The 71,864-nt window shown below is 42.4% G+C and overlaps 1 protein-coding gene across 1 annotated transcript; it reads left to right on the plus strand.

The window, feature by feature from the left end:
- Window positions 1–5,224: 5,224 nt before the first annotated feature.
- On the plus strand, window positions 5,225–51,456 carry KDR (kinase insert domain receptor). The gene is made up of 30 exons (XM_030313853.1): window positions 5,225–5,471; window positions 9,682–9,775; window positions 11,773–11,969; window positions 15,221–15,351; window positions 15,582–15,750; window positions 16,342–16,481; window positions 17,196–17,373; window positions 18,802–18,916; window positions 19,008–19,171; window positions 21,307–21,463; window positions 22,329–22,452; window positions 22,984–23,092; window positions 24,185–24,526; window positions 26,609–26,755; window positions 27,082–27,213; window positions 30,781–30,887; window positions 31,321–31,456; window positions 31,828–31,932; window positions 33,251–33,364; window positions 33,941–34,029; window positions 35,064–35,217; window positions 37,112–37,209; window positions 39,614–39,736; window positions 39,888–39,999; window positions 40,158–40,257; window positions 40,659–40,764; window positions 41,866–42,017; window positions 47,051–47,150; window positions 47,878–47,963; window positions 49,777–51,456. Exons 1-30 carry the CDS (start codon window positions 5,405–5,407, stop codon window positions 49,997–49,999), a joined length of 4,071 nt encoding a protein of 1,356 aa, XP_030169713.1. The 5' UTR covers window positions 5,225–5,404; the 3' UTR covers window positions 50,000–51,456.
- The last annotated feature ends 20,408 nt before the right edge of the window (window positions 51,457–71,864 follow it).

Below are 71,864 nucleotides of genomic sequence, written 5' to 3' on the forward strand. Positions count from 1 at the left end.
GGAAGATTTCAATTGAAGAAAACAGCTGAACAAAATACTAAAACATACCACTTGGGAAGGACATTTGAGCTGTGTAATGAAGGTTGAATAAAGGTTTCCTAGGAGACTAAAGGATAAAAAAATCCATGATGGAAAAGAAATGCCCCAAATGCACAAATGGTTATGTATATAGGAATAGCTACCTTTCTTTAGAGGAAAAGATCAGTGGTACAGAGGTTGGGTAGAAAGTGAAGATCAGTCAAGCTGGGACTCCTGGTGTGGGTGATGGGGAGATCTAATTACCCGCCTTTCATTCTTTCTTTCATTTGTCTGAGAGTGATTCTCTAAGTCACCCTTGGCTTTCCATCTGCTCAGGAAAATGGAAGTGATCATCCTAGAGAGGCTGAGGAAGCCACTGGTGTTGACTGACTCAGCGTCATCCCTTGGAAGGGACCTGCCCTCAATAAGAAGCTGTATCTATGTGCTTGGAGGGGTCTGCCTTAAATGTTTAATACCTCTCTGCCTTTCAGTTCTGATTCTACCATTTGTTGTCGAATTTTAGAAGAGTTAAACCTCGTGAATCTCACTCCTCGCCCCTACCACAAGCCACTATGAGAATAATTACAGCATCTTCTACATTGAGATGGCCTTCTTACTGTGAACATTAAAGTAAGATAATCCAAGGAAAGTACCTGGCACATAATAAGTGTTCCCCAAATCTCTTTCTCCTTCTCTTCTTTAAAAAAAAAAATTTTTTTTTTTACGTTTATTCACCCTTAAGAGACAGACACGGCAAGAGTGCGGGAGAGGTAGAGAGAGAGAGGGACACAGAATCTGAAGCAGGCTTTAGGCTCTGAGCTGTCGACATAGAGCCTGATGTGGGGCTCGAACTCATGACCTGAACTGAAGTTGGACATGTAATTGACTGAACCACCCAGGCGCCCCTCCTTCTTTAAAAGCCCAAAAAACATCTTGACTTTTATCAGGTCATTAACTAATGGTGAGCAAACTATGCATCAATTGTTTGCAAACAAATAAGACAACTTTTTTGGCAAGACTTTTAGGAAGGCAAAGGAATAGTCAAGTAGTTAAAAATAAATGATTTCTTGTTTTTACTTTTCTTCTTCACTAAGAATTGCTAATAGTGCTTGCTGCCCTCTTGGGAAGTTGTAAGGATAAAGCAAGGGATGAAGTATTCAGAAAAGTGCCTGCTCAAAGGATGTGCTCAATGAGTGTTGTCTGCTTTTGTTATTTTCTAACTTCCGTCTCTGTGCTGTGTGAATTTTCAGTTAATTATTTGAATTCCCTGCATGCCTTCTACATTTAAAAAAAGTGTTGTATTAATCCTTATGTAAGATCTAATAAAAAACTATATGGGATAGTTTCAGGAGCGCACATAGACATCTATATTTAACTGGGATTTTTCCTTTGCAGGTGACAACTAATGAAATTCTGTTTCATGTTTCACAAAAAGGATGAGGAGTTTGCTTTATTTTATTAGGATATAAGACTTTACGAATAAAGCCAACCACTGATAGGAATATGCAAGGTGAGCCTGCTTCGTGGTGCCATAGCCTTTTTCCCTCGAACATACAAATTTATTTTGAGTTTAAGTTAAAAATATAAGTCACACAGACAGCGAAATACATATAAGTGTGTAAGGAAGGTGAATGAGAGATGAAGGGTATGATAGTCATGAGTACTGACAAGCTGTGAAATCAAGCCAACATCTGGCAAGGTCGTCACAGGCTCTGGTAAGTTACAGCATAAATGAATATTGGAAACAAATTAAATGAAGTAAACATGAGAAAGTGTTATGCAAATATGTAATCAACAAATGGCAGTATTTGAAAATAGAACATAGAGTTGATCTTGATTTATATTTTTTATCTGCAAAAGTAACACTTTCTCCTTTTGACAAAGTGTTATAGAAACATACGAAGTAAAAAGTGCAAATTCTCATCCATCTGCCTCTTTGCCTCAACCGTTTCCTAGAAGTAATGTCAAGACACCGACAGTGGAAAAGTTAGTGATAATGTAATAGATCAGACATCAATTTGGTTATAGCTACTTAAAACAAATTTTTTTTTATCACAGCAAATTGTAAATATGTAAAAGTAAAGGGAATAGTAAAATGAACCCATACATACTTGGCATCCAACTTCCACAATTATTAAACGTTTGGTAGTCTTACTTTTTAACATACGAAGTCCAAAATACTTGTGGTGCCAGAACCAAATTTAGCCTCACAGAGTATAATTTATGTAGGGTGCTCTGGTGATATGAACAATGTATATTCTGTGTACACAAAACCCAAAGAAGTGGCTGGAATACAGAGCACTCTGTGATTAAGTTAAATTTGCCCTGGATGGAGCTACGTGAGGACCGCTCATTTATGCTCATATTGCCTTTATTTTCACCATTGTCACTCTAGTCTCTATTATGGTGCTAGCACATAGTAGGTGCTCAAAAATGGCCATTGCAGATTAATGAGACTTATTTGCAGTGTAGAGCTCTGTAGCAGGATGGAGGCCACACACTGTGGTATGACTGACCTTCACAGACTGCTTCCCACTGTATCAGATGGTGACTATGTGCTAGGTCTGGGCTCACCAGCTGTTAGGTCCTATTCTAAGTGCCTTACATGCAGTAACTCATTGAATTCTTACAAAAAAACCCAACAAAGAAGGTACTATTATCATCCTTCATGTTTCATAGGTAGGCAACCAGTCAGTGGGTCAAGATCACATGGATAGTAAGGGGGCTTAAGTCCAGTTAGTGTGGTCCCAGGGTCTGCACTTAGTGACGCTCTGCTGCCTCACTCCCAAATGTGTCTGAATCCCATCTAGGAGCACTGAATACACTTGGGCACTTTAATAGGGGGTGGGTGTACCTGTACTGCAGGATTAACTCACAAAATCACTCCAGTGGTACCACATAATGGGAGGGTGTTGCCCAATGACTAGACCTTTTTCAAAAAAAAAAAAGAGAAACAAAAAAACAGACTTTGTCATTTTTCATGAACATAAGGCACTTCTAAGTACTGTGTGGGAGGGAATGTGGTAGACTGATTTCATTGCAACCCTGCCAAATTCTGGTCTTGTGACCATCAAAGACGCATCATTTCCTCCAAGACTGCTAAAGGGGGCTATTACCATGGGCCTGCAGGTTCTGGTTTGCATTGGGAGGAGACACTATCTTCCTAAGTGAGACCTGGAAGAGGAAGTGTCATGAATTGTAAATAAGCCTGAGCCTAAAGAATTGTTTGGAGATAGAAATGGAAAGAAATGGCCTCCTTCAAACCAGGTTCCACAACCCCTCCCCTTGCCCTCCCCCCCCCCCCCACCCCATCCAGCTTTGTCAGGGCTGGTCCTGGTTTATTTGCTAAGTTTACTAGCAGGAAGGGAGGGGATTCTTTAAGGATACTCCTGACTCTGACAAATATAATTACCTCCTAGATTAAATATGAGTACATCTCTACAGTGGAGCATCGTGTCACTATTAAAAAGAATAAAATGGAACCTTATGGGTCAACGTAGAGTGAGCTTCAAGTTCTAATTTAAAGTGAAAGATGCCAACATGGTATTTATACCAGGGCCACCCTTGGCGATACACCTATACCTATATGTGCATAACATCTGCTTGGGAAAAATAAAAAGGTGAAAGGCTTGCCTCTGCTGAAGAAGGGCTTTTCAGTCTCAACTTTTTCATATGATAAGAAATCTTAAGCATAGACATTCATTGTATTTCAGAGTCAAAGTGTTTCAGTTGTTGAGCCTGCAAAGCAGAAGAGTAACTACAGCAAATATAAACATAGAAGAAGAAAAGCAACACTTCACCGTGTATATTTCAGGAAGCAGGGTTTGGCCTAGATGCGGAAATAATAATTCTACCTCTCCATCTCTCCTGAAGGATGGTGCCTTAAGACAGAGGGACCTGCAAGATCCCTATTTAATGAAGTTGGGGGTTGTTCGATGTCACTTGCTAAGTATGGGGAGGCATGGAGAGAGAAGAAAGAAAAAAAATGTCTAAAGGAATCTGCCTTCTCCAAACAGCTCCACAAGGAGTCGACACATGCAGAGAGAGTCGTGTGAGGAGAGGTTTGGTAGGCTGTTCTGGATGCCCCGGGTCTGGGACCAGGGAGCATTCTCTTCATTGCTTCAGTGAAGCCGGCCTTCTTCTCCTGGGCCTATGGGTATCTTGGCTAGGAGCTCTGGTCTGGAAAGGGGCCTGCTCAAAAGCCCAGGACGAGTCATGTAGTCCTTGTCAGGTAACACGGTGGACAAAAGCCCTTTCTCAAGGAGAACGTCACTCACTCACTCCCGGATGGGTGGCTCTCATGCCACGATGCTAGGGCCCTGGCTACTGACAGCTCCCTGGAGTCCTGATGCAGGTTTTTGGTGAAAGCCAGGGTCTCAAATTTAAGTGCCTTTGGGGGCTAGGCTGGTAGCTTAAAAACATTTGAAGCTGCCAGGTATAAGAGGAAATAGGGGGAACTTTGCAGAACTGAGCATGTGTATATTCTGACTACAGACATTCAGATTCAGATTTTTAAACTACAATTTTGCTGGCCAAGCAAAACACTCAGTACTGGCTGGAGTCACTGCCTGCCGGTTTGCGATCCTGCATGCGCCTGGGTTCTGTATCTGCTTTTCCCTGGTTGCTTCAACCTGCTGCTGCTGATCCACAGCCTGTCGCCCAGTCACTACGGGAACGCGCGGGCGCTGAAGACGGTCCCAAATTCTGGCGCGCCTCCTGAAGCTCGGTGTCCCTCGCCTGCGCTCACGGCGCTGTCCCCTCCGTCTGCACCCCTACCCTCATCTCGGAGGGCCTCAACCTACTGAAGCTTGGAGTTTCTCAGAAGCCGTTACGGGCTACATTTTATCTCTACGGAGGTAAACAACGGAGTTGTTGCACCTGGGACGTTCTGCCTCGGGCGACCCGGGGGCAGATGCAGTCCCAGGCCAGCGGGGAGACGGGGAGATGCAGTGGGCAAGGGGAGCGGGGGATCCAGGCCCGGTACCCGGCTGAGAGGCGGGACCTGCGGCAGAGGGGAGCCCCGCCCCGGCCCCGCCCCTCAAGACCCCGCCCCCAAGCTCTAGAGTTTCGGCCTCCGCTCCCACCCGGCACTGAGTCCCGGGACCCCGGGAGAGCAGGCGGTGGATGGTTGTGTTTCCTCTGCCCGCGCGGGGCATCACTTGCGCGCAGAAAGCCCAGAGCTGTAGCGCAGCCGGGATTTCCTCTCCTCCTGGCACCCGCAGACGCCCCTGCAAGTCGTGGCCGGAGCCAGAGCACCCTCCCCTTTGCGCCTCACAGTCCTGCGCTGCGGCGCGCGTTCCACCTCCGCGCCTTCTTCGCCCGGCAGGCCCGGGGAGAAAGAACCGGCGCCCGAGTTCTGGGCAGGGCGCCCGGCGCGAGGTGCGGGATGGAGAGCAAGGCGCTGCTGGCCGTCGTTCTGTGGTTCTGCGTGGAGACCGGGGCTGCCTCTGTGGGTAAGGAGCCCACTCCCCAGAAGGAAGACGGAGAGGTCGGGTGCGGGCGGAGAGATGGGGATGCGGAGAGGTCCTGGAGGCCGGATCTAACTCAGACTCAGAGAGCTGGAGAGTTGGAAGTGACTTGACACTTTGTGGTGTTTCATTTACCAATGAGGAAACTGAGGCTCTTTGGTGGGCCCAAGATGATCCAGAGAGCCGGTAGTCTCCGGAGCGCAGTTCCTTTTCCACGACTTTGGTGCCTCGGCTGGAGCAAGTCCTGCGGAGCCGACACACCCTCGGGCTTTCGGGAGGCGGGGGTGGGAAGGCGGGCGCCCGGGGCTGGCAGGGGAGAGGTGTTCCCGCAGGCGGGAGCAGGCGCTGGAACGCTGTCCGGCTGGGCGCACCGCACTAGCCCGGACCCGGGGAAGGAAGCCTTGCAGGGAGCGCAAGCCGGTTCGCTCGGATCTAATCGTGCACTAGGCTCTGCCTCTGTAGGAGTCGAGCAGGGACCCCGGTGTGCCGTTCCCTTCTGGCTGGAACCCACAAACACACCCACTGTATGAGCTGCATTTCGGGGAGGGAAACTTTTTTTCCTTGCTTGGTGCGGGATGCCGCTCTCCTTGCAGAGAGAAGGTGAAATTGGGCTCGGACTCGGGATTGTGACAGCTTCCCAAAGTGTCTCCAAGAAACACTCACCTTCTTATGTAAAAGAGTGACATCTTTTAAAGCTTTGGTCTTTGGGATAAGCGCATGATCAGAAGTTCACGATCTGAAAACTTACTCTGCGGGACTCCGTACCTGGATACAGCGCCACTCGCCACTTTCCTTGCCACCTAAAATTTCAGTCCCCTTCAGGATTAGGAACACACATGCTCTTGGTGCAATGAATGTCTGTCTTTCTCTCTTCGCGCTCCCCGTCACCCCTGCCCGCTCTCTTCTCGTATCTCTTTTCTGTAGCCACAGTTTGCGGATTTCCAGATTTCCACTCTTTGGAGGGTGAGAAAGGAGAGAGGGTGGAGAAAAGGAAAAAAAAAAAAAAAAAAAAGAAAAAGGTCAAATGATTCAGGGAAAGTTCCTTATATTGAAATAAAAGAGTCTTAAAAAAGACACACTCGTACACTGTTAAGATCATCTGTCTATAGTTATTGAATTTTCTTGATAATGACTTGGTTCATCAGGGCCCGCTTCGCCGTGGACACTCATTTGTCCCTGACAAGACGTCTCTCTCCCCCTTTACAGTGTGGAACATGTGGTTGTTCTGTATCCCACAAAGAAGTGAGTTGCTTCTAAGCCTGGGGTGTTTCATAGCGCAGCAGTGTAACTGTAATCGGGTTGCCCTGAATATAATGATGAGGTTGCCCTTTTGGAGTGTGTGACTTACTTAATTGGATTGGACTATAATTGGTGCCATCAAATTCTGGAGACAGAGGCACTGTTGTTTTTCCTTCCTGTCTTTGAGCTGGAAGGGTAATAGCACACACATGAATTAATTTTGGTTAGGGGATTTGAACATAGAAGGGCTTTTTATGGACTAGCAACATATGCGCTTCTTACAGTTATTTCTTCAGAATTTCTGAAGAGTGGAACTTAAACCTGCCAATGAAAATGAATGAAGCTTAAAGGAGCAAAACAAAATTGAATGTTGGTAGGTCTATGGATGTGAATTTGAAATTATCATTATTGATACAGTCTTGCTGAAAAAGATTTTTGTTGTGTGCACGTCTCTAGAATAGTGTGGTGTTGTCTTAGCTTCCTATGAATGCAGAACATATCTTCAATGAATTTTTTTAACATAAGAAAGTGTGGCTAGAGTGTGAGATAATCTGGGACGATAATTTATGAGAGATCTTCAAGAACTCTTGTTTTGGCTGTAGGGTGAACATAACTATTTAGAACTTTGCCTTTACTACCATTTTTTTTTCCCCCCTCACATCAGTGTGCCCAAATGATGGGCTCTTTCTCATTTGGATCATTGTACAAATTGTTTTAAGTTACTGTTTTCAACACGTTTCTCAACCTAGTGCTTCCCAGTCATGTTTGATATTTGTACGCATCCAACTGAGTTGTTTTCATTTTCCTTTTCTTAAACAAAGTGAGACTCCATTGTTGGGAGGCTTTTCTGTTGCTTTTAAACACGTTGCTTTATTGTTTGTCTACTTTGGGGCAATTATTTCCTTCCATATTGAAAAATGCTGTGCTGATTAACTGATCCTGATATCCCAGATCAATAGCTGTCCAAGAGTGTCCCGTAGACCATGTATGATCAAGTCACCTGAAATACTTGTTAAAATGCAGATTTGTAGGGCCAGGGATATCTTACACATCCTAAAGTTTAAGAATTACTACCCCAAACACAAGTCAGTACCAATACCAATTAGTTTCTGAGATTTATTGATATAACTTAATTTCTGGGTTTTTTTTTTTTTTAAACAAGGATATTGATCAACAAATCTACAATTATATCAGCAACTATTTTGCACATCTGGGTGAGTGTGTAGAAATATGTGTGATCAGTTGTTCATTTTACCTGTAGCTGTTCACACTGGGGTCCGCAGATTCAGTATGTTGGGTATTTGCACTCAGTATGTGCTCATTCTGTTTACTCATGCTTTTTCATATTTGCTAATACTGTCTTATTTACCCAACAAGATCAGTGCCAGTTTAGGCTTAGAGAATCACTGGTTCTCTTTTGAAAATTATTTATTTATTTATTTTGAAAATTCTAGTGTAATTAACATACAGTGATATATTAATTTCAGGTGTACAATATAGTGATTCAATAATTCTATACATTACTCAGTGCTCATCATGATAAGTGTATTCTTAATCCCCTTTGCCTATTTCATCTACCCCCTACCAACCATCAGTTTGTTCTCCATATTTAAGAGTGTATGTTTATTTGTCTCTTTTGATTTTCCTTGCTCATTTGTTTTGTTTCTTAAATTCTACATATGGGTGAAATCTTTGGTACTTGTCTTTCTCTGACTTAGTTCACTTAGAATAATACTCTGTAACTCCATCCATGTCCTTGCGCATGGCAAGATTTCATTCTTTTTTTATGGCTGAGTAGTATTCCTTTGTATATATACCACATCTTCTTTGTCCATTCATCTATTGATGGACACTTGGGTCATTTCCATATCTTGGCTAGTGCCAATAATGCTGCAGTAAGCATAAGGGTGCATGGATCTTTTTGAATTAGTGTTTTCATTTTCTTTGGGTAGAGAGTCATTTGTTCTTAGTTGATACGACTTAAGGACCATATTAAGATTGGTGCTTACCCAGCATCCATCACTTTTTAAGGTGGTGTTTTGGAGACCTGGATATTAGTTAAGGCCCTATCATGGTGGACGGTTTTTCTTTCTCTGACAGTTTTTCAATACTTACTAGCTCTTTGCATTTTGTTCACAGAGAACTCTGTTTTTTCTTGTTGTGGAGTGACCCATGGTGAGAATCTGTCCCATTGTATTTGTAGGTAAAGACAGCTTTCTTGTGTTACAAGCTTGGTATCAGAAAGCTCAAAGTTTTGTTTAATAAGTCGAGATTCCTCAATTGTAATTCATTAGCATCATACTTTTTTAGTCTCATTCTCTGAGGAAAAGTATATTAATGGGCATATTACATGGACACTGGCAAATGTTTTCTGTTCCTCAGTTCTTCTCATCTAGTTTTAATGTACCTACCATCTTCCAACTCTGGCAGTTCATATACCAGAGGAAGTGCACTAGAAAATTGATAAAGGAAAATGAGACAATGTCAGGGGCACTCCTCCCCCCTCCAGGGTACATAGACGAACTGTATAGAAATCTCTCTAAGTAGTATTCATTAATCAGCAATTTAGTCAAATGTGTGCATCCTATGCTTTATAAGAAATGTCAGTGGGTCCTTTCCCAAGGGAGTGAGATCATCAGATGAAGGTTCATTTGGTTTCAATGTCCTATATCCTTTTGTAAGACCTTGAAGTTGGCAATGCAGGAAAACAGGAACTCCACCCTAGCTCCGTGAATTGCAGAACTTTTGTGTTGGTTTATGACCATCTGCCCATTCTTCCTGTTATGACACAGCTTGTGAACTTTTACTGGGAATGGTGAAAAGTAAATTCACAGTTTTACACAATGAATTGCTGAAGAGGCCTTTTAAAGTATAGAGTGTGCATTGTTTATAGAAGGTGTTTCCTATTGGGTCTGACTCAATGGCAACTACATTCATTTATTTAATTTGTTTCTAGGTTTGCCTAGTGTTTCCCTTGATCCACCCAGACTCAGCATACAAAAAGACATACTTACAATTATGGCTAATACAACTCTTCAGATTACTTGCAGGTAAGGATTAATTTTAGATTCAGATTTCCTGTGTTAAGTAACTCAGTGTTTATTGAGGGAAAATAATTTCCTTAAGCAGAATTATAATAGAGATGTAATTATACATGATGAGGTTTCTAATAAATGATTTAATAATGAAAAAATGAGAACGCACTTCTCCCAAAATTTTTGTATGATTTTGCTGGCATTTTTTTTCTGCTGCCCTCTGCCAACACACACACACACACACACACACACACACACACACACACACACAGAATAGCACCTGGAATATAGTATATAATAGATGTTCATTAAATATTGGATAAACAAGTGGAATTGAGGACTTATCCTTAAGGGATGCAGTTGAAGGAATTTGGGCCCTATTTATTATATTCAGGATGGCTCTTGGACATTTTATTTTATGGTTTTCTGAGAATTTTATTTTATGATAAAATTATGACTGGGGTAGCAATTTAATATTCAGCCATTAATATTACTGAGTATGTGTTCTGCACAAGTAATGGACTTCATGCTTTGGCTTGATGTTGTGGAATGCCTCTCGTCTCATTTGGTAGCAAGAAGTCCTGCCCTTGATTTTTGTAACTGGGGAAGCAGGCTTCTTTGAAAAGAAGAAGAAGCATTTAAGTTTGTCTTACAGCCCCTACCCCGGAAGGAAAGGTAGAAGACTTTGGTGTTTAATGTAGCGACCCAGAGGCTTTGCAGGAACCTCTCAGTGTGTCTTTGGCAGAGACAAACAGGTGGAGAGATGGCTGGAGGTGATGTTGTCCTCTGAGAAGAGAGCTGGGGGTCCACAAAGAATCTTGGGCAGCTTACCGCCATTGAGAATGCTTGATGAACACCAGGTGTTCACCACAATGACACAGATCTATTTTAGACTGCAGAGGTGTAAAGGATACCCTTGTCCCCTTATCAAGGGTGGGTCACCAATACCCAGCCCTCGAGGAAAAAACACGGTAACAGTGCTATTTCTCTAGCTTTGCTATTTGAAGACATATTTCTTAGTAGATTTTCCTCGTAACCATCCTCAATAACAGAGGTTATTTAAAATCCCCACAGATCCCACATTCCCTTTTAAAAGTCATTCAGAAATTTTTTCTTATGTCCTAAAAAAGCTATGGAGTGTGTTAAAGTAACTTCATTAATGTAGCTGCAACTTCATGGAAATTTCAGATTCTTTGAAAGAAGAATCAATGATGTTGCATTCTTCTTTATGTGGACTGTCTTTCATAGGGCTTTGCCGGGAAGTGCTGCAGTGAAAATAACCTTTGTTTGAATGCAGCCTGCATAAGATCTACGAGACTCTTAGAAAGTTGCACCCTCTTCCTTCAGAGCCTCACTTCTTACCGTCCTGTGTGCCCACTCTTATCTGACCACTCTGGCTTCCTTGCCATTCCCCTGATACTCCAGATACTCCTGCCCCAGGGTCTTTACATTTTCTGTTCCCTCTGCTTGGAACACTGTCCCTCCTTACATTCAAATGGCTTTCATCAAGCCCCATCCCTCCAGAACTCTTTACTCTTTGCGTATTCTATATTTGCTCCATAGTACTTATCACCGCCTTACATTTTATTTACACCATTTATTTTACTTACTTTTAAAGAATTTCAGCTTTAAAGAGGTTTACTCACTAAGTCATTGCCTGTTTCTTCTAACTACACTAAAGTTCCATAACGGCATAGATTTTTGTCTGATTTGTTCACTGCTGTATCCCCCGACTTTGTCAACATTTGGCACGTAGCACATGTTGAATGAATATTTGTTGAGTGAATGAGTTAATTAATAGGAAACCCAGGAATTCTTATAAGTGATGTCTGAAGCCGAGTTCATGGCTTTTTGTCATTGGTGGCTCCAGCCTGTCATTGTTGGTAAAAAAAAGGTTGTGAATCTGTCTGTTGAGTTTATAGATGTTTGAGAACCAAAACCTTCTGTTTTCTTAGAAACAGTCTCCTAGTGTGGCATTTCACATGAATACTTCCCTGGAATTAATTTTTCAGGGGACAGAGGGACTTGGACTGGCTCTGGCCCAACAATCAGAGTGGCTCTGAGAAGAGAGTGGAGGTGACGGACTGCAGTGACAGCTTCTTCTGTAAGACGCTCACGATTCCAAAAGTGATCGGAAATGATACTGGAGCCTACAAGTGCTTCTACCAGGACACTGACGTAGCCTCGGTCATTTATGTCTATGTTCAAGGTAAGTGGGTAAATGGAATGCATTTCCCAAGTTGATTTGCCAGTTATAAAACACAAGAGGCGCAAAGCAGAATTGAGTACAATGGAGTACAACAAAAGGCTCGCTCCAAAGGCTGTCTGCCAACAGGAATACACAAAATTCTCTCTCAAGGCTTCCCCCGAGGATAAGACTCACTGATTTGTTCTGGAACTTGGGCCCTGTTGACATCTCTGTTGCCCACTTGGTGTGGTTCTGATCTTTGTTTCTGAGGGAAATCTGTGTTCACAATTGGCTACGGGGATTTATACAAAGCCTTCTGATGTTTGAGAAAAAGAACCTGCAATCCTTGAAAAGGAAGATTCAGGAGTGAGTTATGGAGAGGTTTCAATGGAGAGATAGGTTATCTAAAACAGGGTAGGAGATTTTCCCAAGAATGCACCGGGAAACAGCCAAGGGCGCTGAAGCTTTTTTTCTACCTGAGAACTTTTCTTTTCCCACTTCTACTTTGTGAAAAACAATTTTCATCCTCTTGTGCAAATGAAGACGCTACCTCAAAGAGCGTTTCAAGAACAGTGTTTCTTTCCTTCACTTGTGTGGTCTGAGATCTTGGATGATGTGCCACATCTTTCTAGAGTTTGCAATTTGGGATTGACATCATGGAGGTCAATTTAACATCCGTGTAGAATAAAACACAATGTTACATGTATTAAGTATTTATGATATAAATGATTTTTTCTTTTGTGTTTCAAAAATCTTACACTACCTTAATTTTCCTATGCAAACCTAGTTATAATCCTGTCAGATAATTTTGGGGAAGGCAAGTGTTATGTAGTATTTTGCTTGGATATACTAAATATTTTCCTTTACAGTGAAAATGAGCTGTTAAGACATTTTGTTTATACATTTATATATATATTTTATATCCCAGAGGATTTGAGGCAGGTGAAGACGGTTTAGACTTATTTTCAGAAGCATCTTTTACAGAACAGGAATTTCATTAGCTTTGGGAAACACACTTGTGTCTCTCCATTTACATTTCAGTAGTTCAGTATGGTCAGTGCAATGGAAGACCAGAGACTACATCAAAATAACGTTATGTCACTCCTGGACTGCACAATATTTGAGAATTATTTTTGCCCAGTGTAAGCACAGTCCAAGGTAGATTTCTGTGCCCTCCTCCTTCCTTTGCAGAATTTGAGAGAGACAAGGCTCAGATCTTCGAGAATTTCTGGCTCCTTTTGATCTGGCAGTCTTGGGAGATCAGGCTTTCTCAGAAGATTGCAAGGATTTCCTGCTTTTAGCCTGTCTGGAAGTACTACAAGATGAACCTCTCCCATAATATCTCGTTATTTCCTTCTCCCCAAGTCAGGAAACCTGGAGACATGTGAAAATTCATTTCATGAGTTACAGTAAATATTTTATTTTGAGAGGATGGGTGGTTGTTTGGGTTTCTTTTGTTTATTTCCTTTTTTTTGGAATACTGAAATAGAATTGATTTACTGAATAGCTTTATTCTTACGTAAGGGGTTAACTTAGCTTCCAAAGACTTGTTCTGTAAGCAAGCTTGGTAATATTTCATAGCATGTGGCTAAAGGGTAGGTAATATTAAGAAGTAGCAATCTCTCGCACTGTTTATTTGTGCACTGCCTGTCTTTGAGTATACCATTAAATTCTGCTTCCTGTCTAAGTCTAATGTTCTAGGAGGTGAGCGGTCCAAGATTTTGGTCATGAGGTTTAACAATGAGAGAGAAAGGATTGAAGTATTCCCTATGGAAAGCCCTTTATTTAATGCCCCCCCCCCCCCCCCCCCCCCCCCCCCCGCCCCGGTCCCTACCTTACTTCCTTAGTCTTCTGACCCCATTCCCTCCAGCAATGGATGGAGCCAGGAAGTGGGTCTTGGCCTCATAAGATAATGGGTATGGCATGTGGTGGGCTGGATTGGCTGCCTTTCTGTGCTTTCCAGCTGGGAAGGAAATCAAACTTCTGCTGTTGTAGGGAATTAGCTGCCTTTCTCTCCTTGGTTTAATTAACTCTTTCTCTACTTGGACCAACCACCCTGAAGGGCCCCGTCAGTGCTTGATCACGTTTGTTGGGCATAGCAGTATGAACCATTATCTCTGTGAGATTTCAAGTGCAGTTTCACACCACAGTGACTCTATCTCTGGGGAACGGAGTAGTTTCCCAGCAGTGTATTAGCATTGTATGGACCGGGGCACCTGGGTGGCCCAGTTGGTTAAGTATCCGACTTCGGCTCAGGCCATGATCTTGCAGTTTGGAGTTCAAACCCCGCGTCAGGCTCTGTACTGACAGCTCAGAGCCTGGAGCCTGCTTCAGATTCTGTGTCTCCATCGCTCTATGCCCCTCTCCCACTTGTGCTCTGTTTCTCTGTCTCTCTCAAAAATGAATAAATATTAAAAAAAAATCAAGAAAATAACCCCATTGTATGAACAATGTTTGAATGACATGAAAATCTCCTTTGTTTTCTTCCCACTTTTGCCACGGTGGCTTTTTGAGTTTTTGTCATTGAAGATATTAATGACTGCTGAAATCTAAGCTAAATTCAATAACCATTGAACATTATTTTATAACTAATCTTATATCTAGTCTTCACAGTCTTAAAATACTCACATAAATTTTTCTCTTGAGTAATTGAATCCAAAAATGGTTAGTTATTTTCTGCTTATTTTAAAGATCCTTTGGAAGCCATTAGTTTATTTTCATGGTACTGAGACATTATTCGCCTAAAGAGAGACTATGAATTCTTTTTAACATCAGTAAAACTCAGTCGGTAAAGTGTACACATTTAACTTTAAAATTACTTTAAAATTAAAAAAAATTACTTTAAGATTTATGTACTTGAAAAATGTTTAGTGTATATGAGGAATGCATATGTGTATATGAAAGTATTTATGAAAAATGAAGTATGCTTCTTCATTTTGAAAAACATGGTAATGATCAATCTGTTTAAATGTGGAGCCTATAAAATATGCTCCACTTGTTGACGATCCTAGGGAGAAGAGTCAATTTTATTCTGGGAGTTTTCTTTCAGATTTTTCACACACACACACACACACACACACACACACACACACTCCGATAGCCACATATCCCTGGAGCTGGATAGTTGCCAGCAGACCAACCCGTGGACTCCTTTGCCTGGTGTGAAATGTCATTCTTAATCGTTCACTTCTCCGGTTAGAGTTTATGAACTTGAAATAAGACCAACTTTTCTAGTAAGTACCATTAACTAATGGAATTCGATTTTCTTTTAGATTACAGGTCTCCATTTATTGCTTCTGTTAGCGACCAACATGGCGTTGTGTACATCACTGAGAACAAAAACAAAACTGTGGTGATTCCATGTCTTGGGTCCATTTCCAACCTCAATGTGTCACTTTGTGCAGTAAGTTACATCTTCTTCAATCATCTCTCATATTTTCATAATAAGAAGGGCAGCCTCTATATAATATATTATCAATCATGTGTGTTAAAGATCCTTTGGGAAGGGCCAACATGGTAATAAATAAAGCCGATTTGTATTCTTTACTGATGAATTCTTTAGTGATCATTTTACATGGTTTTCACTTTTGGGTAGCGCTTCATTCAATATTTGGCATTTCTTTCTCTACCCAGAGGTATCCAGAAAAGAGGTTTGTCCCTGATGGTAACAGAATTTCCTGGGACAGTAAGAAAGGCTTTACTATCCCCAGCTACATGATCAGCTATGCTGGCATGGTCTTCTGTGAAGCAAAAATTAATGATGAAAGTTACCAGTCTATTATGTACATAGTTGTGGTTGTAGGTAAGTGGACAGTTTCTTTCCGTATCATTAATATTAGACATTAAAGATTGGCTTCCTATATTAAGATCCTGAAGATTAAAGTATAGGGGGAAAGACAAGGGATATTGAAAAAGATATTAATTCAAGATCTGGTATGGCGCAATTCATTATATCTGCTCTTCTCTACCAAATAAACCTCTGTGCAATTGAGTTTTTCGCCTCTCTTGCCAAGACCAAGGATGGAAAAGAGTGTTATTATCGGAGCGTATTTTATGGAAAATTCAATGTTCAAAGCATTGCTTGGCATCCGTTCTTTTAATTATACCTATTTTACGGAAAATTCAGTAATTTACTAAAGCTGGCTTCATTGGCTTTTGACTACTCAAATTTTACTGCTTTTCTATCCACCGGGCAACATCTTTGAGATTCCTGCAAGTCTGCTTTGTAAGCCTCTGTGGGTGATTTTGCTGGGAGTTACCAAGTATTGCTGAGGCCCTCAGGGAAAAATGATGTGGCACGTTTTGAAGCTGCATCATTTTGAAAAAAAAAACCCATGCAAAGTTATATTTGTTTTCCCCCTCTTTCTCTGTGTTTTCAATTTACTTGCTCCAGGGTACAAGATTTATGATGTGGTTCTGAGCCCCCCTCATGGAGTTGAGCTGTCTGTTGGAGAGAGGCTCGTCTTAAACTGTACAGCGAGGACTGAACTAAATGTGGGGATTGACTTCAACTGGGAATACCCTTCTTTGAAGGTAACACTAACAGTTCAAAGCCAGACCTCTAAATACTTTGATAATAAGCTTCAATGGAGTTTGCTTGAGAGAGATAGGGACTTGTCTGGCCAGATAAAATGTAAGGGCCTTAACTCTGTCTCTCTCTTTCTGTCTGTCTGTCTCTCCCTCCCTCTCTCTCTCTCTCTCTCTCTCTCTCTCTCTCTCTCTCTCTCTCACACACACACACACACACACACACACACACTTACTTTAAAAGAACTACAGAACGCATAGCACCCATGGAAAACAGATGCAATGCCAAAAACTCAGTTCCACTCTGCTATAATCAGGCAGTGAAGATTAGTTTTTTCTAGGTGATTACATCTTTCCAGGTTGCATTATTTCTCTGTGCTCCAAAGTCTTTGATCTATTTTCCCTTTAAGGCAATTTGTCTTTAAGAGGTGGCATGAGACATACTTCTCCTTAAACAGTGATCATACTTGCTTGTGTTTCTGTGGTACCTGTCCATCTCATTCCCACTATGTGAGGCTTTCAAAATCTTAATTCAGTTGGTTGCATTTATTTCTCTTGAAACCAAATATATTGGTAGCCTAGATGGTGTTAAAAGTTCTGAAGTACCTCTTATTAGCACGAATCGCATTCACCAAGGGCCAAGACTTGGTCCTGTGGGTATCTAGAAGCTACCAGGGGATGTTATGCTGGACTTTGAAAATTCAGTAAACTCTTTTTCAGCATCAGCATAAAAAGCTTGTTAACCGGGACCTAAAAACTCAATCTGGGAGTGAGATGAAGAAATTTTTGAGCACCTTGACCATAGATGGTGTAACCCGGAGTGACCAAGGGTGGTATACCTGTGCAGCTTCCAGTGGGCTGATGACCAAGCGGAACAGCACGTTCGTCAGGGTCCACGGTAAGCGACGCTGTCCTTTGGAATCATGCCATGCCTTGAAAAGCGAGATCATCTAAATGACGTTAGGTCAGCTAGAGATTCCTGTTTTGTTCATTCAGAAGACATGGCTGAGCTCTTGCTAGGGAGGCCACATGCCCTAGAGATCAAGAGCACGGCTTGGGTTCAAATCCCAACTTTAATAATGAGATGAGCCGAGGCAGCAAGTGCTCACTAACTTTTACTTGTTACAGTTTTTTGTGGCTGCCGTTACTACAGTATACTAAGCAGAATGTTGCTATCTACGATAGTTTTTACATTTTCATTTTATTTCGAGGCTGAGGGGCGTGTGTGAATAAGCAAGGGCTTTGCAATTGAGGAAACCTGGATTTAATTACTATCTGTGGGGCTTTGAGCAAAATAACTTCGTTTCTTTTTTATTCGCCTTCGCTGATAATCATGTCACATAATAACACGTCAGCGTCCCCGGTTAGGTGGTAATTCATTTGGCACTCAACCTTGGGCCCGGGTAATGATTTTGGATTTTATAATACGGGCATTCATAGAAGGGCTCGAGCCGAGAGAGCCACGCTCTGGTTGACGTTTCCGTAGGATTGCTGCGTCTTTTATGTGAAATACTTTAGGGAAGAAAGGGCAGAAGTAGGGAGACCAGATAGGAGGCTTAATTGCATTTATCCCGGTGAGAGCTGGTGAGCGGCTTGGACTGAGTGGTAGAGGCAGAAGTGGGGAGAAGTGATCTGGTTCTGGATATGGTTTTGAAGATAGAGCCAACAGGATCCACCCATTGACTCGACGGCTGAGGGGCCTAAGAGAAACAGAATGCAAGCTGACTTGAATCGTTAGCGTGAGGAGGTGAATGAGTGGTGGTTTTATCGACCGAGATGGGGAAGACTGAGAGGGTAGTAAGATTTGGGGCGACGGTGTTGGGTGTGTTTATTTGGACAGGCCCATCAAACGTCCGAGTGGAGATATTTGATATGTAAGTCTGGAACCCGGAGAAGTCAGGGGTGAATGGCACTTTATGGCTGAGCCTGGAGGAGGGTGCAGATAAAGAGAAGGGGTCCGAGGACTGAGTCCCGGGGCAGATGGTGGGTAGGTATCGGGTGCAAGGGGGACGGAGGAGAAGGAGCACCCGAGGTTCCTGGAGGACTTAGAGAAAACTTCCCAGGGGAGCAAACGCTTGAACTGAGACTGGAACAACCAGTAGGCTTGCAGTGGCCCCTCAGAGAGAGAGAAAGGTAAATCCAGAGGCCAGTTGATGGGGAGAAGCTGAGCTGTGACCAAGGAAAGGCAGTGTGGGGAATCCCTGAATTGTGGCAACTCACACTCCCTAGATCACAGACTCTTCATTTGAAATGAAAAACTAAACCAAATGACCATTCACTGAAGAAGTTGACATTCGTAGGAGTAATTATTTTTATTGTTTTCCAGAAAAACCTTTTGTCGCTTTTGGTAGTGGCATGGAATCTTTGGTGGAAGCCATCGTGGGAGACCGTGTCAGAGTGCCTGTGAAGTACCTTGGTTACCCTCCCCCGGAAATAAAATGGTAACTATTAGGAATAAAGGCAAAGCATTGTTCCCCCTGAAAGCAAACCCTTAAATTATACTAATTCCCGAGAATTTTTTTTTCCCCACAGGTATAAAAATGGAAGACCCATTGAGTCCAATCACACAATAAAAGTGGGGCATGTACTGACTATTATGGAAGTGAGTGAAAAAGATACAGGAAATTACACCGTCATCCTTACCAACCCCATTTCGAAGGAGAAACAGAGCCACGTGGTATCTCTGGTCGTGAATGGTGAGTTTGTTCCGCTTTCTTTCTCGGCCCCAAACCGATTATAAAGGGTACGATTACGGCTTCCTACACAGCCAGGCCACGAGTCCTTTGTCACACCTGCTGCTTCACTCACATCAGGAACAGGCTTCTACGTATAAAAATGATCCAGGGGCGCCTGGGTGGCTCAGTGGGTTAAGCGTCCAACTTCGGCTCAGGTCAGGATCTCACAGTTCGTGAGTTCAAGCCCCGCGTTGGGCTCTGTGCTGACAGCTCGGAGCTTGGAGCCTGCTTCGGATTCTGTGTCTCCCTCTCTCTGCCCTCCCCTGCTCACTCTCTCTCTCTCTCTCTCTCTCTCAAAAATAAATAAACATTAAAAAAAATTTTTATAGAAATGATCCAGAGCAGTAGAGTTGAGATGAGGTGTAGGACAGCACGCTCTGGACATAACGTGCTTAAGAGGCCACGCAACTGAACTGTTCAGCAGTCACATGCAGCATTGATGTAGATGTTACATTCAATGGCTGTATGCTGTGAAATAAGCACCCCTCCTTGAACAGTTGTGTTGCCTTTGACCTTGTCTCACGGAAGTGTGCACCTGGCGTGAAAATGTTTAAGAGCCTTTTTGAATTTTGTGGGAAGCTGCTACTTTGAGGCACAGGCAGATCCCAGCTCAGAAGGCTTTTGCAGGTTGACATTGGTTGGCTGGAAGTTAAAAAAATTTTTTTTTTTTTAAAAACAGGAGTCTAAGATCTATCTGACTCTGAGGCTATAAAGGGAAGATAAAAAGTTTTTGATCTAAGGATGATTTGAACTTTGTTCTTTCAAGCTGAAAGTGTCCTGGATGGGGAATAAAATGGTATTCTGGTCAAGGAAGTGTTTGAGGTGCTAAGTCGATGGACAACAGGTGTCTGTCTATATAGCAGGACTTATCAGGATCTTTAATATGCTTATGTATGTTGCCATTCTCCAGGGGGAGAGACATAGAGTATTGAGGGCTTAACAAAATTGTTTGAGCCGAGCATCCCCCTCCAACCCGAGAAATCCACTCATCTCTTGCTCTAGACACAGTTTGGGAAATGCTTCTCTGTTGGCATTCTTTGTTCTCCCTATGGGCGCAGCACATTACAACTTCAGGATCTTCTCTTGTAACGTTAGGGTGCTTCCCCACATATCCTGCCGCTTCTCTGTGTGTCTGCTGAGCTTGACTTCATTTCTTTGCTGGGACATCAGCTTCAGGGAATATTTTAAAGAAAATAGGTTGCAGAAATGTCATTTAGAAGCCACTCAGGAGGAGGGGATTTGGGAAAGGCGAGAAGCTAGAAAGCTCATAAGTAAGGTAGGGAGAAGCAAATGAGCACAAAACAAAGATGTAAAAATGGGTAGTGTATAAGCCCATCTCGAGAATTCATGAAGCCACTAACCATTTGATTCACCTTAGCATTTACCCTGCCAGATAAAATGAACATAAAAAGTCAAAATTTGAGAGTATAATCCGAATCTTTAAGTTGATGATGATGGGAGAATAGTTTTGCATTAATGACTTTGGAGCCAAAAAAAGGAAAGAAAAAAAAAGGGTGAGAAAAAGGAAGAGGGGGAGGGAAGAAAAGGAAGGAAAGGAGGGAGAGAGGGAGGAAGGAAGGAGGGAAAGAAGTGGAAGAAGGAGACAGGGAGGGAGGAGGAAGAGAGGTAGGTGATCTTGGGCAAGTCATTTTCTGTTTCATTCTTCTTATGTGTAAAAGGGACAATGATAGTGGCTATGAGGATCGAATGGATTATTCTGGCTAGAGCACTTAGAACGATGCCTGGCACATAATAAGCGTATTTACTGCACTAGTCACAATGATTTTATGCCTTTCCTGTCCTGATCTCTTGAGACTGGGAGCACAGGGAGAGTTATCCCCAACATGTAGGGATAACATGTAGGGATAACAAGGCAGAGAGAGGGTGACCAGACTTGTGCAAAGTCCTCCGCTGGCGAGGAGGATGACTTTTGCTAGAAGTTCCGTGTCCTGTTTCCAAGTCTAGCTGTTCTTTGAGAAAGAAAATGGGAGTGGAATCATATGCTTATAGAAACATAGGCCTTGGTTGATGAAAGCTTCCCCCTTCTGCTCCTCCAAGCCGATTGACAATTCAAAAGTGACTTTTCCCGTCTCCAGTCCCACCCCAGATCGGCGAGAAATCCCTGATCTCTCCGGTGGATTCGTACCAGTACGGCACCACGCAAACGCTGACGTGCACGGTCTACGCGGTCCCCCCGCCACATCACATCCGCTGGTACTGGCAGCTGGAGGAGGAGTGTGCCTACAGGCCTGCGTGAGTAGGACCGCGTCCTCTTTTGCTCTGCTGTTCTGCATTTCATGCAGCCACGCTGTGTGACTCCATTCCCCCTGAGAAGGCCCTTCCTAAGAAAGTTCTGCCCCAAGCGGTGCTTTCCATCTTTCTCCATGTCTTAACATTTTAGGAGATGTCTTTCGTTGCTGTCCCACTTTGAGATCAGCTAGCTCTCTGTCCTAGGTTGGCACACCTCTCCAAATGCAGGCCCTTCCCTCACATTGCCGATCGCCAATCTTTGTTTCTTTCCCTTACGCCAAGCAACTGGTGAATACCACATCTCTCCTTATCTGGGAGAAGGTCCATCTCAGAGGAAGAGCTGATGGATGAGAGCCTTTGGCTTCTCAGGCCCAGCTTATCAGGTTCTAACACGAGTCCAGACATCCTTAGGAAAAAAAACACAGGCCACCCACTATCACCCTGAGCCGTTCACTTCCTGTTGTTGTTTTTGAGACGGCCTCTACTAGTTTCTTCCTCAGATGCTGACCATTTCCTACACAAAGGCCACAGTCCCAGGGAGATTGCTTTAAGAAGCCCAGTGACTTCTTAGTTTCCTTGTCTTCCTTTGAACTAAATTAACTTGAATTGTCTTGTCGATTCAATTTATGAATGGAGGTTTGTTCCCAGAATAGCTGTTTCCCTCCTGTATCCTGAATGAATCTACCTAGAACCTTTTCCTTCTTTGCTGAGGCCTATTTTTATTTGGCGCCAAGTCTTGTAACGTGGCAGGGTGCGCTGAAAGTTATTTCTAAGAACGTAGTAACCAAAGTCTGACTCCTTTCCTTGCTATGGATTTGAACTAAAGGAAAGTTAAGTCCTAATAAGAGCTGTTATTTCTTCCTTATAGCCAAGCTGTCTTAATGACAAACCCATACACTTGTAAAGAATGGAGGAATGTGGATGACTTCCAGGGGGGAAATAAAATTGAAGTCAACAAAAATCAATTTGCCCTAATTGAAGGAAAAAACAAAGTGAGTTTGAAGTTCTTTAAATTGAAAATCTGTCTCTCTCTCTCTCTCTCTCTCTTTGATGGAAGGGTGGGAGGATGGAGTGGAAGCATGGTGTAATCATACGTGAGGGATATTAGAGATTGATAGTCACATTAATTGTACGATAAAATACTAACATATTAAGTCAGTTTGAAAACACCATTGACTGTTAGAAGCACCATCGCCTTATTAGTATCTTATCAGAGGAAGATAAAACACATATGCTGTTAGCTCTGTACATCGATTGTAAGGTGATTCTGATTTTACGAATATGGAAATGAGAAAATGTGTGCAGTGTTAGGCTAAAATACATGATTTCCCTGTTGGTTTCCAAAGTCTGTTTTGTGTAATGTGTGAGCCACACGAGCATAATGATAATTGTGTGGATTTGAGAGAGGTCAGTGTGGGAGTATGAATGGAGTAGGCGGGTCTTACAGGTTGAATTTGAGTCTGAATGCATGCGCATGAACGCAGCCTCCATCGTTTACGGCCTGGGATTTGTTTTTTTCATAGACTGTAAGTACCCTTATTATCCAAGCGGCAAATGTGTCAGCTTTGTACAAATGTGAAGCCGTCAACAAAGCTGGGAGAGGAGAGAGGGTTATCTCCTTCCACGTGACCAGTGAGTACTGCTCTCTGGGGGGGAGGGGCGTTGGATCTCTTGCCAAGGGGGTGCTAAGCTGTCTGATAGTCTGTGGTCCTTGCCATTCTTGAGTGGCATGGTGGTTTTGGAAAAGGCCTTGGACTGACACTGGGGATGCTTTTGTTCGTAAATGAAGACTTCTCAGGGAGCTCCTGGGCTCATGCGAAATCAGTACAACTGACTCCCGTTCACTCGGGAGAGAATGGTTTTACATATGTTTTTTTAATTTTTAAAAAACTTATTTTAGAGTGTGAGTGAGAGAGAGAGTAGGGGAGAGGGACAGAGGGAGAGGGAGGGAGGGAGGGAGGGAGAGAGAGAGAGAGAGAGAGAGAGAGAATCCCAAGCAGGCTCCATGCTCAGCACAGAGCCCGACACGGGGCTTGATCCCACGACCCAGGGATCCTGAAATCAAGTGTCAGATGCTCAACCGACTGAGCCCCCAGGTGCCCCTGTTTCATATATTTTTAGCCACTAGTCCTGGGTACTAGTTATGTCCCCACCATCTGAGTCTAGCGTAGTGCGTGGCTTTTTGGGGTTCAATCGGTGTTGGTGGGCTTGCTGCTGAGCAGTTGACAGCATTGACTGGAGGTAATTGTAATGACATAGGGACAGTTTCCTCCCAATGCTGCTGATTCTGCCTGTTCATCTTAGCTTTATAGATAAGCTTTAGCTGACTGGACTGGGTGAAATAGTTCAACGTGGGCTAATACGTTGTCGTAATTATAGCCTTAATGTCATTGAGTGTGATGTGTCGATGAGGAACTCATTTTTAAAATTCCGTGTTATAATTATCTGCTGTAAATAGGTCTTGGATTTTTTATTTTCGTCTCAAAAACTGTGTTTAGGGCTCAAAGTGGAGATTTGATACATATCTGAGGACTACACCTTAGTAAAATAACCTATTTGGAGGCCCGAGCTGTCTCGTGCAGTTGTTTCCCTGTATGACATCGTCTGGGATTGCGAGGGCCTCACTTTTCTTGGTGCTTTATAGCAGTCTAGGGGTGGCAAGAAGACAAAAGCGCGCTGCCCAAATTAAATCGCCACTTTCTAGCCATGGGTTTTGTATTTCAGGGGGCCCTGAAATCACTTTGCAGCCCGGCACCCAGCCGACCGAACAGGAACGGGTGTCTTTGTGGTGCACTGCAGACAGAACTACGTTTGAGAACCTCACGTGGTACAAGGCTGGCTCTCAGGCTCTGCCAGTCCACGTGGGAGAGCTGCCTACACCCATCTGCAAGAACTTGGATGCCCTTTGGAAAATGAATGCCACCACATTCTCTAATGGCACAAGCGACACTTTGATCCTGGAGCTCCAGAATGCATCCTTGCAGGACCAAGGAGATTATGTGTGCTTTGCTCAGGACAGGAAGACCAAGAAAAGGCATTGTGTGGTCCGACAGCTCATGGTTTTAGGTAGGGAGGCAACTCTGGATCATCAAAGACTGTTGGAATGCCTTTAGTGTAGGGCTTTTGGGGACTGTGAGAAAATATCGTATAGGAGCCTATGAAGTAGACGGGTACACACTCAGCTTATTCACTGAAAGTCCTTGAGGCAGAAAGAGGCGGATAGTGGTGAAATGATGTATTAAAAAGAGAAAATAACATCGTTCCTGCCAGCTCTAATGATAGGATTTCATTAGGATTTCCGAGGGATGAGCCTAAACTGGGGAAATTTCTACTTTATTCTTGGACATTTATTTATTTTAGTAGACACATGTTCATGGAATGCCTACTGTGAGCTAAGAAGGTTCCAGAAATTCAGAGTGGTGAGGAGGTAGATAAGATAAGAACACAGGCAACCACCAGGCGGTCGTAGCACATTGAGGTCTCGGTGTCCATGAGGAGAGGAATTGTTTTGTTTTACTCCTTGTAGTAGCTCGCATCAGAGAACACAGTGGCACATGCTAGGTGCTCAGTAAGATACCTACTACATGAAGAGTGTGACAATGGGGTTGTTTAGGGCCTGTGAGAGCCCATGGGAGGGGTGCACCACTCACTGCTTGTCCCTCTGGGTCATCCCGTGTAGTCCAGCATAAGATCAACGGGATGATAATTTTAGTGAGCAGATAGCTTTGTAAATTCCGCATGGAGCCACTCTCCACACCTTATCTAACCTTGTGTCTTGCGCAAAAGCTATGCAGCCATGCCTCTGTCTCTGGGGAAATCAGACAAACTTGGGAAAGTCTCTTTGTGCCGACTCCCTCCATTTTCTCCTCTCTTTAGTGTCCCTTTCCAGTTTCTGGGATGTGTGCGTTCTCTGATTTTACTGTTAAGATGGGGAACTGCCCAGGTGAATGAATCTATACTAAGGTTTTGGAGGAATAATGTCTTCTTCAGAGGCCTTGGCATATTTTAAGAGGTATCCTCAGATAGACACTAGGGTAGTGTTTGCTAGTGTTAAGACTTAGGTGTCAAAAGAAGGAATTTTTTGGGGTGAAGTCATTCCCAGGGCCCTTTGTATCTTATCACATATATGACCATCTTGGGGACTGGTCCTGTTTCAAATTAAAGGAAGAATTCAGAAAGAGATATGAAAGAGACCATGCCCAGGAAATATGTGCTCACAATGACCTGGTTTGCTTCTCTAAGGACTCCTAAGTCGTTTTCCTAAAATTATTCTTAGAAATAGAATAGAGCCCAGGACATTTGCTTAAATCCCAGTGTAGTTCACCACTGAGGTGATCCCATTTTGCTAAATGTTGCAGTGGATTCTTTCAGCAAGATTGCTTTCAGTTGCTTTGGACAAGATATTTCTATAATGCTTTGATGAAAGGGTACATCTGAAGTTTTGCTGTACATTGAAACAAATACCCATGAGCTTAATTTTTGAAATCTTTGACTTTCCTTAGGGATTATTGTCTTGCTTGTTTGTGTTTTAGTGGAAATGGCACCGGACTAGTCTTATGAGCTCATTAGTTCAAATGTTCACTGAGTTATAGGGACTTGGAGAAGTTGTTTAACCCCCTTAACTACAGTTATTTCATCTGCAAAAGAAGGCTAATATTCTTGTCCATCGTATGATTGATAATGAGCAACAGAAATAGTATAAGTGAGTTTTGTAAAAAGTGCCAAATATACATAAGGCATTCTTTGTTGAATTACACTGAAGGTTCGCACTTACCAAGAGAAACATGCAGAATTCAAGGGTGTCACTGTCTAGAACTTTCATGGGAGGGAAAGTTTCCCCTTGGGGAAGCTGTGTCTAGTTAGAAGAAAACCCCATAAAGGTGACAACCTTTATTTTGTGATGTGACGACCAGCTAGAATCACTAATAAGGATGTCCAAAGTGATCTCTCTCAACTGTCCTGACTTATTTCTTCCATTAACTTTATTCAGTGGCCAAGAGTAATGTTATTAGCTTCTATGTATTTTCAGCTTAGTAAATCAGTGGTTTACTATTTATTAAGTTTAAACTATAAGTTTACTGATGCTAAAACCATTTCAGAAGTTTTAACTACATGTTGTATGATTTTTGTGTGTGTGTGTGTGCACAGAGCGTGTGGCACCCATGATCACAGGAAACCTGGAGAATCAAACAACAAGTATTGGTGAAACCATCGAAGTTTCGTGCACCACGTCTGGGAATCCCCCTCCACAGATTACGTGGTTTAAAGATAATGAAACACTTGTTGAAGACTCAGGTGAATAGACTATGTCTATCTCTGGTTGGTTGCAGAATTCTCAGAGATAGGATCTAAAACCCACCTTATGCCTTGATTTGTTTTAGGTAGGAAAAAAGCAACGTTAGTGTCCATGGTCTGGCTCATTTCATAGACTCAGAATTCAGAGCCTTGTTGAATTCTCATGGAAGCTGGGACTGGTGATGAGTCAGCAATGCATCCTGTATCACTCTTTGGAATTAGATACTCATCCAAGAAAAGACATCATTTATATTTTTAAATTTTTTCCTAAACAACTCCACCACATCACATCATAAATGAAAACAACCATTTTTCTTTTCTTTTAGGTATTGTACTGAAAGACGGGAACCGGAACCTAACCATCCGCAGGGTGAGGAAGGAAGATGAAGGCCTGTATACCTGCCAGGCATGCAGTGTTCTTGGGTGTGCAAAAGTGGAGGCATTTTTCATCGTAGAAGGTCAGTGGAAATTCATGGACACATCGGGTGTTTTTAGAAAATTAGCTTGTGTTGTATATATACTCATACACTTTGGGTGGGAGGATTATAGGTGATGTTTTTAATGTTTATTTATTTTTTTTTGAGAGAGAGAGTGCACACACATATGAGTGGGGAGGGGAAGAGAGAGAATCCCAAGCAGGCTCTTTGCTGTTAACATGAACCTGACTTGGGGCTTGATCCCATGAACCGTGAGATCATGACCTGAGCCGAAATCAAGAGTCAGATGTTCAACCGACTGAGCCACCCAGTGGGAGTATTTTGGTGATTTTTTATATTCTTTGTACTTTGTAAATTTTTTGCTCTAAGTATATATTATTTCAACTAGAAAAAATAATCGTGTTATTTTAATTCTACTTGCATCATATTTCCCATCCTGGCAGTACTCACTATGGGAAAATTCTTAGCCAGGCAGGTAGAATATCCTCCTTTCCCTTGTTTCTTTTCTTCATTTGAATGGATCGATTAACTTGTTGTAGAAGTGATACCTCTATATTTTCTTGGGAAAACACTGGAATTACTGCTTAATCGTCAAAATCAGTGCTATCCAGACAATCACAAGGGTTCATAGTTTTCATTGGACTGCAGATAATTAAAATTGTGAACAATAGACCATTGCTCCAATGGCATGGAAATTTTAGGGTGTCTAAATGTGAAAGGAAACTCCTATGTGTGTGCAGGAGTGATGTGAAATCTGGCATTTTCCCAGATGGGAAAGGTAATTTGTGACAGAAAGAGGAAGAAAGAAGGATGGTGACAGAAGGAAAAACGGATGGAGTTTTATGAACTCGTCCTCACTTGTCTCTCAAAGTCTAGATTTTAGTTCCCTCAATCTATCAAATCTTGCATCTTGATGACTTGTTTTCACATTTGTAGGCTTATCACCATTTTATAGATTGCACTTGCAAATAAAGATTTCAAGTGTGTGAAATAAATAAAAATTTCAAGTGGCATGGTGCTTTTGTCACTTCCAGAGGGCTTCATGTTAAGGGCAGGTCCTAGTGGGGGCTTCCAGCTCTTTCTCGTGCCCTGCCACATCTCCCTGAGCTGTTTGCAGCGGGTTACCCCTGCCTAAGTAGGAAACATTGACACAGAACTTACATTTACTTAGTTCCCAAAAAGAATAATACTAAGAAGGAGAGAAGTAGATATTTACTGTGTCGGTTAGTCTTCCTAATGTTAACATGGAGATAATATTAACATGGAAGTTATAATTACAGTAAAACCTTGAATTGCGAGTAACTTGTTCTGCGAGTGTCCTGCAAGGTGAAAAAACATTTCTAATAAGTTATTCAATAAGTTATTGTTTAACTTGATAAACGAGTGATGTCTTGCAATATGAGTGTCACATGATCACAACTGAACCAATGGTTCTTGAAATTCTCTTTGAGATACGCATGCTTTGGATTACAAGCATGTTTCCGGAATGAATTATGCTCGCAAACCAAGGTTTTACAGTGTATTAATTATTAATTATATTAATATTAATTATATAGACAATTGAATCTTTGAACTTTTTACTAGGTATAATGGACTTTAAAATCTGTGTGTATGGGGCGCCTGGGTGGCTCAGTCAGTTGAGCGACCGACTTCGGCTCAGGTCATGATCTCACAGTCTGTGAGTTCGAGCCCCGTGTCGGGCTCTGTGCTGACAGCTCAGAGCCTGGAGCCTGCTTCTGATTCTGTGTCTCCCTCTCTCTCTGCCCCTCCCCTGCTCATACTCTGTCTCTCTCTGTCTCAGAAATAAGTAAACATTAAAAAAAATTAAAAAAAAAATCCGTGTGTATAAAAAGAAAGCCACGAGGTGCCTGTTTGCTGAGTCAGTTAAGGGTCCGACACTTGATTTTGGCTCAGGTCATGATCTCACAGTTGTGAGACTGAGCCCAGGTTGGGCCCTGTATTGGTCCCCACACTGGGCTCCACGTCAGGCTCCGTGCTCGGCATGGAGCCTGCTTGAGATTCTCTCTTCCTCCCTCTCCCCCTCCCCCTTCCCTGCTTGTGCTTACACTCTGTTTCTCAAAAAAAAAAAAAATTAATAGAAAAAATTAAATTAAAGAAGAAAGTTTCTTCAATAGAACCACCAGAGAAACAGAATCTACTTCCAGGCATGGTTGGTACTTGTCCCCAGACTGTTAACTCTTATTCGGCTAACTAGTTACTTACTTGGACTTCTGCCTTTTTCAGGCTGCCTTGGGCCACTTGAACGGCTTATTTGATTCACTCTGCACTCGTCTAGCGGGAAGTCCCATGTGCTAATTGCTTCCTTATCACCTCTCTGCTAATCACTCCTAGCTGAAAAGCTCTGGCATTTAATTTCTCCCACTCAGAGCATCCTCTGGAGCCCCTTCACTCAGACTCCTGCCACTCAAGGGCAGGGTAGTGTAATGGTTAGCTGGTGTTGGACAGACTTGTTTAATTCTTCGCCATTCCACCCACTTGCTGTGTGCCCTTGACGAAGTAGCTTAACCTCTTTGAGTTTGTTTCTCCATCTGAAGACTGAGAGTTTCTGAGAACATCAAGAGGGATGACATATTTAAAGGACTGAGCACCTAGGAGGCGCATGGTAGCCAGTAACTTGCTGACCACTTGTTTTCTTATATAATCCTTTCTCAAACTCCATTCAGATGAAAACTGAGACTCTCCGTGCAAAACCGGGTATTTATTCCACCCCCCGCCAAATAACTACTTTTCTCCCCTGTAGAATGGAATCTGTTTTCTTTCCATCAAAGACTGCTCTTCCTTCAACCCTTCTTATGATTTTTTTCTTTTAAGACATCAACATTTCTATCCTTGATATCCTTAATTCCTGTCTTTAACTTTAGAATTTTATCTTTGGAGGGGCGCCTGGGTGGCTCAGTCGGTTAAGCGTCTGATTTCGGCTCAGGTCATGATCTCACGGTTTGTGAGTTCAAGCCCTGTGTTGGACCCTGTGCTGACAGCTCAGAGCCTGGAGCCTGCTTCAGATTCTGTGTCTCCCCCTCTCTCTACCCCTCCCACACTCATGCTCTGTCTCTCAATAATAAATAAATGTTAAAAAAATTAAAAAAAAAAGAATTTTACCGTTGGAGGTTTTCATGAGCAGTGTTTTACAAACTTTAAATTATCCATTAAGAATGTTATAGACTCAGGGCACCTGGGTAGCTCAGTCAGTTAAGCATCCAACTTCGGCTTGGTCATGATCCCCCCATTTGTGAGTTTGAACCCCACATCGGGCTCTGTGCTGACAGCTTAGATCCTGGAGCCTGCTTCAGATTCTGTGTCTCCCTCACTCTCTGCCCCTCTCCCTTCCATGCTCTCTCTCTCTCTCTCTCTTTCTCTTTCTCTCTCTGTCTCTCAAAAAAAATAAACATTAAAAAAATTAAAAAAAAAAAAAAAGAATGTTATAGATCCCTTCAAGTTAGATGCTTGTGACTCTTATTATCTAGGATTTTTTCCAAGTTGGTAAACTTGAGATCTTGCTTCATTGTTGAACTTTGTCCTCTTATATCAAAAGGTATGAGTTTTCAGCATTCTGTTGTGTCTTTCTAGGTGCCCAGGAGAAGACGAACTTGGAGGTCATTATTCTAGTAGGCACAGCAGTGATTGCCATGTTCTTCTGGTTATTACTTGTCATCGTTCTACGGACCGTTAAGCGGGTAACAAAATCATTTCCCTTCCATCCCATGTACGTTGGTTTTCATGATTAATGAAAGCTGACTGGGGCTCTTTGAGTTGTTTCTTCCCATTGTTATTGGCTCAATGGGCACAATTTTATTTCAATACAATAACATTCTTTCCCACTTTCTTTTGGCTGGACCACTGGGCTTTAATTGATAGAAGCCACTAGAGGAGAAAAGGGCTTGGACTGTCCAGTGTAATTAAGATTTAAGTACTTCATTTGGAGCTCATTTGGGGGTTGAGGGGACACTGGATGCAGGATTATAATAGGACTGACTCTCAAACTCCATGAATTTTATTTGAAAATGAGACATCAGGAATGGGGCTTCCATAAACAACAATAATAAGCACACAAAAAAACAACAGCCAGACAACAGAGTGTATGTGACTGGAAGGAATAATGATTTCCAGGCCAATGGAGGGGAACTGAAGACAGGCTACTTGTCCATCGTCATGGATCCAGATGAACTGCCCTTGGATGAACACTGTGAACGTTTGCCTTATGATGCCAGCAAGTGGGAATTTCCCAGAGACCGGCTGAAACTAGGTGTGTTTTCAAGTGATATTAATTTGGTGTTGGGTTTACCAAGCCATCTCTTCCTCCTTTTGGACAGTGACAGATATAGTCTATTCACATGTTGGATTCAGGTTCAGAATATTCATTCTGTCTGTGGAATTTGAGTCATCATCCTTTTGGTCACTTAGAAGTAGGGTCCCTGTACAATAATCCAAAGTAGGGCATTTGGAGAGTGAAGCGGGGGAGATATTATTCAACGATTAAGCCAAGACAAGGGAGTGAGCTGGAATCTCCGAGTTAAACTGGGGTGTGCGGGTGATCCGATCTAGTCGGAATCTCTGTGTCACTTTGATGCTGTAATAGTCCAAGTCTGTTTGGTTTGCTGTCGTTGTTGACTATAGGTAAGCCCCTTGGCCGTGGTGCCTTTGGCCAAGTGATCGAAGCAGATGCCTTTGGAATTGACAAGACAGCGACTTGCAAGACAGTGGCTGTCAAAATGTTAAAAGGTAAAAGCAAAATTACATGGTGATGTATCTCTCTATCTGTTTCATCTGGTCTGCGGACGTAATGCAAGGCTTGTATCAGCAGCCCTGCAGTTAGGTGAGCCCACTAGCCAAGCATGTAGCCAGCTTATGCCTTTGTGCAAACTGGGGACAAGTTCCTCTTTCATAGCGTCCTGCCAGGGTACATGGCCTTCCAGGCAAAGTTGAGGATGGGTTTCAGCTTCATCCACTTCCCCACTTTGCCTGGGAGCCCATGCACAGCTGTACTTCGTGGCCTGACTCTAGGAAAAAAAAAATACCTTGATTATGTAAAAATTGTTCTTTAATCTCTTATGGTGCATTGGTAAGATAATTATAGACCATGTAGAGACATGGAAAGAAACTTAATATAATAAGTAAAAATAGTAGAGTGCAAAAATTGCATGTCTCCTAGGATTGGAGTATGTAAAAGATTTTCTCCTATAAAAGATAATGGTTGCACTAGGGACAAAAGGACCATGGGTGACATTTTAAACATTAAAAGCCTTGTAAACAATTGTTAATCCTAATGGTAATGGTGTTCTGGCCTTGTCATTTTAATTTGGGGAGGTGGTGCATGTAAAGCTCTTAGCTCCAGTTGTGATGTGCTTTCGTTGATGAGGCACACTGACCCTTGGCCCATAGGTCTTGTGCATTGCAAAGCCATCTCTCTCTCTCTCCCTCCTCCTCGTCGCCCTTGTGGCTAAGGGAGAGTGCCATTCTGAGGTGGCTCATCAGGGTCTGAGGTGTGGATCGTGTCTGTGAATTAGAGGGAAGTGTACAGGATCACTCTCGCAGTTTTAGCCTCATCGGCCTCATGGGCCAACTGGCCTTGCCAGCTGGCCCTTGTTAAATTTCCTGCTTGGCACCGATTGGCGGGAACTTCAGCATAGCCCCTAACACATAAGGATATTTAATACATGGTGTTGCTTCCTTACCAGGAAGCACTGAAATAATCAGGCCCTAAGAAGCATAGTCAACCTGATACATGAAAATCCAATTTTGTAAAGGAAAGAAAATCTGGGCGTGATTCCATTTGCAGATGTATTCTCTGCTTTGCAAAAGACTTCACAATGGATTCCTTTAAATATCAAACATTCTGGGTGCACTTACAGTAAGAATTTGATTTAGAATTGGAAAATATAATTTATATTTGACTTTTAATGCACTTAATCTGTAAATTGGGTTGGTTACAGCTGTGTTGTCCCTGGAGGGTAAGTTGTACACATGCATGCAGTGGGACACTGATCCTCTTAAGCTAATGCCCACATTTACGATTTCCCTGTTTGCTGTGTATTTGTAGAAGGAGCCACACACAGTGAACACCGAGCCCTCATGTCTGAACTCAAGATCCTCATTCATATTGGCCACCATCTCAATGTGGTCAATCTTCTAGGTGCCTGTACCAAGCCAGGAGGTGAGTATCTGTGGAGGGTTTTGGTTGCCTGATGATTCTGGCATTTAGTTCTCTGCTGGTGTTTCAGGGAAACCACGCAACTCCCATGGCCTTGATTTCCTTAACTTAGGATACTATTCCAGATTCCTAGATACGAATATATTTCATGGAGGTTTAATGGGCTCTATAAGTTCTTCTGGAACTTCCTGTGAGTTAAAAAATGCTGCCTCACTCTACTGCAGTTTGCTACTTGTGTAATAGATGTTCAGATGAAAAAAGTAAACCTCTCAAAAAACTTGAAAGCAAAGACCTTAAGAGTAGTTCCCCCTGAAATGGAGTCCTCTTAGGTGATTGTGTTGAAAAGCAAGAGGGTGGATTTTCTTCTGAAATTTTGGTTGATCAGGTTGTGGGATTGCCTTTTGGAAAAAGAAAAGCTACGCTGTAAGGGCATTGTGACCCACTGATTTCTGTGATCCTGTCCCCAGTGAAAGGTTGTAGCATCTTCTACGGTATTTTCTTGTTCATCAGTGTATTAAACACTTGATGGGATACATGAGCGGAAACATTTTCCTCTCTGACATGCTGTGCTGTCTGCAGGGCCACTCATGGTGATTGTGGAATTTTGCAAGTTTGGAAACCTGTCAACTTACTTAAGGAGCAAGAGAAATGAATTTGTCCCCTACAAGGTATGTCATTTCTTAACTCAGCTCTGGTCACATTGTAAAACGGAAGAAAACACAAAGTGATACAGGTTAATCTTCTTTTGTTAAAACCCCATGAAGAACTTGTGAGGGGGCGCCTGGGTGGTTCAGTCAATTAAGTGTCCGACTCTTGATTTTGGTTCAGGTCATGATCTCAACAGTTCATAAGATCGAGCCCTGACTCGGGCTCTGGGCTGATAGCACGGAACCTGCTTAGGATTTTTTCTCTCTCTCTCTGCCCCTCCCCTCTTTGCGCGCGCGCTCTCTCTCTCTCTCTCTCTCTCTCAAAATAAATAAATAAATAAACTTAAAAAAAAAGAAGAACTTGTGAGGAATCTTCTTGGCTGTTGTAACCTCTTTTACCTACTGGGGAACATATCTTCTCATGTTTTATTTTTTTGTGACTCTAATTTACTGAGCCATTATAGATGGTGCCTGAGGGGGCAGGAGGAGGAGGAAAGGGAAGGATGGAGAGAAGGATGGCTTTGGATTATTTTCTCTCTCTCCTAGCAGTATTTGGCCCCATGGAATGTCAGCCCCTCTGTAAAGAGCACCCTAATGTTGGAAGTGTATCTGGGATAGACTTGAAACAGGCATTTATCTCTAAGCTAAAGAAGGAGCAGGGTGCCTGGGTGGCTTAGTCGGTTAAGCGTCTGCCTCTTGATTTTGGTTCTGGTCATGGTCTCGTAGTCCGTAAGTTCAAGCCACGTGTTGTGCTCTGCCCTGATGGTGCAGAGCCTGCTTGGGATTCTGTCTTCCTCTCTGTCCCTCCCTGCTTGCTCTCTCTTTCAAGACAGGTAAAAAATAAACTTAAAAAATAAAACAAAGAAGGAGCTAGGCTTCATGGAAGAAAATTTATTATGTAGAACATTTGCCCAAAATTTCAGCCCAGAGATTCCATATTCTTGCAATTGATGTCCTTCTTGTCTGCTTTTAATAGTTACAATTATTTTTATAGTTTACTACATTTTAGACATCTTGTTTGTATTCAAAGGATTTGTTCATTTGCTTCATTGTAGACCAAAGGGGCACGATTTCGTCAAGGGAAGGAATACGTTGGGGAAATCACTATGGATCCGAAACGCCGTTTGGATAGTATCACGAGTAGTCAGAGCTCAGCCAGCTCTGGATTTGTTGAGGAGAAATCCCTCAGTGATGTGGAGGAAGAGGAAGGTACCTGTCATTGCTTTCTTCATACGTAACGCATGCTTTTGCAGAAAAGAGAAGGTGATAGGTGTTATGAGGAATTTTGTCATGGGAAAAGTTCAGTACTCCCTAAAACTTGAAAGAGACCTGAATTTTGAGACTCCCACCATTCAGTCTTTCAAAAGTGAAGTGTGGAAGCCCTGAATAAGCAGCTGACTAGGTTGTGAGGCAAAGCACAGAGAGCCTGAGAAATCTCAGGACCCCACGAGGGCTAAGCAGTCGACCATTAAACCAGTGCTTTGAAACTATTGGTTCAACATGGAGTAGCGGGAGGGGCTCAGCGCTCTGTTCCTGAGGGACAAAGGAGGCTCTCTGGTGGTTGATTAGCCTCCCCATTACCCTCAGCAGTTCAGCCCCATCCTGCCTAAGTCACCAGCACAACACAAGACTTTCCATTAAGTATACCCAACCTCTCCGAGGTGGTGTAGGGGTCACCTGCTGTTTCTACCCCAGTCCAGGTGACGTATCAACCATACTTCCTCAAAGGAGTCTTGGTAAACGTATTTTTCTTTATCCAGTTATGCTTCCAATGATATTTTAGTGCTCTCTGGGAGTAGAGCTGTATTCCCAAACTTCCAAGACTTCTTTCAGCTCCAGGATACACTATCTGCTTCCCTCAGAAGGAGCAGAGACATCTCCATAGATATAGAGATGGGGCTTCCTGACATCTGGCTCCTCTTGAGGCAAGAGCTTAAAAGAACCCAGTCGTGAAATAGTGGAAGAAACCTGCTTCCATTTCCCTTGACGCGAGGCTACAGATAGACCTTAAATCTGGCTTCTTCCTCTTAGAAGCCAAATGGGCTGTGCCAAGCTGGAACGTGGCCTAGAGGAATGTGGAGAGGCTATCTGGACCTCATGCAACCTCTGTCCCATCTTTCCCACAAAATGGTGGTCAGGGCACAGGAAACCCAAAGGATTGAGGAATTAAGTTGGAGTAGAAAGGGTGATGGCCTGGAATGTGTCCTCCCATTTCTTCATTTGGAAAATGGAAGGGTTTTACTAATTGTTCACTGAGCGCCCTCTAGCCCTAAGCATAAAGAAATCCTTGAGAAAATTGTTCACAGTCTTTTTAATACTTACAAGAATATTATTTCATGGAGTTTTCATTAACTCCGGTATTTGTCTCTAGGGGAGAAACCATGTCTTATCTTATCTGACCAAAGTCAAGAGATCATGTTGAAACACCCATTAATGTCTTCGTGTTTATTTGTACCAGTTGCACGGAAGTAAATACCACCAGTTTACGCAAATCCATCTTTCCCTCGAAGTTCCTGTCATCTCTCATTCATATCCTTGGAGGGAGAAAAAGCATCCTCTCAGCCCTGTTTTAAAGTGTTTACAGCACTTTCTCAGCTTGAAAGTGAGAGAAGTAAATATATTTCTGGTATTTTTAGTTATCTGTTGTCGATTATAATCCGACCTTTGGCCTTTGTCCCAGGACAAAGCCTAGAGAGAACAGATTCAATGACCCTGAATATTGTTGTTTTATTTTTAGAGTTCTTGATAGGAAACTATTGTTTATCCCTCTGGGTACATGAAAAAAAAACAACAGTTTGAAACAGCAAACTTGAAAAAGTCCTCTCTCACCCCCTGCTATCTTTGCCAAATTTACCTCCCTTCTGCCTCCTGGATTTGCTGGTTCCATTTGACTAAAAAACCAACATTTTTTTGCTAAGGAGTATGATGCAAGCTAATAATACTGGGATTCAGCAACCTTGCAGAAGATACAGGCATTTTCTGTCTGCTTCTGTTTCCAGAAGCTTAACTCCCAAGTTTTCAAATGAAGATTATTCTCACAAACTTAGAAACGCATAGCTTCTGGTGGCAATACTGATCTCTGTCCTTCTGCATCTTCCAACAGTTTCTGAAGATCTGTACAAGAACTTCCTGACCTTGGAGCATCTCATCTGTTACAGCTTCCAAGTGGCTAAGGGCATGGAGTTTTTGGCGTCACGGAAGGTAAGACTGCTCAGGGGGAAGCAAAGCGTGTCTTCAGATCACAGATTCGGAAGTAAGGTGTTCAGTGCCAGCCGCTGGTGTGTGTTTCAAACTGTAATTCATCGTCCACTCCTGGGCCTATTGGAAGAGTTCTGTTGGGGAGACCCCACTTCTGCTAACTTCAGGAAGTGTAGGGATTTCATGACATCAGTTCATGTGATCAACACTTACTGAACATCTACGAAGGGCAGGCGGTCTTGTAGGTACTAAGAAGACTGTGTGAACAAACAGGCAAGATAGGAGTTCACGTCCTATCGGGTGGAGCAAACGGTGAACAATGTAAACAAGTCAAATACATAGTAGGTTGGATGGGAATAAGCACTGTGGGGAAAAATAAGCAGGAAAGGGCTATAGAGTATACAGGACTGGTATGTTTGTGTGTGCATAGGCTTCTGTGTTTGTGTACATCAATTTTAAACAAAGTGAACAAGGAAGGCTTTATAAGAACGTGACATCTGAGCAGTGACCTGGAAGAGGTGAGGGACTGAGCCTTGCAGATATCTTAGCGTAGGAGAGTGTATTTTTAATTTATTTTACATTCATCACCATCCATCAAAAAGTATTTGTTAGTGGTATAATTAGAAACCAGGAAGGACAGGCCTTAGATGTGAGCGATTAAAAAAGCTAAAATTAGAAAAGTAGGCCAAACAAAGACTGAGGTGGGGACGTGACAAGTTACAAATATTCCAAAGGTTGTAAACACCACGGATTCCAGCCTCTGGAAAGGGTAGAATGGATTGTTTTATATTAAGCAAGAAAAATTCAAATTAAGTTTCAGGAAAAGGGATCAGTTGACAAAATGCATTTGCTGCACCCTCCTGGTGGGGGAAGAAAGACTTAACGTTTTTGCTTTTGTTTCTAAATTAGAGTGAAATCTCTAACCCATTTTTCTCTGAATCTGAAAGCTTGTCACAGCTTTCCCAGCCTCCAGACCTCAGATGTTTCTGTGGGGGGAGGTCTTGTCTCCTTTTTCCCAAAGGGAAGGATTTTCCTATGGAGAAAGGCCCTTTGCCTTTCTTGGAGATTCTGATTTTATTTCACTATTTTTTTTTTTTAAAGGCCAGAGCCTGCCATTTGGTCAGGATATCTTTCGACTGGGAAGGGAATCGGGCAGGGGACCTTTAACTTTTCTCACATCTGTCGGCTGGTTTCTTGAACACCACCTGGTTGTTAGACTAAAAAAAGGAAGCTCTTTGGTTGGGGGAAAAGTAGGGAGGACTGCCTGTTTTTTGGAATCTCCTGTCTTGCTCGGTCATGCTTGCCAGTGTGCTTTTGAATATGCCTCTTTCATTAAAAAAAATTTTTTTTTAATTATCAGTTTTTGAGAGAGAGAGAGAAAGAGAGAGAGAGTGAGTGTGAGTGAGTGCACAAGCAGGGGAGGGGCAGAGAGCAAGGGAGACACAGAATCCAAAGCAGGCTCCAGGCTCTGAGCGGGTCAGCACAGAGCCCAATGTGGGGCTCAAATTTACAATCGGGTGACCGATTGAGTCACCCAGGTGCCCCTGAATATGCCCTTTTCAGAGGGAAGTACTATACAGACTCAAGGTGTGGGTGTTCAGCAATGCCTGGCTCCCGTGGTCACTCCTGCATGGACTTCAGAATCCTCTGAGCCTTTCATTCATTTATAAGTGTTCCCTGAGACTCTATTTCCTCATGAATCTACCAGGTGGAGCTAAAGTTGCTCAGTAGTAGGAGGCTACATGACGATGTGGGATATCGGGAAGGGAGAAACTGAGCAAAGGAAAAGAGTAGAGAGAAAGCAAGAGGAACTCACTTTTTTTCTTTGGTGCGCCTGAGAGCCAACTTGACCATCGAGAGGCTGAAATGTCTTTTGTAGACCTTTATGATGATCCAACAATTTGAAAACAGGATGAGCCCCACGGGGCATGGTTTATCAGAGCTGCTCAGCTTCAGTTCCATGTGGAATGGGGAAACCAACAAAGGGCACCAAACCGATGAGAGCCCCTTGTTCCTGGTTTCCGTGCATTCATTCGAAATAACTTCCATTCTAGGGCCTCCTTAGAATAACAGGTTTTAACCGTATATGGTGCCAGGCCAAAGGGATATGTGGATGTGACCAGAAACACATTCTTAATTGTGTCCAAGAGAAGTCTATTTATGACTCCATGATCATACTATAACTTAATTATTTAATTCCAGAGTCTGGGGCTGTTTATGGAATAAACAGATGTGTGTGTCTCAGCGAAAGTCAGACTTTTTTCCTGAAGTGTTGATGAAAGACATTAGCCCAGTGCTTGTTAATCAGTTAGTTTTCTGATGTGGATTTTTTTGAGCATGAGGTCACAACAGATGCAGAAGAGATCAGCTGTTCTGAGACCTAACACACACACGATTCTTTTTGCAGTGTATCCACAGGGACCTGGCGGCGCGAAATATCCTCTTGTCGGAGAAGAACGTGGTTAAAATCTGTGACTTTGGCTTGGCCCGCGATATTTATAAAGATCCAGATTATGTCAGAAAAGGAGATGTAAGTTTCAAAGATGAACCCATTGATCTGTTAAATTGCAGGATCCAAATTCCTCTTTGCAAGCTTCAGGACCTGTGTTGGGAACAAAGGAAGTTTTTTCTTCAGATATGTGCTAAGTTGGGTTCTGATTCCTTGTCTTCTACCCTCTTAGGCTCGCCTCCCTTTGAAATGGATGGCCCCAGAAACAATTTTTGACCGAGTGTACACAATTCAGAGTGATGTGTGGTCTTTTGGTGTTTTGCTCTGGGAAATATTTTCCTTAGGTAAGTCACTTCGTTTTGTCCCTCCATCCATATTCCAAATAGAATGATATAAGTCAGTGGCCTGATACACATATATATATGACGTTCAAGAATTAGGCTGAGGGCTTTCTATAAAAGAAAATCAAATCAAATAATGTCCTATTCCTATTTTATTCTAGGTGCTTCTCCATATCCTGGAGTAAAGATTGATGAGGAATTTTGTAGGCGATTGAAAGAAGGCACTAGAATGAGGGCCCCTGATTATACCACACCAGAAATGTAAGACTTTGGAAGTGTCTTTCTATCCTTTCTTTTCTTATAAAAATTCTCCCTGCCCAGAAGACTTTTCATGATACAGACCTCTTTTATGACCCAGTCTGTGTCCTACTTCTCTCTGGAAGTCTTCCTTGATAATCTGAAGTAGAGAGTCATCTCTTCTTGAAACAACAACCCTATATCAATACCAACCAGTTAGCTTCTATTAGATGTTGATTTATAGGATTTTCTGTACATGATACTCCCAAGTGTAGGACTCTGTGTTTTATACAGTGCGGTGTTACTGTTTAGCATCTGGGCTCATGGTGGACGTTTCATAGATGTTTACTCGTTCGAGTGTTTATTTTCAACATCAGATGAGGAAGACGGAGGCAGTTAATGACATTAGTGTTTTGCTTCTTTAGGTACCAGACCATGCTTGACTGCTGGCATGGGGAGCCCAGTCAGAGACCCACGTTTTCAGAGTTGGTGGAACATTTGGGAAATCTGTTACAAGCTAATGCTCAGCAGGTTCGTGACCTCCACCCAAGAAGCGTATACAAGGGTTCCTCTCCTCCCTAGATCTCACGGCCACCACGCTGTCCTCTCAGCCACTGAAAAAGGAGCCATATTCTTGCAGATCTGAGCAGCAATGATTTTTTAAAATCTATAATTTCTCTTTTAGATAGATGAGATCCTAATGAGGTCCTAATCCATAACCTGGGAGCAGACCACTCGTTCCTCCTGATGTATCTTTTTGTTGTCTTCAGATGCTCTCCTAAAGTTAAAAAAAAAAAAAAAAATCGTTGACCCACAGAATATCAACAATGGGTGGGATTTCAAGGAATTTAATACACTGTGCAGGCAAAACTGCATCTGAACCCTGCAAAATACAAGGCATTTTTCTTAGTAAAATCCCAGGCCCCCATAACTTTCATTTGAGGATTTTAGAATTGTTAACCTTTACCATTAGAAAGTTATTTAATCTCCAGTCAGTGCCTCTTACCACCAGGAATGGAAGCCAATTTCCTCCTGCTTTTCTTTTGAACAGGTAGGGAACAATGGGTCAAATCTGTTTTTATCAGTAAACCTTTTGAACGTTTAAAGGTATCAAATTGCCCTTTATTTCTTTCTCTTGATGAAATAATGTTAAATTGTGCAACCTTTTCTCAGAAGACCCATTTTCCTGCACATTTATTGCTTTTCTCTAGCCTGTCATCAGATTTTCCATTGCCTTGAAATGTAGAGGCTAAAATTGGATGATCTGCCCTTTAAAAGACCTGGCTCGCGTAGGTAGGGCTTTGTGAAGAAATGATTCCTCAGCTCTCCGTGCTTTGCCGCTACGCGTATGGCCCCAGCCTGCTTTGTCTTCCTTGTAACCACAGTCCTCTGTGGCTCCCTTACTCATCTTGTTTTTGCATTGTCTCTTTTACCGTACTTTCATATACGTGTCCCTTTCAAGTGCCCTTTTGTTTTTGACAAACCATTTTGAATGTTGTCTTAAAGTTCTACATTCAGATATGAGAGCGACCTGCCCGCTAACCAAGAAGCCCCCTTGGCCTTTGTTTCTCATGAAAAGGCTCTTGAGGGGCTGAAGCCGTAACAATAGCATCGCTGTGTTTGTTGTTTCAGGATGGCAAAGACTATATTGTTCTCCCGATATCAGAGACTTTGAGCATGGAAGAGGATTCTGGGCTCTCTCTGCCTACCTCACCTGTTTCCTGTATGGAGGAAGAGGAAGTGTGTGACCCCAAATTCCATTATGACAACACAGCAGGAATCAGGTACTGTATATGGTCAACATCCCCTAGGGGAGCTGGCATGTCAAGGTTCTTTGGGGAGGGGATGGAAGGAAGGCGTTTTCTAAAGCTGCTGCACCCCACTTCCACATTTAACCTTAGCCCCAAGGCTGCTATAAAGGGAAGTGCTCCTTGAAGAGGGCCGGGGTAGGTGAGTTTCTTCCCATCTGTGGTCCACATTGCTGCCATAGCTGTTCCGTTAGAATTCTAAGCCCTGCAGCTGCAAATAGCTGGAATGCCATAGTTTGTTAATCTCCAGAAAAAGAGGCCAGTTTTATATAGACATCTGTATTTAAATTATCCCCATGTACTCTTTTATTAATGTGAATTAAACGGCTTAGGAAAGATTCAGGAAGGAAGAGTTTTATGCATATATGAAAACACACTTGTGCCTCTCTGGCTAGGGTGCAGTCTGCCAGGGGGATGTGTCCTGAATTTGACTGGACAGCACATCTCCCGAAGCCCCTCCCTAGTCTGATTTTCAGCATTTTATTTGCATAATGGGACTCCTGGGCTTATTTGAAACACATGCACTGCAGTCCTCGCCTGATTTGTAAAGGGGTTCTGAAGGCAGCTTCCTTTCTTCTCTCTCCCAGCCCCTGTGCATGAGGCAAAGTCGGTATGGTTTCTGCCATATAATAGTCAAATTGTCTTTTACTAAGCCTGGGACGTCGTGTCTTTGCTTTGTTTCTTTTCCCACTCTTGTGGGTGTTTTCTTCCTGTCACTGGACCCCCTGACAGCACAGTCCAGCCTGCCCTCTTGAGTGTGCTGTGGCTGCAGGGAGGGGCGCGGAGCTCTAGGTCTGCCAGGCTACCAGGGGTTGGGGGGGGGGGAGGCCCCCTGGACCCCCTGACCCGTGGGATCCCACGGGGTGGCAGGAACACTGCCGGAGTGGGTAGAAGCTGACAGGCGAGCTGCCCGTTGAATCTGTGTCAAGAACTTTCAGCGTTTCTCGAAGAACTTTTCCTTACATTATCGGACTTTGCTCACGGGATAACTCTCAGCGTTAGGCCAGGTAGAAACTATGATCTTTTCTTGATGTAGATGTTGAATGTGAGGCTCAGGGCAATCGCTTGGTGGAAAGAAAACTTGGTGGTTAAAGATCCAGATTTTAGAGGCAGGTAGAACTGGTTGGACCCCAAGTATGCCTCTTAGTGACCTGGCGCACATCTTCACTGGGACCCAGGTGAAGACACTGGTGTTCAAAAATTATTATTTTGAGAATTACATGGTATATTGTATTTCTAAGTGGCTGGCACTCAGAGCACTCAGTGCACGATAGCGATTAAGCAAGCTGCTTAAAATTGCATCTCCCAGACAAATCCAGTTCCTCTGATACCTGTCTGAGTCCTATTGTCTGCCACGCCCAGTGGGACCCTCAGAGAGAAAAATTAATGAACTGAAAACCAGTAATTCCACTCTCATGTTTAAAAACCTTTAGTTCAAAGAGCTTGGGTGGCTCAGTCGATTAAGCGTCTGACTCTTGGTTTCAGCCCAGGTCACGATCTCACAGGTGATGGGATCGAGCCCTCTGTGCTGACAACGTGGAGAGACCGTCTGTTTCTCCCTGTCTCTCTGCCCCTCCCGCCCCCCCCCCAAATAAATAAACTTAAAAAAACAAAACAAAACAACACCAAAACCCTCTAGTTCAAGCTTGGCTGGCCTTCTGGGGGTGGTAGTTATTCCTGCAACATCACTGCCTTCTGCCCGATCAGAAAGCCATTTGATCATCAGCCATATTCCTTGGGTTTTTTGTGACCAGGTGGAGTGAGGACCTGAGCCGGCAGCCTCTTGGCTCGCTTGGACGCTTTGCATATGGTGCCAAGAGTCGATGAGGTCATGTTGGTGTAATGGAAGTGCCGAACGCGATGCCGGATCTAAGTCAGGGCTGCTAACACTTATCCCCAGAAGCATGGACAAATGTGACACCACACTCTGAGCATAGGCCTGGCTCCTATTTTCTGTCTGTGATTTTCGAATTGGTCTTTTCCAGTCCAGTTTCTCTTTTAGCCAGCCATAATTTGAAAAATAAAATGGAAATTGGAATCTTTCGTCTGCACCCCCTCTCAGCTGCCTCCACCTTTTTTCCTTTTGTAAAAACAAGACTCCACAGTCACAGTCGAATCATCGGGGTTAAAAGAAACCCAGAATGGAGGCATCTGCACATGGCACACCTCATGCTGAGGCTCTCTTTGGGTTCTGCTTCCCTGGGGAAGACCAGAGATGAGGCTGGGGTGCTTCTCGGCGGACTTGTTCTCTCTCCTTTTTCACATTTCCAGTCAGGTCGGAAAGCTGAGGAGTCTTTCTCATTCGTTTCCTCTTTATAGTTTTCAGTCTCCTTGCATTATAAATAGAGCTGGACAGAGGCACTGCTGTGGGCACCGACCTCCTGATCTGTGGCCCCTTTAAATTATTTAAAAATATTTGTTCAACATTTATTTGGGGAAGAGGCTGAGAGGTGTGTGGGGGAGGGGGGAGCGGGACGGATCGCTGGTGTCTAGACTCAGCTTTGCCTCTAATTTCCCGTGTGGATCAGCTCTGGCCCCAAGTTTGCATACCTTCTGCAAGAAAACACATATTAATTGGACTCATCTTTCCATGAGGGCAGTTTGGGGACCATCTGTGCTTGCTCCATCATTTCCCCAGGGAGTTTCACCTCCTACTCCAAGCAGCTTATCAAAGATTTCTTTTCTCTCCCAGAGAAAGGTTTTGGCACATACCATTTTTCTTCATTTTGGTTAATTGCTGGTGATGATTAAGCGCTCCTGTGGATTGATGTCTGGGACTGCCTCCTGGCTAGATGTTCCTGAATTTGGCTGTGAGATCAGATTGCTTGAAATGAAACTGTCCTTTCTCCACCTTCTGTCTGTCCGCTCCCCTGCCCTGTTCCCACCGCGTGGTCAGTGGGTGCGTGGGAGAGAGCAGTGCTGTGCGCGTAGTAGGTGCTCAACAAAGACTCGAACAATCACATCCATTGTTCTTTTCTACTTTTTCCTTCCTGCTACTTTTCCAAGGGAGTCAGTGTGGAGTAGGGTAGCAAAACAAAACGAAACAATGGGCTTTAGAATCTGAAGGCCAATTTCATATCCCAATTCTAGCCATTTCCTCCCTAAGTCTCAGCTTCCTCGACTTTTTTCCAAGACAGCTGCATTATTGCCCAAGCTTACCCTCTCTAGTTGATTCTATATCCTGAATATCTCTGGGATGTGTCCACTTCTCCAAACCCTGTCGGCATCACCTTTCTTGGGCTGCCCTACTTTCTCCTAGATATGTGGCAAAGAGCCCCCTAATTGGTCTCATGGCCTCTGTTTTCACCTTCCTGTACCCAGAGCCATCTTTCTAAAGGGCGCATCTGACTTTGTTAGTCTCAGGCTTCAAATCTTGCAGTGGCTGCTTGTAACCCTCAAAATAATAATCCAGATATTTTAGTTTTGTGATTTTGGACAAGTTCCTTAACCTTTTGATGCTTCGGTTTCCTCATCTGAACTTGGGATAATAATACCCACCCCTGACAGGTACCATTTATGAAGGTGCTATGAGATAACAGTTGAGGAGCATTTTAGCACAGTGCCTGGCATGTGGTAGATTCTCAGTAAAGGATTCCTGGATCAGGGAATGAGCAAATGAATGGTTAACTATATGGTACCAATAGTTTTTGGCAATAGTCCGGACTGGACTCAGGAGAAGTGGGCTTTTCTCTCTCTCCTTATTTATTAGGTCCTCCTTTAGGTGGAGTTTCCTGAGGGAAGATGTCACCGGTGAACCTCATTCTCTTCTCTCCGTAAGGGGGAGGAACCAGCCTCCTGGGGCAGGGGAGGGAGACTCAATTTCCATTCTCCTCCTTTGGCTCAAGCAAGTCCTCACTCCACTTGGTCACAGAAGACACAAAGAATATGTAACATGTCCAGGAGCCTGCCTGGGGTGGGGGCAGTATGCAGGGACGAGCATGAAAAGTGAATTTGCTGTCCCTTGCTGTGAAACAGACAGACTTCCTTTCTCTCCACTTGGGCTGTCGGTGATCTTAACAGGATCACTCAAGACTCACCCAAAGCCACATGGTAGGGAAGGAGCACCCCCAGAAAACAGGTGATATGGTGTCTGACAAGTCCCATTCTTTGAACTCCTGAAGGAAGCTGGTATCCTTTGGAATTCAAGGAGGAAAACAAGCTTTGGCTGATAGAGCGTCGTTCCTTCTGAGAACATTTGCCACCCACCTCATCAGTCCTCCAGATATCTTTGTGAGTGAGGGAGAGAAAGCTATTACCAACACATTTTAGAGGCAGAGCCACCGAGGCAGAGAAATATTCACGACTTTCCCAAGTATGTGTAGTCAGTGGTAGACTTTGAAATAGACACAATATCTCATGACTCTTAAACCACACTGCCTTTTCCCAAGACCAACAATTCTGTGGGCTGAAAATAGGGGATTGTGAGACAGCCCGCCATCCCATCTACACACTAAGCCTCAATGCAGAAGGAGGAGGTTGTCTCCAGATCCTGCTGGGTTCAGTGTCCTTTCCGGAACCCAGGTGAGATTCAGTAAGATCTTCAGGTGTCTCCTCTGCCCATCTTTCACTGAATGGTTGCTCTGTGAGCGTTACCTAGAAAAACGTTTCTGGAGATGGCCAGAAAGATGTGTAACACTCGGCAGTGTGTTGAGAGCCCGGTGGAGGAACCTCAGGCCATCAGGAAGCCAAGCAGAAGGCAGTTGATCACTTGCTTTGCTGATGTTGTCTTTAGTCCAGCCCTGGTCCTCAGAAATATGATTCAAAGGAACGGGAGCTCATCTAGGCCCCTCACTTATATTATACTTTTAAATAGGCTTTTACAGGAAATTAAGCCTTCAATGTGCGCTAGCAGAGAAAGATTTTTGTTTTGTTTTGTGTTTCTTTTTCCAAAGGATGTTTTGAAGGTTGCTATTAAACTTGTGGTTGAAAGATAATGAACTTAGGTATCACTTTTGGTATCTGCAGCCAAATATACCACCACTAAAATGTAAATATTTGTTCTTTTGCAGTCAGTATCTGCAGAACAGTAAGCGAAAGAGCCGGCCCGTGAGTGTAAAAACATTTGAAGATATCCCGTTGGAAGAACCAGAAGTAAAAGTAATCCCAGATGTAAGTACATCTTTTAAAAATAGTCTTAAAAACAATACAAAGGATGAAATGTTAGCTAGATAAATATTAGCCTAAGCGTTAGAGCCTTGGGGCCTCATTATAAGGCTGTCCTTGAGGGTATGTGTCATGGGCTCATTATGGAGGTGGCACTGATCAGCGCCCCCCTTGCTTTTTACATAAGTACAGTCCCTGGCCCAAGTTTCTAGACAGTCTAGCGCCATGCACAATTCCACTCAAGTGTAAATAGTATCGTTGAGAAAAGAGGGATGGAAACAGGTCTCCTCAGCTGCTTCTTCCTAAATTCTTTCGGGACTGGGTTTACTACTAGGAAGTGGTTGTTCTCCTTGTAGCTTGTACAGTTTCGGGCTATGATATCTTCACCTCCCTCTGTTGAACCCTGGAGAGTATTGTCTGATAGATGGGTTAAGAAATCAATTTAATTGGAGCTCCTGGGTGGCTCAGTCGGTTAAGCGTCTGACTTCGGCCCAGGTCATGGTCCCATGCTTCGTGGGTTCGAGCCTCGCATCGGGCTCTGTGCTGACAGCTCAGAGCCTGGAGCCTGCTTCGGATTCTGTGTCTCCCTCTCTCCCTGCCCCGCCCCTGCTTGCACTCTGTCTCTCTGTCTCCCAAAAATAAATAAATATTAAAAAAAAATAAATAAATCAGTTTAATTAATTGGTCAGTGTGCACACTCATCAATTGTGCCATCTCATTGTCTCTTAAAAAGGACAACCAGACGGACAGTGGTATGGTTCTTGCATCAGAAGAGCTGAAAACCTTGGAAGACAGAACCAAATTAGCTCCATCTTTTAGGTAAGGCTCAGCCACATAGAAAAGACAAAGCTCAACAGGAATTTTTGGAAGGAACTTAGGACTTTTTGTAGAGACAGTTTTCCCTTTTTGTGTCTTTGGTAGGTAGTCAGATTTGCATCAGCTGAACCAATAAAGAACTGAAACTAATCAAACAAATAAATTACCTGGCATACCTAAAAAAGAATCTGAAATTCATTAGGGTATTTGGTCAGTTTTTATGAGAATTTATGAATACCAGGGTATTTTTATATTTATATGGTCAGTGGTTTGTATGGTACTGGCTAAATAACAAAGATCATTGGATGCAATCCATCAAATTGAGATGATAAAAATCTTTGTGGACTCCGAAGAATTTTCAAACCTATACATAAGTGAGTGCATCTGTCTTTAGAAGTATGATGTATATAAAAAAGAAAAAAAAATTAAATTAAATTAAAAAAAAAGTATGATGTATAAAAAATAAGCCAGTATCTATTTGTTTGAGATACTTAAATATTATTGGCTGGCTTATTTGGCTTATTGTTATTATTGGCTAATTTGTGGGGAAAATACAAAATTTCATTTTGAATATGATTTCCCCCATGTGGTTTTGTAGGAATTTGTAGTTGTTTTGAATGGACGTATCTGCTTTTAACCTAACAAATAAATGAAAATCTGTGTAAAAATAGCGAGATGAAGAGCAGTTACCTATTTGTGAATGAGCTCACTCTAGGTAAGAGTAGAGAACACTTTGATCTACTTGTAATAGAACCATTTTATAAAATGGGAATACCTACGGGTTATGAGGGATGTTCACTTAAAGAAAACAAAAATAAAATGAGCCACTGTGCAATTTTTTGTTGGCTTTAGGCCCAAGGTAAGAAATTGTTCGAGCCAATCATGTGTTTCACTCATTGATTTAAAATGTGTTTATTCAACAGTGACTATGTGCCAGCTACGATGCCATTGTTTGAGGCATTAACCTCATTTGACTGAGGTTGGATTGAAAGAGAAATTGTATTTCTAGTTATTTGAAATAACTTTCAAACCATATATGAACATAGAGTGAATGAAATATTTTTTTGGTAGTTTTTAACACGGATAATTTGGTAAAACACGTATTCAGGGGGGAAAAGACCCGTACCTCAGAATGGTTTGAGAAAATGTAAATCCTGAAGTTTTACGCTTTTAGGCTTTGACATGATTATGGTTTGTCGTGATGCCATGCCACTGAAAACATTCTCTAGTTGCTGCTGAGTGATCCAGGCCCCCAGTCCTTCCAAAGAATGTGGTTTTGATGAGTAAAAAGCAGTTTTTGACAGTCTGGCTTGATTGCACACACACGCTTCAACGTATTCAAGTTTAAAGTTGCTCAAGAACTTTATTAACACCGTGCACATGCCTTGTAATCCCTAATTGACAGTGTGAGGAAAGCAGAAGTGGACTTTCAGAACCTCCCAATTTCCTTTCCCATCATGAAAGAGTCCCTTTGGCTCCTATCATTGTATACAAACCTGTCAATCTGCAAGGCCATAAAAACGTTCCGTTGGTTGGAGCCTTTGCATAACTCAGGAGAACTGCCTTTTATCTCCTCGCAGCCTTGAAAGACTTGGACCTGAATAAGAGGACTTATCTGAAACTACTAGCTCATGCTAGTACCTGAAAATAGACATTGTCCGAGTGAACCTGATACGCTGATTAACAAGTGGGAAAGATAGGGGTCGGTGTCTCCAGGGAGATTACAGCCCCCCCGGGGTCGAGAACGGGGTTAGGATGCGAGGGGCAAGGACTGCCTTCTCTCCGCCAACTCATTTGGTTTCCATGTCTTCCACAGTGGACTGATGCCCAGCAAAAGCAAGGAGTCCGTGGCATCTGAAGGCTCAAACCACACGAGTGGCTACCAGTCCGGGTATCACTCGGACGACACAGACACCACTGTGTACTCCAGCGAGGAGGCAGAACTTTTAAAGCTGGTGGAGATTGGACCACAAGCTGGCAGTGCAGCCCAGATTCTCCAGCCTGACTCTGGACCCGCGTTGGGCTCTCCTCCTGTTTAAAAGGAGGCACCCACGTCCCCCACTCCTGGAAATCACATGAGAGGTGCTGCTCAGATCTTCAAGTGTTGTTCTTTCCACCACCAGGAAGTAGCCACATTTGATTTTCATTTCCTAAAAAAGGACCTCAGACTGCAGGGAGCCAGTCCCCTAGGCATTTCCTAAGAAGATGTTTGTGACTCAAGAATGTGTTTGTGTTTTCTCCCAGTGTTGACTTTCTGTTTATGCGTTGAGAAAGCATGTCTGATGCCTCTTACTCTGGGTCTCTCCGTGGGTTATAACAAAAGGAGTTCGAGGAGTGGCTGCATCTTTCATGAAGTGGCAGGACCCGTCTCTGTAAAACCAGAAGATAAACCAGGTGATGCGAGTGCTTTAGGTGTTGAAGATGGGAAAGACCTTGAGGGCTGAGTCCGTCCGAGAAGCTCTGTTTGGGACACGTACGGGTCCTCAGCCAAGTCTTACGTGTGGGGTTTGGGTTGGCAGAAAGGAAGATGTTGGCTTGCTCTGAGAGCGGACCGGAGCTTTCAGATGCATTGTGTCGGCCCTGGTGGAGGTGGGCACGGGGTCTGTTAGGAAATGTAAAGGCTTCAGACGAGGTTACTGGTTTTAGAAGGTTGCGTGCTCTTCCCCGTTGGGCTAAATGAGAGCTCCTTGGGCTGTTTCCGACTCCTAATGAGAGTTCCTTCCGGACTCTTACGTGTCTCCTGGCCGAGCTCCAGGAAGGAAATGACGCAGCTCTGGCTCCTTGTCTCCCAGGCCGATCCTTTATTCAGAATGCCACAAAGAAAGGACATTCAGACGGAGGCTCCCTGTCGTGTGGAAGCGTTCTGACTGTATAAACCAGCTTCTGGTTTCTTCTGGATGAATACCCACCTATCTGTCCTGATGCGATATGTCTGAGCCTGAATGCAGTAGGTTCCGTATCAAGCTGTGGTGTCAAAGCTTCAGGAAGGATTTTACTCTTTTGTTCCTTCTCCCCTCCCTGACCCTTCCCTGTCTTCGCACCCCTGATCGGTCAGCATTTTAGTAATTTGGCCTCTACACTCTAGTCAAAGCTGATTTGGTTTGTTCACTCTCTGAATGACTGTTAGCCAGATTTTAAAATTATTTTATCACCAAAGGTTTAACCCCATCTCTTGTATTATTTAGGCTTCTAACATGTAAAGCTATTTCTACTGGTTTCTGCCCTTGTTCTTTCCTTTTTAAAAAAGAAAATGTATTTTTCATTTGGTATCATAGTGTGAGATGCTGGAACCATGACTGTAAAACATGCTGTGGCACATATATTTATAGTCTGTTTATGTAGAAACAAATGTAATATATTAAAACCGTATATTATATATGAGGAACTTTGTACTATTCACATTTTATATCAGTATTATGTAGCATAACAAAGGCCATAATGCTTTCAGCAATAGATGCCATTTTATTAAAAAAAAAAAAAAACTGAAAAACTCCAATGAGTCCCTTTGCAAGGTTGTGTTTCTGTTCTTCTCATTTTGCTCACTTCTAAAGTGGAGGAGGGGGCGTCAGAGATAGTTGCCATGTGGTTTTTCATTTTTGCTTGTTTCCTTATTCTTATAAAGGATACTTTCGTAAAGTAGTTTATATTTTTGAAACCAATAAATGTATTCTCAGTAAAAAAATAACACAACAGTGTAATATGATCGCAGCTATTTGGAGGGAAAGTACTTCTGCCTTTACCCCTTCCTCTTTCATTGCACAAATAATTCACACACATGTGAACTCTCATTATATTCTGAGCATTTTTGAGATTCTTAAAACATGGATGGAGAGATATGTTCTAAGCACTCTAACAGTATTTGTGGCCTTCCAGTAAACCCTGTGCCTGTCACTAAAGCCAACCATGAAAATCAGAGAGTGAGAGATCCTGAGACAGGTGGCCAGACCCAGGCACTGGCGGGAAGTATGGAGCCTACTTGTCGTTTTCAATGGTGTTTTACTCTATACTTAAAGTGTCAGGACATCAGACCCAACACCGCCATTTTGAGTGATTATTTTACCTGAATTCGTTGTGTGATTATCTAAAAATCACTGGCATCCATGAGTGTCCCTACTCTTTGAGGTATTTTTTAATACAAGAGTTGTAATGTTTAGATAGTCAAATACACCTATCATTTTTTGTGGCTTCTGGGTTTTTTTTTTTTAATTTTTTTTTTCAACGTTTTTATTTATTTTTGGGACAGAGAGAGACAGAGCATGAACAGGGGAGGGGCAGAGAGAGAGGGAGACACAGAACCGGAAACAGGCTCCAGGCTCCGAGCCATCAGCCCAGAGCCCGACGCGGGGCTCAAACTCACGGACCGTGAGATCGTGACCTGGCTGAAGTCGGACGCTTAACCGACTGCGCCACCCAGGCGCCCCTGGGTTTTTTAATCTTAGTGCAGAAGTTTTTCTCAATGCTAAAATAAGTTCTCAATGTTCTCCTATCACACTTATGTCCGTGTGGCATTCATTTTTGTATATGGAGTGAGGTAGGAATCTAGCTCTGTTTTCTTCAAGTGGTCATCAATCATGGCAGGACCACATTAAATATACCTCTTGATTAAATAACCTCTTTTCCTCCATGGTTGGGGAAATACACGTTGTACCATTTTCAAACCCTATCATCTCATGGAGGCATTCTGTACAGCTTTATGGTGGAGAAGAGGGTGGCCATGGGTGTCTGTGACTCCCGGGGCAGAGCTTACAGATGTGGGCTGTTGGCCGGGATTAGTGGGTTAGGGTCTCTGACAGACTTTGTTTCACTATCCATCAGGCCTGACCTTGTCTTTCCCGTTAGGATGGTGTCATCCAGTAATGGAATGGAAGAAGAGTCTAGGCGGTTCAAGATAGAGACGACCTCATAGGAAAAGAGAATTTTCTTCATTTTAGGAAAAAAAAGAGATTCTGTTTCTCATAAGCAGCCCCTGGCGCTGTCTCCAATGCCTGGAATTTGGATTCAGCTGAAACTTCACACTTTATAAAGAAATGCTTTCAGCACCTCAGGCAGAATGATTAGGAGGTGAGGTTTGGCGCTCTCCTTCCTCTCTCTGTCTTCCGAGACCCTTGTTCTCAGCTCCTTTTCTCTCCTCATTTGCCCCTGTATTGAAGAGGACCTTGTGGCCTTTTAAAGTGCTTCCTTCATGGTCTTATTTTCAGAGCTTGAATTGGAGACATTTGGTGTATTTTAGGTGCGGCTCCGTCCCCGCTTGGCTCCTGGCCCCTCGCCTTCTCTCCCTTTTTTTGCTTTGTTCTTCTGCCTCCTTTCAAACTCCTCTGGCCCTTCACCTTCTGTTTCTCTCTTTCCACTAACCTTCCTCTGCTCTGCTCCCTCCGGCTCCACCCCCTGCAGCCTTTCTCTTACATCATGGCAGGACAGAGAGAGCTGTGGGGGATTTAAGTTCATTACCCAACTAAGTTTTCCTATGAAGGCACATTCCTTTGTCTTCTTCAATGAAAGAAAAGAAAAGTAAAAGTCCCAAACCCACAACTTCGTAGTTAACCCTATTTTCCTGTTTCCCCCAGCAAGTCTTTTTACCTCTTGCTCACGTATCAGTCTCCAAGATGATACAATGTAGGCAAACCCAGAAAACTAAAGCCTTTGAGAGACTGGCTTTTCAGATACATCTTTGCACATTTGCATGCCCTTTTCCTGTAGGGGCAGTAGGCATATAACGTCTATGCTTTCTCCCATACGTAGTAAGCACCGCTCAAAGGGGGTTCTAATCTGTTTTTATAACATTGCATTTTCTTTTTTTTCCCCTCTCTTTTTTTAAAATTTAAATTCAAGTTAGTTAACATGCAGTGCAGTCTTGGCTTCAGGAGCAGAACCCGGTGATTCATCTCTTACATATGACACCCAGTGCTCATCCTGAAAAGTGCCCTTCTTAATGCCCATCACCCATTTAACCCACCCCCCACCCACCCTCCTTCCAGCAACCCTGAGTTTGTTATCAGTATTTAAGAGTCTCTTATATGATTTCACTCATATGTGGAATTTGAGAAATACAACAGATGAACATAGGGGAAAGAAAGGAAAAATAAGACAAAAACAGAGAGGGAGGGAAACATTGCATTTTCTACATGAATTTCTTCCACATAAGGGCTTAAACATAAGTGAAAATCTGGGCAGTCCTTTTTTTTTTTTTAATTTTTTAATGTTTATTTAATTTTGAGAGAGAGAGGAACAGAGTGGGAGCGGGGGAGGGGCAGAGAGAGAGAGAGAGAGAGAGAGACATAATCCAAAGCAGTCTCCAGGCTCTGAGCTGTCAGCACAGAGCCCAAAGCGGGTCTTGAACTCATGAACTGTGAGATCATGACCTGAGCCGAAGTCGGATGCTTAACTGACAGCCACCCAGGCACCCCTGGGCAGTCTTTTTTTTTTTTTTTTTTTTAATTTTTTTTTCAACGTTTATTTATTTTTGGGACAGAGAGAGACAGAGCATGAACGGGGAGGGGCAGAGAGAGAGGGAGACACAGAATCGGAAACAGGCTCCAGGCTCTGAGCCATCAGCCCAGAGCCCGACGCGGGGCTCGAACTCATGGACCGCGAGATCGTGACCTGAGCTGAAGTTGGCCGCCCAACCGACTGAGCCACCCAGGCGCCCCCTGGGCAGTCTTTTTGAAAGCAGTTTTAAGTCCAGTTGTTTTGGAATATGTTACAGAATTCTCTTAGGTGATAAAGAAATTAAAAAAGGCAAAAAAAAAAAAAAAGTCATTTACTCTGGGTTTGATGAGAATACAGAGAAGTGGAAGAATCTAGGAGGAGGACCCAGAGAGAAGTCAACAGCCAGGATGGCCAGAAGCTCTGGAGCGACCCTAGTAGAACATACCAGTCCCAGCAGAGGTCTGCTCAGAGATAAGGGCTCTGACTTAGAAAAAAGTAGTCTAGGGACGACCACGGAGAAGGCAACTATTACGGTAAACTGTGATTCATATCAAACAAATATTAGTGAGAAGACATCAAATTGTGCCTTAGATTTTATTTTCTTCACAATACTACGGGTGACCTCTGGATAACTTCTTGGCACCATTAAATTGAGTAGTTTCACTCAGATGTGTTTGGTTAAAAATAGGAATGAAAATCTGTGATTTGGTTTTTTTTAACTTTGACCTCATTGGTTTATTTCAAGGACTTTAGAACCTAGGACCAGGGTACTTAACTGATAACAGACGTGCTTACTAATACCAATGAGCGCATACCCTCATACCTTAATTGTTTGAAGCTCAACTTTTAGATACATTGCAGCAGAAAAAGGGCAGGGAAGAAGAAAACCGAACTTTGCTCCAGTATTGTTCCATTCTTTGCTGTGTTCGTCCTCTCCCTTCTTCAGGAAGTGACATTTAGGGAGAATAACCTCAGGAACGTGGGTGGGTTCTTCAGCGTTACAGGTTCTCTCAACTGTCTGAGCCATGTGGAGCTCACAGGATATGGGGCACAGAAGGACTCATCCAGAACCCTCTGTGCTATCATGGAGCATCTCTGAAGCTGACATGCCTTATCCCGACAAAGGAGGTTGAAAACATTCCATTCGTTGCCACAGAGAGAACTTGAATGGAAATGAAAACCCAGATGCAAAATAGGGAATTCTGACTAGATACAGGGTGAGCGATGATATCTCACCTTTGTCCCCTCTCGCTGACAAGAAAATTAGCAGATGGTATCTTGCAGCACATGTTGGCGGCAAGCAAATCGAACCCTAGCATAGAAATCAAGTACCAAGATTCAAGTACCTTGCTACTAAATTTTTAAAGCGAGTAATATTTTATTTATTTGTTTGCATTTAACTATACTTACAAGAAGCTTACAATGCGTCCGATACTCTTTTTTTTAAAGTTTATTAATATTAACTCGTGTATTTCAAAAGGACCTTAAAGAAAGATGGAGGCATCACAAGGGAGACTGGGTAGGATACATAAAGGGATCCTCACTGATGGTTTCCAGGAGCGTTTGGTAGGCATTTGTGATGTGCAAATCACCTAAGCAGGCAGTGGTCCTAACTATTCCCTTAGCTACATGGGTCAAGAGTTATCAACAGGACCATTGAGAGGAGGAACCCCAATCTTATTCCACAGCTCTCTGCATATCCCTATGATCTCGCCTTAAATTGAGTACAGTTCTCATTATTGGCACATTCTTTATTCAGTCCTTCTTGAGTAAAGACCTGAGTTCAAAAACCTTTTTAGGTATTATAATACATTGATTCCACCATGGTGGGGGAGGGGGAACTCAACCTGACTTTAGAGTCAGGGTACGCAAGAGAAAAACCAGGTAAGAAGCCATCACAGAAGGCTGAAGAAATTAGGTTTATATTTGTCTGGTTCGCCTCATGTTGCAAAATTTGCATTTGGCTTGTAAAGCGAGATGAGATTCTGATAGGGCTCCAGAATTCCATGTTGGCAGGCATTGTATAGCAACACAGAAGGAATCTTTGGTTTCATCATAAGTAACATTGCATTGTCCTTTATACTACTTCTCTACATTATAAACTTTTCCAGTAGGTGAAAATGCAAAGTACAGAGAGAATACATTCCATCACTGTTGTTAGTTTTACTAGGAATTCTTCAAGAGGGATTATTTTATATAATGACTTCTTCTTGGGCATTTCAAAATATTATCAGGTAACATGCAACATTTCATAAGCACATCTGTTTCACAGATCAAAGTGTACTCCTGTATAAACTGCCCTGAGAAGCTTTTAAGTAGCCTGTGCTTGAAGTCAATAGAAGTGAATTTTCTTTTTATTCAATCATCGAATAGATGATTGTGCCTTCCCCCCCCCCCCTCCTGTGTGGTATGGTTGGCAAATTGCCTTGAGGATCTGTCACGAAGACAGAAAAAAAGATCCTCATTCTTCTCTTATCACCTTATGCATCAGTGAATTTCTGTGTTCTGCCCAGCTTTCGTTCTCGTAGTCGTTTGCACCAGAGGAGAGCTTTTCTTCTTTGACTGAAGACCAAGGCACCAGGATGTCATGCCAGAAAACATTCCTGAGTCAGATCTGACAGAATTAGTTACTAATGTTAACTTAAAGTACAGTGAGAATTAATTTTGGATGACATAGGTATTACAGTAAGTTTAGTCATGACGGAACAGAATTTCTAGATAAATATATATTAATGGATTTAACTCTCATTATGCTTCTCTGCTTCATGGTGATAGATATTTCAAGTAGCCCTGCAGTCGCTCAGACCTGAGTAGCTGGAAGAACAGAGAACTAACCTTTATCATCTACCGTGGGCCCAGCATGGAGCAATACACTCCTCAGATATTACCTCATTAAATCCTTGCCATAGGCCCTTGTGTTAGGTGCTATTATCAACATGTCACAATCGAAGATTGGCAGTTAAGATGTGAAGCCCCAGCAGGCAAGGTCATGCCAGGATTAAATCCAGGCTACTTATACCTTGGGGACATGTTCACATTTGAGATAGAAACTAGGATGGAATCTTCTATCTTGATGGAAGGCAGTGAGCTGACTCATCCTCTGATAAATCAACTGACCAAACGAAAGGTACATGTTAAGGTGACATGGTACCTTTAAATGTCTTAGTTATTATGTGCTGACTTCAATATTCCCATCTTTCAGGCAGCTTTATCTATAAGATAAATCCAGGAGACAATGACTAAATGTAAAAGCTTAGTGTTGCAATAAACTCCTAACTGCCAGAGGAAAGAAAGTGTGTTACTTAGTAGCTGTATGGCCTTGGGTGATTTACTTCACCTCTTTAGCCTTACTTTCCTCATCTGGATGAGGCTTGAAGGAGATATGTGTGCAAAGCACCTATCACCCTACCTGATAGGTGGAAGGCATTCAATAAAATTTACCATTATTTTATTCTTATGATGATGCTGGTGATAGGTAAGTTAGGTAGATTGATAACTTGCTGAATGACGTTTCTCAAAAACTTTTAGTTAATTTACCATTGACAAACTCGATGAGGGTCTAATGGTACTCACTGCTTTCCCTGGTACATTATGTTTTAAAGCTTGCATAAGGATTCTCATAGCATGACGAACAAATCGCTGGATGACAAGTGCCTGGGAAGACTGTAATGTGATAGAGTCAGGATTCGGAAAGAAGTCACCGGTCAGAATTGAAAGGCTGAGTCAAATAAGTCAATTTGATTTTTCTGCACCATGTTTGGGCTGGGGCACCATAGCTCAGTGACAGCTTTAAATTGGTTAACAAGTATCAGTTTGGCAAAATTGGTTAGACAATGAATGACCAATATGCTAAAACTCAGTTTGTCAAATGATCGGTTTGCCCAATGATCAACTCATCAAGCTATGTACCACTAAACGCAAATCTTTCAATGTTACTTATAAAGTTGACAACAATTTATATTGAAGATTTGTATAGGTGATTTCTGTGACGCTGTAATGGACTGGTTGTTACTCTGTCTTCATAGCAGAATTTTGTAGAATGCTCAATTTTTGAAAAGTTGATGGGCATAGGCTTAAATTTCCCATAGATATATTTAACTGTTTTTCAATTATTCATTCAAACTCACCGATTTCAGCAAAGATTCTGTTATATATTGCCATTAATATGAAAATTCTGTGAAGGGATCCAAGCTAATCATATCAGTAGGAAATGATGAGATTTTCTTACCAATTGCTAGAAATGCCAAATTAAGGTTTATATGCCAGTTGGAGCATTGTTGAAATGACATTCAAAAGGAACCAGAAGAACTCAAAAGTGGCTGGCGTGATTCCATTATATTAAGAATGTTACTTCCATCCAGGCAGACATTTTTGTCTATTTTGTTCACGGCTTTATCTCCAGGGCCTTGAAAAGTGCCTGACAATAGTAGGTTCAATATTTGGAATGCAAAGATAACATCAGTCATTTGGTAAATAGAATTTCAGCCAACTGGTCCTCAGCAAATTGATTTTTAGCACTTTAGCTCACACACCTAGGCACCAGCAGGGGCAAAAAAATGCAGGGCTTTTTATTGACTGTGTTTTCAGGGTATGTTGGGATTTTCAAAGAGGTGAGGAAGATTTTAAGCTGTGTAACTAAGCAAATACGTGGAGACCAAGGGAGGGAGTCATCCCGCTGTCTCCAAGCTGGTCAGATCCACTTGGATTCTGATGCTCCATTCATGTAACCACATTTAAGAGGTAACTTGACAAGTGGTAGCCTACCCAGAGGAAGGTTACCGGGATAATCTTATATAGAGAATCGTTGGGAAACTGGATATAATTAGACTGGAGAAGATTTAAGGAATATGCTCTCTTTTAATATACGAAGAGGCTTTCGTGGAAAGTACTCTGACTTTCTTTGGTCTTCCCAAAGGGCAAATTCACTCAATGGATAGAAACCATGAGAATGGCAGGCACTGTATTAGCAGATTCCCAGTCATATGCCCCTTCCTTTGTGCTTCATGGATTCCCCCTTCCCCGGAGTAAGTAGATATTGTTCTGTTCTGTAAGGTTGTCAGAGAGGGGTTAAGAAGTTGTAAGGAGTTAAGGGATCAGAGCACCAGTTGGACAAGGTGACCTCCAAGTTCCCTTTCACCCCAGTGTATCAGAGACCAAGAAGCAGTGCTCTCAAGTAATACAGCGTCAGTTTCCTGGTTCATAAAATAGAGATAATAACACTGCATATCTCATAGGGTTATTGTAAATATTAAATGATGTAATGGACGTAAAGCACTTGGTTCAGTGTCTGGCACATAGTAAGCACTCAACAAATGGCTGACCTATTATTCTGAATCAACGAGAAGGAATGTACTATATCTCTACCTTTCTTTTTTCAAGGGGTGATAACCAAGGTTTTAGTCTCAAATGGTTAAGGTGGACGCTTCTAAGAGCTCGCAAAGTTCTTCTGAGGGCAGGGAAGTTATTTTTTTGTTTTCAAAATAGCTGCTTCCACAGATGACGCCAAATATATACACAACACTTCAGTCTTTGCCGTGGACTCCAGACTTCTGCTTTGTTCAGTGGTCTGGGCGGGATGGAGACAGGAAGAGGCACTGAGACACAGTGGCCAAGGAGTTGCAATCCAGGCTGGGTTAAGCAGGGAAGCAGTCCCGTGAGTCACAGGCTGGAAAGCGCCGGCAGGGCCCCTCTGGCTCCTGAGCTCCTCACGCTGGGAGACGTTTCCTGCTCTTTGCACTCCCAGGCCCTTCTCTCACCCAAGAGTTCCTTAAGACAAGGTCTTTAACAGAATCGTTACAACCCAAGGGAAGGAGTGTTTTTAGTGTCTGCCAAGGCTGGGAATCTCCCAGGCCTTGAGAAAACTGTGTGAGGCCAGGTGATTCTCCTATTGGGGCCTGCATTGCCATCTTGGCCAAAGGAAGATGGTAGCATTCTCTTGTTTCCTCAGGGGTTGGAGAGGCTTAGCTAGCCTGTAAGTCAAAAAGCCAAGTGTTACTACCAAAGTAGTCCTTCCACAGCACCCTTGGAAAGGGCAAAGACTTCACTTTGACTTTGGGTAAGGTACCCCATAATCCCCTGGGATTTGTACACTCCAGCTCCGTGTTGCATGAAGGTCAAAATAGGAAGCCCATGTCACCTGGGGAGAGGAGCTAATGTGGGTCATCTTGGTCCAGACTCAACCTTTGACAGGTTTATGGAGGGTGGAAGGCTTTGGCCCCCCAGCTGGTTCAGGGGACTCTGTTCAGTCCCCTCTTTAGGCCTGCAGACGGATTAGGCTCCAGACTTTCCTGTGGTCATTTGGAAACTGCACAGGACCTCTAACATATGGCCCTGATAAGGATCTCCCTCTCAGAGATAAGGAACTGTTTAAGGGAATCTGGGGAAGCCTGGGGACTTGTTTCCATAAAGCTGGACAATGTAAAGTGTAATCCCTACACAGATGTAATTAGCTGTTAAGCATATTAAGTAGTGAGGAAGGGGTGCTTTTCTGGTTTACAAATTCATGCGAGTCCACACTATCCACACTGGGGGAACTGAGGGCAGGTATCTTTTCCTGCCAGATCATTAGAACTGCAACCTGATGATGGACCAAGAGGCTGAGCTGCTGGTAGCTGCAGGCGACCGCGAGACTCCGTCGGACCTGGGGAGCCACAGCCAAGAAACATGTTTCTGTAATTTATAATACATGCAACATAATACGTGTAATTTATAAAACATGTAATATTACGTGTTCCTGTAACATTGGGGGTCCAGAGAGTCATCTCTGAAGGATGCTTCCAGTAAATCATACCAGGGTTCACTATGGCGGCCAGCTCACTTAGTGTTTTCTGCTCACCCAAGAGCGGTGGCCCTGTGGTTATGTTGCCAGATGGTTGCGGTGAAGGCTGACAGCCCTACCAGAACTGTCAGTTGGACGAAGCTGCAGCCTGTCAGATGGAAGTCTCATTTGCGGCCAGTTAGCTCCAAAATGACCCTCGCTGCATGTCCTGATGGCACCTCCATGTTCCTTCTGTTGATTCAATATAAATAATAACACCAGCAACACTAATAATGGATAATTATCAAGAGCTTGCTCTGTGCTGGGCAGAGTACTTAGCAGTTCTATATCTATTATCTGCTGTATTTCTCATAACAACCCTCTGAGTTAGGTACTAATATTATCACCTCTTTACAGATGAGGACACTGAGGTTCAGGTAAGCTAAACTTATTTGTACAAAGCTCTACAGGTAGTAAGTCGTGGATGCAGGTTTTAATCCCAGAAGCAGATTCAGAGCTAAAATTCTTAACAAATACTTAAAGGCTCATTCGAAACCTCTCTCTGTAAGCCTTGTAGAGAAATCTGCCATTTTTCAGACTCCAGTTGGTATCAAGTTCCACCAAAAATAAAATGTACTAGAAAAATATGTTGGTAGAGTCTATGACGATACGCTCTTCTGTATCGCCTCTTTGTCTGCCTGGTCTAGCCTGATCTTCGGAAATTCCTTTGGGGATTTTCTGTCATAGTTGACCGAATGTTGTTTGGGACCTTTTTGAGATGATGAGAGAGCAAAGTGATCAGTGAAAAGCAATTGTAATCGTGTCTTTTGAGTGTCTTCAAATTTTATAGAGAGAGGGCATTTTAGGCAAATAACCAGCAGTTGGAGTGGGATGCTAGGGAGAGCCCTGCAAGCTAGAATTTGGGACTGGTAAGCAAAATCCAGAGAAAGTCTCTTTCCTTTGAAATGGCCCACTAGCACTCCAATGGTCAGGCTCTCTGGAGGTCGCGTGCCTGGGGAGGATAAGATGCTTAAGGGTGGTGGTTGGCAGGCTACCTTTTTCGAGTTGACATTCTCTTTCTCTTCAGGCCTCCTTTATGCACCTTGCAATGAGAAATATTTGAACACTAAAATTGTCCAATCTGAGAATCCAATTTGTATTCACTGCAGAGGCAAAGTGCAATGTGACTGCTTAGTGACACAATTGCTCTCTTTAAGATGTTGGCTGGATCTTTGATCCACTGACTTGTATCGGGAAATTCCTAGGGACCGAATCACTCTAAGGGGAATGATTTCTCTGAAATGTCAGGAGATTTTTCCCACCAGACACTTAATTACAGTTTAGTCCCAGGCTACTTCTGACCTCTGCCACAACCTGCGGGGGTTCTCAGTCCACGGTCTTGCTCGGGCCCTGCACTGTAAAGCACTGAGTTCACACAAGGGGACAGTGGGCTATCCTGAGCCTTTAGCACAACAGGTAACAGACTTGGGATGGAGAGGAAGTGGCTTTGTGGACAGCAAGAACCAGGTGGGCCCGGAGTAGAGTGACCAGGTCAGCTAGGCTATGCCGAGACGAAAACACAGCTTACTCCGTATCTTATCAATTGCCATTTTGCGTGATTTAAGACAGCCCAGTGTTAAACGTAAGAAGTGCGTGTGGGGGCGAGGTAGGGCAGGCATGGAGGGAAATCTAAATGCCGAGGTACTCATTTCCAGAGCCTTCAGGAGATAACGTCCCACCAGGCGCTGTGTGGGGCACTTAGGGTAGCCTTGCCCTAACGTGGAGTAATAATCACAGAGCGATCTTAACATTTTCTGATAAAGCTCTCCCTCTTGCCTACTGGCAGAAGCTGATGAACATTACATTTGAGTTAAGCGCTAAAAGCAGCAGGGAGCCTTGAGATAAACCACTGCAATTATTAACTCGCTTGCTGTTTAATGGCACGAAAACCATCAGTAGTGTGGTAAGCCCGACCGGGTTCCCACAGTGATCCTGCCTTCTTGTGGGCCTGGCTTATTATGTTTTATTGGCAACCCACAGCTTGTGTTAATTGTGCGGCCATCTCCATGAACAGTCAGTGGCTGACAGGGGCAGGGTTGTCTCTACTCAGACCACTTTGCTTCCTGGTTAGAGAGAGCGGTGGGTCAGTCGGAAAGCTGCCATTCTCACTTGAGGCTCTTCGATTCTTCCAGCCCCTTCCCTCCCTGTACCCACCAACTGTTGGCACACACATGGTGCTTTTGATAACCTGTGCTGAGATTGGATGCCGTGGCAGATTTTATCTCTGAGAGCTTGTGGAACTCCTCTCTTAAGCAGGCACTATGTGTAACAGCCTTCTCGCTAAGAGTGATTTTACGAATACTCTTGCGTGAGAAAAGCTTTTTGAAGCTGTTGGCAATTTATAAAAACAGAATGTGTGAAGATTCCAGAGCCCTGTACCTACCACAATGTACCAAACACATAATATATTTAAATATTGTATTCACTTGATAGTTATAACTAAACTCGATAGCCACTAAATACAGTGACATCGCTGTGCGAAAGATAACTCTAAACAAAATAATTTTTGAAAACAAATAAACACTTTCATAAAATGAGCAGATTTAGCCACATCCTTGATCCTTCACGTGTTACAAGTAGGCAGTCACATGGACAGGCTCTGGGTGGGTTTTCTTAGCCCCCGCCCCCCCAAAACAAAAAACAAAAAAACAAAAAAAACAAAAACCAGACGTCAGTAATAGTTTATTTTAGAAGCAAAGTCCTCAGTCTCAGGAGAAACCTGTATGGGAAAACCCCCAAGCAAATCCTTGCCTCGAAGGTTTAAGGAAAACAACGATGGAGATGTCCGCGAAGGTGTCTTTATCAGTCAAAACACGTTCAGGTGACACTAACAGAAAACTCTGATGCTGCTGGGTTTGCCCCTGAAGACCCTGACTTGACTTTAGAATAATCTGGGGATCAGTAGTTTTTAAAATCTCCCTAGAGATTCTGCCACACAGTGAAAGATAAGAACCACCGGTTTAAACCACAAGAAATTGATTACCTCACATGACAAGTCTAGAGAAAGAGGGGGCTTCAGCAGCACTACGATGCCCCCCACTCCAAAGGACCCAGATTGTCTCCATTTCTCTGCCTTCCCATCTTCAGCGGCTGGTTCAGCGTTTACAGGAAGCAAGATGGCTGCAGCTGGCCCAGAGGAGTGTAAGACAGTGCTAGTGTAAGAAAAAGTGCTACTGTTAAGACAGTGCTAGTGTAAGAAAGGAGAGGAGAAACTATTTCACCCTGGGAGTCCCTCTCAGCAGTAAGCAAATGGTCCCCAGTGGTTCCCCACTCCCAGCAAGACTTTACCTGACAGCTCATTGGTCAGAGTTGGCCCATTTCTGAATCAATCACTGGCAAGGACCAATCAGAATCCAGCCCCCTTGGAACGGGAGGCGGGATGGTGAAGCCCAGAGCTTTGCCAGGAAGCCCCATTGTCCCTGTAAACCCGGTTTGTTACCAGGAAAAACGAAGTATGGATGAGGTAGGAAATTCAGACTATACTCACTACGGTATATTTCTCTCTGAGTGATGAGGTGAACTAGAGTGACATGTTTGGCTTTATTTTTCATTTTACTACTTTGTTTTCCCGTCACAAAAGTAATATATGTTCTTGGTGCAAACATTTTAAAATTCAGAAAATTGAAACCACATTGCTTTCTACCTGATAACATTATTAAATTTTGATTTCTATCCATGTATGTATTCTAAATACATGTATTTAAAATATATACATATGGTACCTGTATATATAGTGTGTGTATATATATATATATATATATGTATACATGTATATATGGTACATGTATATATATACATGTATATATATGTATATAGGATACATATATATTCAGAGTACACATATGATTAGAAGCCAAATATATATATATGGTTGCAAGTCAAATGTTAATATTGATAGCACACATGTATTTTTTGTGTATATGTGTGTATGTGTATTTTATATATTTACACATATATATGTGTGGATATAATGGAATTATAATAAGCACGGTGTTTTGTAAATCTGCTTTTACACTAAAAACATACTGTGAACATTTCCTCATTTTATTAAATACTCTTATAAATTCTGATTTTTGATGGTCACAATATTCCATTGTTAAATGTACCATAACAGCCTATTATGATACTCATTTTTGGACATTCGTTTCCCTTCCACATTTTCTTTATTATAAATAGTAATTCGATAAACATCATCGTGCTGCTCTTTCTTTCTTTGGAGGGTCTATTCCCAGAGGTGGAGTGGCAGACTTCATTCAGATTCAGAACATTGTTTAAAACCTTTAATAACTATTGCCAATTTATCAACTGATATGATTGGTACAATCTAGGAAAGCAATTTAAAGAATGTATTCGGTCAATTGTATCAAAAGCCTTAAAAATGTTTACATCTATTAATCCTGTTCCTGGGAATCTGTCCTGAAGAAGTAATCTGAATTAAGCAAAAGTAGGGGGAGGCTATCCGTACAAAGATGTTACCGGCAGGATCCTTTATAACAGTAAACTTTTGGAAACACTCTAAATGCTTTAGAAACACATTACTGGAAGAATTCTTGAAATCATATGACTCTTATCTTCCTGATGTGGAAAAGTAACATCCAAAGAATTAGAGTGAGTTTCCTAAGGTCACACCCAAATTTAAGGTGTTCTGACTTCCATTTTGGATTGTAGCAGACTTCTACAACTTATACTTTTCAAAAAGTTACAACCTTTTCCGTAATGAATACTCAGCCCTTATTGACCGAATCTCTTTTTGGGGGGAATTAGAGCTTTACCAAAAGTTTACCAATTTTTTTTTGTTTGCCATTACTATACACATTCATTTCTTATTTCTGGTTTCAATTTCTTCTTGCATCCGTTCTTTCCTGTGAGGATTTAGGCATTAAAAATTTCCTCAAACATTGTTAGTCTGAACATGTCTATCTCACCGTCAGTCTTGAATGATAGCCAGTTATAGAATTTTCTTCACAGTTTTTCATAACTATGAACATATTATTCGATTATCTTCTGGTACTTATTGTTGCTGATGAGGCTTTGCTGTCTAATAGCCATTTCTTGGGAGGTAATTGGTTTTTATCCCATGCAGCTTCAACGCTTTTGTTTTTTGAATTTAATATTTGTAGCTTCACTACAAAGAGCCTAGGTCTATAAATTTAGATTTATCTATACTCTCAGGACCTAGGGTGCTCCTTCAGTGTGAGGTCTCATTTATTTCTTCATTTCCAGAAAATTCTCAGTTATAATCTCTTTGGATATTGCCTCTCTTCCACTGTCTCTGTTCTTTCTGGAATTTTTTATAGATGCTTTGGAGATTGGAGATTTTCATTCTATCTTCCAAATTTCCCAGATTTTTCTCTCAGGTCTCTGATCTCTTGGCTGTCTGTATTGCATTAAGGCAATTAACATTTCTGTGCTTTAGTTTCCTCATCTGCAGCTTGTGGATCAAATAGTTCTCACATATGATGGGTTTGTGGGAGGATAAAATAAGTTGCAGTAGGCAGCCTCGAAAATGGTCTCCTGTGATCTTTCAGGAGGAACGGAAGGAGAAGGGGATGAAGGAGAAAAAGGACAAGAAGAGAGAGAGAGAGAGAGAATAAAATTATTACTCCCAACATTTTCTTTTTAAAGATATTCATACAAGTCAAAGATGCAACAAAAATGTTCAAAACAGTGTGTAGCAATAAAGAATACCCATGCTTACTATTTGGAGATTTACCCACAAAGATGAGGTCTTCAGTCCATCTATGCCAACATAGGAAGAAAAAAATATGGAAGGGAACATTTACAAAATAGCTCAACATTAATATTTTAAAGCATTATTTGAGCCACAACACAGGTGAATTCCATCTGTAGATATAATGAGAGGCAGGCCCAAGTGACAAAAGGCTACCTATGGTGAGAATTCTTTTTGGGTGGCTCAGTTGGTTAAGCATCTGACTTTGGCTCAGGTCATGATCTCGTGGTTCGTGGATTTGAGCCCCATGTAGGGCTCTATGCTGACAGCTTAGATCCTGGAGTCTACTTCGGGCTCTGTGTCTCCCTCTCTCTACCTGCTCTCTCTCTCTCTCTCAAAAATAAATAAACATAAAAAAAGATTTCTTTTGGTTCAAGTCCATTTATATAAAGTTCAAAACCAGTCCAACCCAAATTCATTGATTTGGGACATATACATACATACTAAAACTGTGAAGAACAACCAGGAATTTTTATCACTAAAGATTGTATAAAGATTATCTCTGATGAGGAAACAGGAGAATGTGACTGGGGAGAACCATGTCGGGGACTTTGGGGCACTGGATATACTCAATTTCTTGAATTGGGTAATTGTCCTCAGAAGTGGATCTCTTTGGGGATTTGGGTCCTAAGACAGGTATTAACTTTATAATGATTATTTTAGCTACATGTAAGTCTTGTGCAGTATTCTGGATTATGAGAGATCTCATATTAAGAAGAAAATATATAGGAATTTTATTTTATATTTATTTTGTGAGCAATTTTCCTATCTAGTGATATGTGTTTTCAGAAGTAGAACCCTGATTTATGATATTAAATCTGTGCTTATAATAGCTTGACAGCATTTTCACTGTGGCTTAGAAATGGCTTGTCCTACCTCAGACCCATGTATTAGTAGGTATTCATTTCTAAACAAGGTCCAGTTGGATAGGGAGGGTTTTCAACATGGAGACCATGATGAGGAGTAGTGGATTGCTCTAGATACTTCTTGATTCTCTGCAGGATGAGCTTCTTCACCTGTTCTATGGTTCTTATGTCCCCATAGGGTACTATCTTAGGCTGTTGCTTGGGGGTGGGTATGAGCAGAGCAGGAGCATTTATACCTGTCCAGTGTTCAAAATGACCTTCAGTGGGGAGAGACACAGGGCTCTGGAGTGGCTGTGAAGGGAGTGAAGAATCAACAAATCCCAGGAGCAGTCCTTTCATGAGAACAGATATCCAAAACAAAACAACAACAAAAACAAAAACCATAAAACTGTGCTGGGTGGAGAATAATAATGCTGGAGCAACTATGTCTATTATGGGTAGGAAGAGCTTTCTGGTTTGGACAGGCTCATATTTACTAGAGGGTGAGGAAGGGAGAGGCCAAAGGCCAGGGAGGATGTGCTTCCTTCCTCCTTTTAATTGTTCAGGCAGTTACTACACACACACACACACACACACACACACACGCACACACACACCCCATGGTCAAAAGTATGTGCTTGCCAAGGGTAGACTCTCCATATATGTACATGGGGAAAAGCAAGCTAACTAGATACTACTCTTTCTACTTATATTTATATGTTGTATTGCACAGAACATGTTTACCTGTGCTAGGCGCTGCTGCTGATAAGCTTTGGTGTTAGGCATCTTATGTTTGAATGGTTTGGGTCTTACTAGCAGTATATACTTTGGCAAATTATTTATCTTGGCTAAGCACTGTTTTCTCATCTCATTCTTAGTTTCTAGGATTATTGCAAGGATCTGCAATAAGGAAAGGTACTTAACACAGTCCCTAGCTTTATAGTACTTGCTCAATAAATGGTGAGCAACTAAATCATTTTAGTTGTTCTCTTATCGGCAGAACATACTAACCATTTAGACAAAGATATAAAATTGTAAATTTAATCAAGACCTTCCTGGGAAGTCCCCTTCCCCCACCCCCCCCAGCCACCATCACTGGAGCTGAGTAGAGAGGGTGGTTGAAATGCACGGATCATTTATTTTGAAAGTTACCCCAAGATTTACAATAGGAGGGATCATCATTCATTTGTTGTTAAACAAATATTTAACAAGACTTTATTTTGTGCTAGACATTATACTAAGCGCTAGAGATAAAATGGTGGACAAGACAGATACATTTCTTCCCTCATGGGGCTTATAGTATAGGAGATTTTTTTCTTCTTGTATCCTTTTTAGGGACCTATAGGAAACAGTCTCTGGGCTATATTAGAATAACAGATCTTTTGAGATGCCCATTTATAGACCTTTTCCTTTCAATAGATCTCTTAGTCTGAGGATTTTGGGAATCTAATGCTTGCTGCATTTGGGGATCCCTAGTTCAATCCCAAACAGGCCACCAACCATGAACTGGCCATGGCAAATTCAGGCAAGGAAATCTACAACCTCAGGAACCTGGACATTTCCGACCAATTCTGGAAGGATTCGAAAACCACTTAATATAGATATCCTGTAAAATTCTGTTCTCCTGGGATCTCCTTTTAGTCAGTTTTTATAGAAGCATTTTCTTCTTTGTGTAAAGCAAGACTCCCAGCAAAGGAGTGACTCCCTAACTACTCCCTCCCTGCCTGCCTGCCCCCTTCCCATTTTCTAAAGAATTTCTTGGGCTTCTTTTTTCCTTTTTTAAATTTCCAGGATTTGAACTATGAATATTTCATAGTTCAATTAAATATAATATTTAATTATATTTGCTTTCTTGTGTATCTATCCATCTGTTTATTTCTCAATCTATCCATTAATCCATTTTTCTATATTGCAAAGTAAATTACAGCAACTGTAGGCTTCCCTATAAATATTTCAGTTTGCCTAACATTAAGTAGAGTTCAGTGTTCGTTTGTAGTTTCTCTTCTGATGCCAAATATACAAATAAATCTTAATAAGTGTTTAGTATATATTTGCCAATTTTGAAAATTCATGAACCTGTATAACCCAAACGTCTTTCAGGGAAAAAGGCAATACTATCAGGCCCAGGAAATTAGTTTATGCCCTTCCTAATCAATTTCTGCCAACTCCTGCTCCCACCAAAGTCAACCCTAGTTCTTATTTTTTCCTACCATAGAATACTTTTTTCCCTATTCTAGAATTTTGGATGAGTGGATTTGTATAGAATATGCTCTTTGTGTAAGGCTTTTTTCCACTAAGCATAATATTTTTAAGATTCATCACTTTGATGTGTGTATCAGTTCTTTATATTACTGTGTAGTATTCATTTTATTAATATGTCATAATCTCTTTTCCTTTTATTTTTTTAAGTTTCTTTCATTCATTTGTTTATTTATGTAATGTTTATTTGATTTTTGAGATAGAGACAGAGCATAAACACGGGAGGGGCAGGGAGAGAGGGAGACACAGAATCCAAAGCAGGCTCCAGGCTCTGAGCTGTCAGCACAGAGCCTGATGTGGGGCTTGAACTCATGGACCAGGAGATCATGACCTGAGAGAAAGTTGGATGCTCAACCAACTGAGACAGAGAGAGAGAGAGAGAGAGAGAGAGAGAGAGAGAGAGAAAGGGAGAGGGAGGGGCAGAGAGGAGGAGGGAGAGAGAGAATCCCAAGCAAGCTCTGCGCTGTCAGAGCAGAGTCCAATGCAGAGCTTGATCCCATGGACCATGAGATCATGACCTAAGGCAAAATCAAGAGTCAGGCACTGAACCGACTGAGCCACCCAGGCATCCTTCTATCCTCCTGTTGATGAGCACTTGGACTGTTTCCAGTTTGGGGCTATTTTAAATAAAGCCCCTGTGAACATTCTTGCACAAGTCCTTTGCGAACATGTTATTTCTTTTGGGTAAATCCTAGGAATAGAATTGTCATATCAAAAACAAGTTTATGTTTCACTTTACTAGACATTGCCAAACTGTTTTCCATAGTGGATGTACAATTTTACCCTCCATCAATAAATGCATGGGAGTCGTAGCTGATTTACATTGGGGGTCGGCACGTTTTTTTTTGTTAAAGGCCAGAGAGTAAATATTTTAGGCTTCGTGAGCTGTATGGGCTCTGTTGCAACCAATAAACTCTGCTGTTGACAGTTTATGAACATATGAGTTTGCTTGCGTTATAGTAAAGTTTATTTACAAAAACAGGGTGCGCTGGCTTTGACCTGCTAGCAGGAGTTTACCAATCCACCTTCAGATCTTCACTAGCACTGGTGTCAGTCTTTTTAATTGTAGCCATTCTAATTGGTGTGAAATGGTACCTCAATTTAGTCTCAGTTTTAATTTGCATTTTCCTAATGACTAATGATATATTTAATGAAGTGTCTGTTTCAGTCTTTTGCCCATTTTTTAACCATACTATTTATTATCGAGTTGTATGAGTTCTTTATATTCTAGATGCAGTCCTTTGTTATATCAGTGGACTAAAAATATTTTCTACAAGTCTGAGCATTGCCTGTTTATTTGCTTGATCGTTCTACTTGGCATGTAGTAGTGTCTCATTGATGTTTTAATTTGTAGTTCTCTGATGAAATTTTATGTGAAATATCTGTATATATTCTTTGGTGAGGTGTCTGTTAAGATATTTGGCCCATTTTGGGGAGGCACCTGTGTGGCTCAGTCGGTTACGCATTTGACTTTAGCTCAGGTCATGATCTCACGGTTCCTGAATTTGAGCCCCACATTGGCTCTGTGCTGACAGCTCAGAGTCTGGAGCCTTCGGATTTTGTGTCTCCATCTCTCTCTGCCCTTCCCCTCCTTGCTCTCTGTCTGTCTCTCAAAGATAAAAATTAAAAACAATTAAAAAAAGGTATATGGCCCATTCTTAATCATGTTTTTTTTTTCTTGTTGAATATCAGAGTTCTTTGTATATTTTGGGTAATAGTCCTTTATCAGGTGTTTCTTTTGCAAATATATTCTTTCAGTCTGTGGATTGTCTTCTTATTCTTTGACATTGTTTTTCACAGAGCAGAAGTTTTTAATTTTAATGGAG

This window comes from Lynx canadensis, chromosome B1 (assembly GCF_007474595.2).
Source record: "Lynx canadensis isolate LIC74 chromosome B1, mLynCan4.pri.v2, whole genome shotgun sequence".
Classification (NCBI taxonomy): Eukaryota; Metazoa; Chordata; class Mammalia; order Carnivora; family Felidae; genus Lynx; species Lynx canadensis.

What these genes read in the sequence shown, in the direction of transcription:
- KDR (XM_030313853.1), top strand. Translation starts at nt 5,405, where the DNA reads ATGGAGAGCAAGGCGCTGCTGGCCGTCGTTCTGTGGTTCTGCGTGGAG. An exon ending in AACACTTGTTGAAGACTCAG is followed by an intron (nt 26,756 to 27,081) that starts GTGAATAGACTA and finishes CTTTTCTTTTAG; the next exon opens with GTATTGTACTGAAAGACGGG. An exon ending in GATTATACCACACCAGAAAT is followed by an intron (nt 40,258 to 40,658) that starts GTAAGACTTTGG and finishes TTGCTTCTTTAG; the next exon opens with GTACCAGACCATGCTTGACT.